Source organism: Betta splendens, chromosome 3, assembly GCF_900634795.4.
Source record: "Betta splendens chromosome 3, fBetSpl5.4, whole genome shotgun sequence".
Taxonomy (NCBI): domain Eukaryota; kingdom Metazoa; phylum Chordata; class Actinopteri; order Anabantiformes; family Osphronemidae; genus Betta; species Betta splendens.
Window position 1 is genome coordinate 17,179,188 of NC_040883.2, and position 58,593 is coordinate 17,237,780.

Genomic DNA, 58,593 nt, shown 5'->3' on the forward strand with positions numbered 1-58,593 from the left:
GAATTCACCCTGGACATCGCTGCTCTCTTCATAAACACTCTCCTGTGGAGCACATCCCTCTTTGTCTTTAACACACTCTCTCCTCTGGATCACACGCTTCCACCACTGTCCTTCATGTTTAGCAGACACCAAACCTGACAAATAAGGATGAATAATTAAAGCACAGCCCGTGGAGTTAATCCTCAGCCTATGTAACCCTGCTACGGACACTCTACATTCACAGCATAGCTCTCCTTTGTGTTTTCAATGTCATGGCCTTGGCTAAACAGGTGGTTCTCATTCATGCTTGCCTCAAAACACGGGTTGACACAAAGAGTAGCACATGCGAAGTGTTTATGATGGTGGAGGTGTTTTTGTTTTACGCCTCATGACAACCCGATCGGATCAGCGGCTTCGCCAAAACCAAAACCACCACCTGAAACTCAGGATTCACAGGAACCGCCGGCGGTGCGACGAGGAGGAAACGATAAAAAAAAGCCCACAGCAGCGTGAGGTTGCGTTGAAGTGCAGCGTGGAATTCCAGCTGCAGAGTTTGCGACTGATCCTGGGGATGAGAGTGTGGCGACAGAGATAAGAATGGCACCTGGAGAATGTGGTCCAACGCACGTCCACGTATGTGGTAAATCATACACCAGAAACGACAAAACGCGCTCGCCCACGTGATACTGTCACAGCTCCTTCTGCGCAGCCCTGTTCAAAAGTACTGTGACAGGAAGATACGAGCGTGAGCAGAATGTCTAAAATGCACGGTGAACTCATCAGGAAGACGATAAGGCTGCAGATTAATCATTCATCTCTCCTCCATTCTCAGTTCCTGCGTCTGTGTGTGATCCACGCATGCGGTGGCGCATTTTGTACTTACACTGGTGTGTGTGTGCATTTTAGGAGTGTAACGTGACACGCGGGTCTCACTGGCGCGACCGAATCTCTGACCCCATCTGGAGATACAGACTTCCAGACTCTGAAGGCCTGGCTGCTAATGCAACATGAACCCAGATGAATGGACGGTGGACGAGCGCAGACAATAAGCCAATTAGCCCCCAAACAGACGAGCTGCTTCACGTGGCTATGAAACCCATTCAAATATATTCATGTGTCTGAGAATGTATGTACACAGGAAAATAACACATTTAGATCAGTTTCAAGGTCGTTTGTCTAAAGCCAGAAATTGACTCAGAATCAGAGCTGAACATTTAACAATATGAAGAGGAATCTGCAATTCATTTCCCAACGCACAGATTTATGGCGCTTCGTGCCGTCGCTGACATATCCACAAATATTTGTCAACAATTCCAGCTCCAGCGTTCCGAAGCCGGCGCGTGCTGCGTGTTTGTGTGCGTTCGTGGGACGGGCGTGGATGCAGCTCAGCGCATACATGGGTTTGTGGCGCTTTGAGCTGCTCCCACGCCGGTGGATTAGATACAAACTATGCTGAGCATCTACATGTTACATGAAATTATTACCACTCCATCTGGAAAGCATATAACCATTAGGACCTGGCAGCCGGGCCGCTCCACCCAGGCTCTGTCTGGCTTATTGTACGCTGTTGTAATACAAATGACAGTTCCTATAGAGCAGCTGGAAGATGCTTAGGCTTATAATATACATATGACTCTGTGTTTATAATCCAGTATTCAGGAACGTAGCCCTAAAACCGCACAAGTCATATATTCTCCATCTGTTGTAAAGACGTCTGCTTTCACTAATAAGTTGAGTTTGATGACTTTCATAGTCGCTGCGTTGCCGTAGCTGTCACTGGTGTTTATGTTTTTGTCCAGTCGGATCCGTGTGTATTGTACGTACGCATTCCTGCCTCACAACTCCATGTGTTTGCAGAAAGAATGGAGAGGCCCTCCGCAGACCCCTGAGAGGTTTAAAGTATGCCGGCCTCCTGCAGTTTCCCAGCCAACGCACCGACTGCTCCGCTCTGTTCTGCTCTGCAGACCCGTTTTCATTCAGCCTGGGCCTCATGACGGGCTCAACTCGTTGGACTCCGTCCAGTAAAGTGGCTCACGCTCACAGCAATGAGCCACCAGACGTTATTACCCTTGATGCTTTTGGGTGTCAGTGTCTTTAGTGGTGACGCTGTTAGGACGTGTTTGTAAAATGCGACTCGGGGACATATTGACGCCACGGCATCTCATCCACCAGCCTTACGGTGCAGTTTCCTTCATTTCCCTGAGCTGACTCATGAGGTCCCGTCTCCCCCTTCTCGCTCTCTCTTTATTACCCATGGTTGGCAGGGCGGCCCTTCTGCAGGATGATTTACTGATTGATTTTAGCATTAACATCCAGGCCCACCTCCCAGCAGCCCCCAAACACACACCGACGAGGAAGGAGCACATGCGCGTGCATCCATTGTCTGGCCTCTCCTAGAAGAAGCAGTTAAAGGCTCAGCCAGGATGATGAAGCGTTGATTATGGATGGCTGCATCAGAGGAGACAGAGGGCAGGTATATGTGTGTATAGTTACCTGGGTCTATGACTATTCTTACAAACGGCCCATTTGATTTGTAACAAGGTTCATGTTGGATTAGTTGAACTACAGAATATTGGGCAATAATATCAATTAACAATTACTGTTAAATAATCAATATGTTGTACAATACAGACACATAGTGACTAATATTTGATGCCTGTTCCTGATGAAAATTTATTTTATTATTTTATTTTACTAACAGCAGTAAATGGACCGCATATTGTGGCTAAACCAATTTAAGCGTCTAACTTTAGAATGAAGCAAACCCCTTTGGTTTGTCCTCATATCGACGCTGCTTCTGTGTGTTAACAGGCACTTAACAGGCAGTGAGAATTTAGATGCTCAAGGATAATCTGTAGGAGACAGTGGACAGAATCTTTATTAACAAATGGCCAGAGTACTCCCTGGGACTGTGCTCCCAAGGAATCAGCTGAGGCCAATTATCCAATCTGCCAAAGTCTGAAAGACAAAACAAATATAAACCCTGTCCCTAGGTCCATAGGTTTAATCGTTACATCACAGTATTGCTCACAACATTTCTATAAATAGGAAAAAGGTTTAATAGGAAATAAACTTGGAACTACTTGTTGACCTAGGAATAAAGTAAAGGGAAGACTGCCCTCTAGTGTTTAGAAATAACTGCAACAACTGAAAAATCACATTTCTGTCCTTCTAAAGTACACACAATTATACATTACAAAAAAACATAATAAATAATAATTTTGTTTTTTCCCCAATTTTTCATGAGCTGTTCCTCTGGCCTTTTCCTCTTAGATACTGGTCACAAATCTGTCTAAATCGGTGTTAGTGAGAGCTTCTCCTTTGCCGAGATAATCCACCCACCTCATACAGTAGGCGTCGTATCAAGATGCTGATTAGACAGCATGATTACTGCACGTGAGCCTTAGGCTGGCCACAGTCAAAGGCCACTTAGTCTTAACTTTACTTCTGAAGCACAAATAAACAGGTAAATATCAGGTAAAATATTGAATTCCTTTATATGAACACAACAAATGTTACAGATTTATCTTTTTAATTTTAACCAAAAATGTCCATCTTGCTTCAAACAATACAACAGATGTTACTAAACTATACAAAGTGCTGCTACATTGTGTACATGTCAGTTTGCCAAATGAAAATACTACATAAAAATTCAATTTAGTAGTTGTGATGTTTGCAACGATATACAATCCTAAAAGCCAGAGCACTTCTTCAGAGCCGTGGTGGGGTTGATTAAGTCTCCAACAGGACAATGAGAAATATACTATAATTTAGTAATTGTGATGTGTGAAGAAAACCAAATTATTTTTAGTAAGCCCCTTCATATGCCGCACCTTCAAAGTAATTTGTCCCACTTTAATAAAGACAAGACTTTATGATCAGCAGACACACATTTATGTAGTAGTCGTATTCAAGTGTTATGTATACACAACCTCTTTGTCTCTCTTTTAAAACTCGATGTGCAGTTTTACATTTAAGATGCATTAAAGCCAGTCGTCACAGCCTCCTTAGTTATGGTTATTATTTTCTGTAAGCAAAGTCCACATCAGCAACTCATAGCCGAAAGGTGGCAGACGTCTGAGACATTGCGTTGTAAATGAAAGTGTTGTTAAATGGCACAAACTGTCGGCTGATGATCTTGATGGCCTCTTGAGCAGCTGATCCTAAGCAAACATAATAAAGGTCAGTAGAGGTTTTTCTTGGTTATCACCAACACTGGTGTGCAACAGGCTGCGTGTGACAAGAAGCGACGTATTGCATAAGTCATTACCTCCCAAAAATGCTGCAACTGTGTGTGGCTCTGCAGCTCCATATCGACAGCTGCAGGTTTTAAGAGGAAAGAGCAGTTAATGCATATGAGGCACAGTGTCACAATTGCTCAAACAGTACACCACGACTTACAACTCGTGGATATAGTCGTCTTTGATGTTGACATTGAGACTGTACTCCTGCAGAAGGGAGTTGACACAAAACTTTAGTTTGCTGATGTCCTCTTCCACCTGGTAGTTGTAAACCCCTGATGAGAGAGAGAGCACATGGAGATGGCATAAAAAAAAAATGATACGTTTTATTGGGGACATCATATACAGAACATCACATCCCAGACCTGCCTACTTATGCAGAAGTTTCGCATGCTGTTCAGTTCAGAAACTGGTATGAAACATTAGACATACCTGGATAGCGAGAATGCTGCTGATAGAAGCAATCAACAGCGCGAAGCATGAGGTAGAAGACCATCTCGCTGTCTGGATTGTCCATGCATGAGGCTGAGAAGACACAGCTGCTGTTAATGTGCTTTACACTTTATATTTACCATTTACCATAACAGAAAGGAAATAATTAGAGGTAACCAAACACCAACCCAACACCCAATTTAAAAGAAAAGGAAACTCATTCCACACCTACCGATTTCATCCCTGTTTACTGAATCCACACTGTATTCTTCAGCCAGAGATCTGCAGCGCACCACCCTTAAAAAGGACGCATTCTTACCTATAGACCAACATACATCATATTCATGTTAAAGAGATATTACACACATTTTAAAGAATGAAATGGCTTAAATGAAAAGCCTTTGAAACAGCAAACATATTGTTAAATTTCAATTAGTTATGTGCATGTAAACTGCAACCTAAACACATGTAAACAAATATGTGAGTAGAACTAACTAGAGTAACTCACAGAAAAGTTTGATGTCCTTTTCAGAGATGCTCTCTGGAGGCTGGTTGAAATAAAAAAGCATTTCCAAAGAAATACAGTTTTATTAAACACATTTCATATCAAGCATTTTAAAAGGAACATTAATGTTATCTCAGGTTAACTGAACCAGGGCTTCCAAATCCAATCTGCCTAAATTGAGGTATCAATATCATATTTTACTTGCAGGCCTATTTTAATCAAATACATGGGTTCAGGACATACCTTTCCAACAGACTTTAATAGATTTTCTACATGCTTAGAAACAGCAGCTGCATCCTGCAAAGCCTTTTCCCTGTAACTGATATAAAACAGTGAATGGTAACACACCCCCACAACTTATGATACAGTGCTGGATCAGAGATCACTTCTATTCTGCTCTTAATCTTTCTACAAATGTTTCTGCACAGTCGGCATCCGAAAAATCCACTTACACATTTTGAAGGTTGATATATTTCTGAGAGTCTGCGATCATATCTGGAATGGTTCCCCGGACAGGCAGATTTCCATTGCCTTCGTTATGAACAAACTCCTTAACAGCTCTCAACATCACCCAGAATGATGGGGTCTGATAAACACACACACACACACACACACACACACACACACACACACACACACACACACACACACACACACACACACACACACACACACACACACACACACACACACACACACACACACACACACACACACACACACACACACACACACACACCATACCTAAAATTATTGTATACGTTATTTAAAAAAAAAAAGTTCATTAAAAAAGCAAAAACCTGTGATGTGATGTTGTTGCACTGTTTGCTATTGAAGAGGTCCTCAACAGTACTTGATATCTGCAGAAACAAGAGGTTATATATGCGCAGTCTCACTAGACTTAGATGTTTCTTATAATACTAAGGACCACAGACTGGTTTGGGGTTGGAAAGGCAATGTTTGGTGTCTGTGTGACACCAAACAGTTCTGTCACCTTAGTTGGATTTAAAGCAGTATTGACATTCTTAACAGCTTCCTCAAAGTTTTCCTCATCCTCTGGGACACCATTGTCATTCTTCAAGATCCCTAAAGTAACATCCACAAGATAATGTCACAACACATTTAAAGAAAAATGCACAGACAGGTAACATTTATAAAGCAATTACAACCCAGTGGTAAACACATACCTTCTCGAATAAACTGTCTGAAGGCCTCTTTCTCTTTGTAGTTCTTTGGCGACTGACCATTGTGCTACAAAGACAAAACAATTTATGGTAAAGCAGCACTAACAAAATACTCATTACTGAATGAATGAAGTATATGTCATAGACATTTACCTCAATCAGCCATTTCTCAAGATGCTTAGCAACAATAATTATCCACGGCGTGTGGCTGTGATCCTGTAGAATAAATAAAAACACATGTTAGTAGTGTACAGTTGTACATAATTTAAATCTAACATCTAAGTGAATACCTTTTTTTCCATACTGTCGAGGTCATAGGTCTGAACATGGTTGTTGAGTTCATCAAAAGGCAGATCTAACCTTAGGTCCTCCAAAGCATTGTCTGGGTGTGACTCAATCACTGATGGAGTTGGTACAAAGATATTAATGTTTCAATTTTAACCACAATTTCAATTTCAAATGAAAAAAAACATTGAACCACAATGAAATGACCACGCAGCAAAAAAAGTATGAGGGCAAATAAAATGTTGACATTATTTCCGAATTGTCCTAAATCACATTTCAGTAGTGTCACAGTCCTGTATTTGCAATCTCATAGTTCAAACATGAAGACCAAATTATTTATAAGCATATATGAGCACAGAGTATTTGTTAAATCGAACATATGTCCTTGACTGAAGTCAGGATTAATCCATATTTTTTCAGTTCAGTGTCAAAACCTTTACCTTTTTTTTCTGGACAGTGTAAACAACAATATAACACTAATCAACTTAAAAGCCAAAGTTGCTATTTCATGTGATGACATTTCTTATTAAGAGATGAGACCGGAGTACCAACCTGTATGCTCCTGCACTGCTAATCTCATGTATCCAATGAGGCCGTAGGTTTTACAGATTAGGAAGGGTACAGAGACGGCCCACAGAACTGAGCTGAGTCTCAAACACGTACTGAAGAGATTTAGAAACAATGATCACTTAAATCAAGGAAAACCAAAAAAATGCACAGTGTTTATGTATTTATTTTATGGAATTTATCATTACATCAACTGTCAACTGTCTCATACTGTACCTTTCTGGTAATTGGACACCTATGACTATGGTAAACCTCTGGAAAAACTCTGGGTCATTGTCCAGAAGTTTGTCTGGACTCTGAAAAGTATCAGAAAATCAGTTATACTGACTATTAACAAATATAACCTGCTGTACATTTAAATGAATTAATAAATGAAATGTGTCTACATTTATACTAACCTCTTCAACAAAGTTTCCAGAGACATCACTGTTTAGTTCCTGTAACAGTTCCGTTGCAGCCTGTGCTCTGTTCTGTAACATTACAACTAACGTCAGGGCTCATGGATGCAGATGCAGAGTATGGGTGGAAAAACAATTGCAAAAGAGAAATGCATATGATGTAAAACTCAAACTCTACCTTTCCAATGCTGTTATGTGTAAGGAAGAAGCTGCAAAATGAGGTCAAGACGTCATCCACACAATCACACAACTAAAATGATTCTCAATATTATGGTCTTGACTTAAATTAAATGTCATTACTTGTTTCCAACATCTTCTCCAGTAACTGTATGGCCATCAACTATTGTGAATGCTCCAATACCTGACAGAGGCAATAATGGATTAAACCAGAAGAATGCTATTATGAGCACCTGCAGCATTATCAGCCACAAAGGCGTATCGTTTTACCTGGAAGTACCAGGTTCTTCAGTAACTCTGTACCAGTTGCGTTGGCATTAATGAGACAAACGTGTGCATTCTCCAGTGTTTCTTGACCATGATCACCCCACAGTCTGAAAGGCACATAACATGCACATGTCAACCTTGGTGATTTAGTCATTTTTCTTGAGGAAAACAGTGTTAGCCACAGGAGTATCTTAGCTAAGTAGTAGCAACACAGCTGCATTAAAATCGATTGGACTGCGTTTACGCTTCGTAAAAGCGCCACACATTACAAGCATGAAAGAAGCTGCCAATTCAAAATGACAAGCGAACATCAAGCAGTAAAATCCTTACGCACAGTGTATTAATTTGTCTCAAGTACACACTAAGCTAACACTAGCTAACGTTAGCATTGCTGTATCACAACTGTTTCAGCAGAACTCCCACTTATAAATACTCATGACTTAACAACACTTAGCTCATACGATATGTATGTGTGATGAAATGAGTGGCATTGTTGTGTATGTACCTGAGCTGCCTGTCGTATTTCTGCTCTTTGGAGGCTTTGGTGGCTGCCATAATATCTTTCAATAGGCGATGATTATTGGCGCATCTGAACTTCCTCATCAGCAGATTCGACACAAACACAGAGTCGAAAAAAATCAAACTTGTGTTTTCGATAATGTGTGCGAAATGTATTGTATAAAATTATTTAGCTCTAAATCAAAAGTATAGAGAAGCCTACATGAGCGGCAATTATTTCCCCTTTTTGCCAATTTTTAAAAATCAATTATTTAATGAAGAATTGTTCTATTTCTTACAGTCATTGCTCATGATACATATATATAAAACAAAAAACAAAATACGTTTTCCTTACATTAGAGTGGGATACACGTTAAAAAATCTAAGATGCTGTATTGGGGTTGATGAAAAATGCATCCAATAAAACAAAGTGTAAACCTGAGACAGGTGTAGTTGCGCGCGTGTTGATTGGTGGAGCGTGGAGGGGCGTGGCAACATAAACTGGTAATCCTCCCCTTTGGCAACTACATGAAGTTCATCAATAGCTGCATCGGTTCATGTCCGTGTCCGGCCGTGGCTGCGCGCTCTGGTGTGCGGGACACAAACACTGACAGGCTGATTGGACCCGAACCTGCTCCCAGGGACGATGTCAGGGAATAACTGGGGCTATGGAAAAGACAACGGTAGGAGCGTCCAGCATCCTGGCACAGTCTTTACTGCTCACCCATTCAAAGTTAATAGAAATATCAACTAACAGAACTTTTATCCTGCAGTAAATGTTATTTCATTTTGCTCTGGGTCTGTAGTTTTAAGAGCAACTTGGATGTTAAGAAGGTTGTTAATGCGAGATTAGCCTCACGCTTAAAGGGATGACAGCTGTCACCTTAACCTGACTTTGTGCCTAATTTGTCCTGAACTTTGCAGAACGTTGCATTACATCAGTGTCTTGTAAGTATTAAATGGCCAAACGAAGTTTATGTGTTCTAGGAATACTTTATTATTCTTTGTAAGCGGTAAATGATAATTATTACATAGTTTATTTTCAAGACAGGTAGGAACCTATGTGCATTACTGGGTCTATTACAGTTTGATTTATCATCCCTCGCTGTCTTTTTATGACAGGTCCTTCTTTATGGCACAAACAGTATCCCACTGCCAAGGGGAACCGACAGTCTCCAATAGACATCATCCCTCAACAACTTTCACAAGACCCCGGTCTCGGTCCAGTGGTACTTAACTATGACCAGTGCACATCCATCAACATCTCAAATAATGGACACTCTGTAGTTGTGGAGTTCGATGACTCGGACGATCGTTCAGGTGAGAATAAAAAGGGTTATTTTGTGTTTATGTTTATGTTAGCCTAGTTACTCTTATGAAAAGAAAAAGTGTTTGGATCTGATCACAGTGTACTGAGAGTACTGCATGGCATGAACTGTACTATAAGTGTAGTAGGCGATTACCGACAGCCATTCAGTTACAGACAGGATATTCTTCACTCTGATATCTCCTGTTAGCCACATGCCTGGAAATCTGTCCTGAACGTTTACCTTCAGTAAACATACGCTTGAAAGGTGGGATTATCTTGATTTATAGAAAGTGCAAACCATGTGCATAACTGACCATAATCAGAGGTTGCAAATACACCCCCTGATTATGCTGCAGGAAGGTGCAGCCAGCAGTTAACTGTCTGCCGGACAAGAGATATAATAACCTAAGGCGCTCAATAGTTATTATGAGCCCAATTACTTTTATCACAGGGTGGATTCATATTACCATATCATGACTGTCCTGTCGCTGGCAGAACTGTTTTCAGAGGCCGATCAAGTGGTCATCATTGAAAATTATTCATGAAAGAAAATGGTTGTAGGGAACACAAACCTCATGTGATCAAGTCTGATCTTCAGTCTTGTTAACAAGTTGACTCCTACTGTGCTTTGTGTACCCACCATTTTGAAAGGTGATACACAAAGGATGCTCCGCGCTGAAGTCTAACATAAAAACATGTACAGTATGCGTGTGTGAATCCACAGCGCGTGTTTGCTGTCGCCCCACAGTGATCCGAGGAGGCCCTCTTGACAACCCCTACAGGCTGAAGCAGTTCCACTTCCACTGGGGTGGAAAGGGCTGCCATGGCTCTGAGCACACTGTTGCAGGAAATAGTTATGCATCTGAGGTCAGTGTGTGGAATGGCGTCACACTGTAAACACACCACTGACTAATCAATTTTGACCTTCGGTGTGTAGTTAGGTCTGATTTTCTTATCAAGTGAAATCAAATGGGGAGATTAATGGCACGCGATCATCTCTTTAGTACAGTAGGATGACTAATATAACGAGTGACAAGTTTAAAGGACAATTTTTAAAGGTTCAAATTGGTTGGTGTTATTCAAGCATCCATTTGTGTCTCATTTTCCTCATCTAGCTTCATTTAGTCCACTGGAACGCCGTCAAGTACAAGACGTACGGGGAGGCGGCCGCAGCTCCCGACGGCCTCGCTGTTCTGGGCATCTTTTTAGAAGTAAGATGCGTTATGTTCCGTCCCTGTTTTGTTACAGCACGTCCGTTACTCAGTGGGTTTTATGATCTGTGAATCATGCCAGCGCGTCGTCCAAATAGCTCTATATTTCTGAAGGGTAATAATTTTGCATGCATTCATCTAGTTCTGGATTGCACAGACGATGGTGAGAAATATTGGTCACAAAGCTGCACTTCCACAAGTCTAAAATCTGTTTGTGAACAAATAAAACCGTTCTCTGACATCAGACAGGTGACGATCACAGATGGCTCCACGCAATCACAGACGCATTGTACATGGTGAAATTTAAGGTGAGGGAGCTGTTAATTGTTACTGGATTTTATTACGGAGCACGTGGTTTATGACCTGGTCTCAGTGTTATTGCTGTAATATAATGGTTACTCTGTGTTGGGATTGCAGGGCAGTATCACGGATTTCAAAGGTTTCAACCCCAAATGCCTCCTCCCCAGCAGCCTCCACTACTGGACCTACCTGGGGTCCCTAACCACACCCCCACTGCATGAGAGCGTCACCTGGATCATCCTGAAAGAGCCAATCACAGTCTCCGAAAGACAGGTTTGCATTCAAAAATCTATCTGAAAATATTGAGGATGTTTAGAGTTTATGTCCCCTGACCAAAGTATATGAAACAAACTTCATACTAGAAATTAGAGCATTTGGCTGTTAATGAGTAATTTTGATTACGCCTAAGAGAAATGCCTTTAAGTTTATACTTTCATACATTTCTGTCAGGAATCGTCTACTGTGAATGCTTATATTGATTAATGTCACCATTTTAAATATATGAGCAGGAAAGGGTTTGTTTAACCTTCACAAAGAGCTAGAAGCTTCCTCCTCTGTGTGAAGCTCTTATCTGCACATGGGTACACAGCAATAACCTCCAGACAGTTATCAAAGCTGCAGGCTTGTAGCGAACAAATGCTTTCACACACGGTCAGAGTTTGACCCTAGTACACACAAAGATCGCTGCTGAACATGAGGATGGCCTAGATGAAAAAAACGCATTAGACTGTCTCACCTCTTGTCAATTTGCACATTTGCTATAGTGAAATGCAACAAGAGGGACATGAAGTGAGTGTAACACAGAGACGGACTTTGCTTCGCCAAATATATATTTAGAGGGCACAACAAGGCGCTGCAGCTTCATGGGGAGAGTCGTGTGAAGGTTGACTTGTTTCATCTAATGCCTCCTAGCACTAAATTTAATCAGAAAGTTTAGGTCTGCTAAACCCTGGTTGTTGACAAGTTAAGCTGACTAACTGGATGTCTGCAGCACATGCCTTCCAGGTCTCCCTCTGAGCCCGGCCTTTGGCAGCGGCTGCCAGCCGTTGGATTATGCTTTCACGCTTTGTTGATCTTTGCTTCTCTAGTTTTCCATTTTTAACTACAAGACTGTCCAGGAGGACTCCTGAATTTTAATAATGGCGTCTGTGTGTAGCTGGGGGGTGCATGAGTTTTACTGTATAAGCTACAGTAGCCTGCTGGCCCCACAACCTATGGCTCCAGGCCTCGAGCTGTTGATCCCCTCCAGCTGATTTTTCGGATGGGTGGATGTATGGCGTGACATGGGTGCAGGGTTTGAATGGAAAAATAGCTGCATCTCCCCAGCAGGGAGAGCCCTTATACAATAGAATAATATTTAGTTTGTGATTTAATTTGTGTCACTCCCACTTACGTTATCCTGCCACGTTGAACTAAATCTGCCGAAGACCTGCAGCATTCAACTGTGTTGGGAAATAATTAGTCTTTATAAGAATGAAAGAGGAGAGTTTACTGTATCTGTCACGTTTTTCTGTCTCTTTCAATGCAGCTGGGCAAGTTCAGAATGCTCCTCTCCACGGGTGAGGAAGAAGATCAGAGGATCCGCATGGAAAACAACTTCAGGCCTCCCCAGCCTCTCAAAGGAAGGAAAGTACGTTCCTCTGTTTAATGTGACCTCAAGAGGTTTGGAAGCGTTGATGACAGAAGCTCTTTTAGATGGCAGGGTAAGCTTCAATGAGTCTTGTATATTCTTATGTGGGGATTTCTGACTTGCTTTGCGCAGAAGAGGTCGTTTTTATTGCTGTCTGTACAATCACATGTATGGTCTGAACCTAACATGTTGTCTTTTAACCCTTTCAGGCAAAAAGCACATTGTGAGGCAATGTCATGAATAGCATGTTGCTGTGATAAGTTATCAAATCTATATTTTATTTATGCAGTAGTAATAAATAAGTAATTCCCATGTGTACCCATAACAGGTAAAGCCATATTGTTGCTGTTTGCACAGTGGTATCTCACTGCATCATTTGCTGATAGTCTCAGGGTGCTCGCATACATACATGTATCATAGCAGTTGATCTCAGTGATCCAGTTTACTGCTGGTGCATTCCCAGTCCTTGAGGCCATAGATCCCTTTCTGTCCAGCACTGGGAGCGGATTACTGTGTGTACTGTATTTTAAGTCCTTTGGTCATAAGAGGATACTTGACTCAGCAGACATATATTGACCTATGGGTCATATATTCCTGTCATATATATATTACTGTTATCGTCAAGTATTTATCGTGTTGGATTTTTAATAATTATCCACCAGCCCTAACAGCAACTGTTTTTATTGAATATTTTTCATTCTGAGACTAAAAGACATTCTGCTAAACAAGGTTGCACCTACATATTCAGCATGTATGTAAGCACAGTCCAGTACTGTATGTGTGGTGAATGCCTCACAGAGGCCCCGTTGTCTCGTTTGGGTGACTTGTGGCAGCTTTGTGTAATGCTGGTTCAGATTTAGACGGACCTGGGTTCTACTAATGCTGAGTTATAGCACGGCAGTAAACCTACTGTACATGATTAATGGCGCCTCGGCTGTGACTGTTTAACAAAAGACCATTACAAGTGTAATTTATGAGTGGTTTGATTATTTTTGCAAACAGTTCAAAGTCCTGTAATGTTTGAAATAATGAAATAAAATCCTAAATCATTTGATGACTTAAGCTTAGAACTGTTTTATCCATCCATCCATCCATCCATCCATCCATCCATCCATCCATCCATCCATCCATCCATCCATCCATCCATCCATCCATTTATTTTTGACTGCCTATCTGCTGGGTCATGGGGGCAGCAGTCCAAGCAGAGTTCCAGACTGCCCTTCCGGGCACTTCCTCCAGCTCTTCCAGTGGGACCCCAAGGCGTTTCCAGGCCAGCTGAGAAACCCAGTCCCTCCAGCGCGTCCTGGGTCTTCCCCGGGGCCTCCTACTAGTGGAGGCGTCCATGAGGCATCCGAACGATGCCCAAGCCTCAGCTGGCTCCTCTGAATGTGGAGGAGCAGCGACTCTACTCCGGATCCTCCCGGGTGACAGAGCTCCTCACCCTATCTCTAAGGGTGCACCCAGCCATCCCACGGAGGAAACTCATTCTGGCCACTTGATCTTGTCCTTTCGGTAAAACCCCTGGCCATAGGTGATGGGAGGAATGTAGATTGACTGGTAAATTGAGAATCCCTCTTTACCACGCTCCTTCCTTTTTTCCAGTCGAGGACAATGCCTGAGAACTGCTTTACTAAATCTTTAAAAGCCTCATATGTGTGTGGTCTATGTTATGTCTATGTAGTAACCTTAATGGAATGATACAGGCAGCTGTTTATTTATGAAGTACACTGTTTCTCTAACTTGTCTTGCATTTTGCATTTCCTTACAGTAGCTGAACCCTGTACCATTCGCATGAGCTGTAAGTCAAGCAAATGTTTAAAGTCACTCTCACTGAAGGCAATATGGGGTTCAAGGTAATTAACAGCCAGGTTGTAGCCTCAGGGGTGAGGGACCCAGAAAAAGGGCATTGACTGTGGTTGTCAGTAAATTATTTACCAACTCTGGTCATTGAACAACTTTTAATTGGCTCATTAAATTAGAGCACTAAAGTGTTCATGTTAATACTATCACTAAACAAATAACTAATAAATGGATGTAGCTTTAATGTGGACGCCACTATTTTATCCGTTTGGTATCTTGTGTTTCTCATTTTGAATGGAATAAATGAATAAAGACTTGGCATCGATCATAAAGACAATCTGATAAAACAAATAAGATAAAATAAGCAGGCATCTGCTTTACTCCAATTTCATTTATTCGACCAAAGGCCAGAATCACATTTATAAGTAGAATTAAATTATATAAATCTAACATTTATGAAGTATAGAGAGTCAAGGCCCTGTTATTGTGTCTTCAGCATATAAATATATACTGTAGATATTTGCATGCAGATGTAGAATTTAGAAAAAATAATAAATTAAAAAAGATCAGTCTAACAAGGTTAACAATTAGTTTATTTAATGACAGTTCATATAATTATATGTGGTGAATTATTACTTGTTACCTTTGATGATCGCCTATTTTATGTCCTGTAGGGGGCAGCATCCACTGGCTTTTGTTTCACACACGGTAAGATGTCAGACCTTTTTCAACAGAGAAGCATGAAATGAAAAAGAAAAACAGGCAACTGAGAAATCTATACAAATAAATTAATGTGAAATCAAAATGACACACTGATGCCACATGCTTCACCTCCAACGAGGAAGCGCATCCTTTCTTCTTTCCACTATCGGTAGCTCTTGACCTTCCTTTGTCTGTTCTCCTGCCACGCGTTAGTTTCAGTGCTGTGCGAATATGATGGCGGCATTACTCTGTCTGGTTTCATTTTCACATAACTGCTGATGGTTACGGAAAAATCAGTTTACAGGTTAATGAATAAGAAATGAAAGCGGCTGAGTGAGTGGTAAATCTACCACATATTCTCAAATAATCCTTCCAAAATAGCATCTGGGAGCTTTATTGAGACTGAGAATACCTGAGCGGGCACATCATCTTCAGCTGCAATCAATGTGCCATGTAATGAGATATTACAGTCAGGCCTCGGAAATAGAGTCGGTCACATGTATTTTTAGCAACAGGATATCTGGTTGCTTGTTATAGTGATTTCTCCAGACACAGCAGCATTTGAGCGACCTGTGAAATAAAAACCTGCAGGACAAACAATCAGCGAGAAGTTGCTCATTGTACAGAAGATGGAGGTTTTTTGACAGCACAGCGGATCGGCAGAAATTCATTTAAAAAGTAAAGCGAGGACTCCAGTTACTTACTGCACGTATCAACCTCTCAGTGCCGCATTCCCTTAAAGAAGCAATCACATTACATGCATATCCACGTGGAAGTCAATTTATTTGACGTGAATCGCGCTAATAGTGGGCGACATGTTGGTGTAGTGGTCAACACTGTCACGTCCAGCAGGGCCTGGGTTCGATTTCTGTTTGCATGTTCTCTCCTTGGGTTGAGATGTGCGGTCAGGGCAACTGGTGGCTCTAAATGCTCTACAGCTGTGAGCCTGTACAGCTGTCTGTCCATGTGTGGACTTTGATGGACTGCTCATCCATCCAGGGTCTCTCTCAGAGGACCTCTGGGATAGGCCAGCACCTGCTTCAGATGATGAATGGGAGGATGCTTCAATATTTAAGCTTGTAGTGGTCATATGATGGAGCTGGATGTAAAACACCTAAAGCGCTGCTTTGGTTCAAAAAGTCAAAGTTCCAAACATTATTTTGTGACATTTAGAAGGAAACACACAATCAAGGCAGAGAACTGGGTCTTTAAATAGACTTTAGCATATATTTGACTTGAAACACATGATCGCAGCAGGTATGAGGCTACATGCCGCCACCACTGAGTCTAGTCTTACCTACACTCAGGCTTCGCCAGCGAAGCCGAGAACGGAACTCTCCTCTCGTAACCCGCTCCAAGTTTCCCCGTATTGTCAAGGACAGCGGCACTATCGAGCAATCAGGGGACACAACCGTGGCGCGGTTGCCACGGATACAAGCGGCACGTATAACACAACACAAACGCTTGGCCAGCTCGTATCTCTCATACTTGTCTATGAGTCAGTGATTCATCCCCATCACCCTGTCAAGAATAAAAGCCAGGCTAGAGGCTCCTGTCGTGACACGTGCGTGGCTCTGTGCATCGGGGGGTTTTATTTAGTAGCATATTATCTATTTTGTGTGGACGTGCTGCGAACAGGCCTCTCTATTTCCCAACGGACCACCATCTGTTTCCTGGGTGCTGGCGTTTGGCCTTCACTCAGGTTCAGGGTCTAGTTTAATGCACAAGCGTCCCACTTGCCAAACAATATACGCCTTTTATGGGTTGTGTATATAAACCAAACAACATTAAGTTTGTCAGGCGGCGGCCTTGGTTCACTGGGTCCGTAATAAATCACAGGAGACGACATGAGGTTCCCCATCTTGGGCCACGGCCACACTGTTGGCAGTCTGTTATGATCATTAAAGGAAACACAACTTCGTCATAGTCAAATGGTCCCGACTCATAAAAAATAGACCACAAAATAAAATGAGCCCCTCTCTGTGCCACAAAAAACAGCTGTAAACACCAAATATTTAGTCTGAGTGATGCCTTAGTCAGTGATCATGTGCGCTGCTGGATGCCCTGTTACCCCAGTGTGATGTGTAACAACCCCGGCCTGACCTCCAAGTCTGGATTCTGAGGGTGTGAGGTTACCCAGAACTGAGCCATGACATATTCTGAGGGGGCGACAGACACCTACACAGGCTTCAGGGAACTTGAGTCACTTCACTCAGTTACTTCCAAACCCCCAGTTGTGTTCATCCGAGACAGAGTGTTTGCACGGGGTGTCTATGGCAACAGGCACAGACGGGGCTGCACGGAGGCTCGGTCAGCCCCTATTTGTTTTATCCACGCCTGTTTAAAGTCAGCGTCTGGAACATTTGGCCCGCTGGACAATCGCAGGTTTACATTCAACGTTATTCCTGTGAAGGATGAAGAAAGTTGATATAAGCCAGTGCTCAGAGAAGCTCATCAGTGAACAAGAACGTGTTAAAACTGACTAGACAGATTTTTTATATATGTTGGAATTTGTTTTTGGATCTAGTGCAGTGTATTAATGGTGTACTCTTATGTACGAAACTGTATGAACTGTGCTGAAACTGTCTGGTTTTAAAAGGAATTGATGTGTTGGAAGTGTAACCTCTTCCTTTTTTTGCCTTTTGCTAATTAGTCTAAACCTTTCCCAGAACTGGCAAATAGGCTTTGCCTTGTTTATGTCCACTAGGTTCTGTCATCACACAGCCCCACCTGAGGCTTCGCCAAAAGCTTTGTCCCAAAATCACTCTCTATTCAAACAGCTCGTCCGACTGCCACTGAACGACAAGGCCGAGTAGCAAAATCTGAGGGAAATTTGATTCAGGATCAATAAGCAGCGATGCCTTTGTCATTGCATAGGAAGACTGAGTTCAGCTCAGGTCTGCGATGGCTGTTGCCAGGACGACGAGGATGCTGCGACCTGACCTCCTCTACATCAAGTCTCAGCTCGCTCTGTCTGGTTTTTCAAAATGTGTTATTGAAAGTCCAATGTGCTTTAAGCCTGAAAGCATAATGGGACCTTTGACAGTAAGGATAATAGAGTTATTACTTTTGCTAAACATATCATTCTGTACATATTATGTTTCAAAGCTTAATTTAAAATCCCCCTCCAGACAAACTCATTAAAAAGTGACCTGATAATTTCATGTGTCTGACTGGGATCGGCTCCTGTCATCGTCTCGCTGCAGGTCTCTCTGGGTCGTCTCCAAAAACATCACAGGCCTTTGGCCGGTTTGATCCCCGCCGCATCTGTTATCTGCCGCAGCTCCCACGACCGACCACCGCCGACACGTTCCAGGCAGAGGGGTCAGTCATGCACCCAGAAGCGTCACAAGTTTCCAAGATCGCTATCCCCGAAGCCCGCGGCTCAGAAATAGTCGCCGTTAGCCTTTTATAAATCGGAGTGTTTCTATTAAAAGCCCCTGCTCCACCACAAACCTGGGCTTAGGCCACATCGCCCTATCTTTAGCTTTATTTATGTCCTGGCGTTGACAGCACCACTTGCAGAGCGTTCCAGTCACCGTTCAATAGGTCACATGTGTGAATGCGCCGGTCCGGTGCTGGAAAGCACCACAGAGTAACGGGCGGTGCTCAGTGCGTCCACGGCGTCGGAGCCCCGCGGCCGCGTGCAGAGAGGAAGCGCTGTGCAGCTGCTGGGTTAACGGCCTGATGAGGCCGACCCTCGGATTCTTTCCATCCACTTAGTGTTTATGGAGCTCTGCCCTGATGACAGATAAGCACACGCACTATTGTGAAATTGTGATTGGCATTATTACAACCGTCACACGACAGGAGCTATTGTTACGCCAGAACTGCAAAAGACTAAAGGGCTTTATTTTAATAAGGGAGGTCGTCCTTTACTCTCTTTTTTTTCCTTCTATATCATATAAAGGCTCATTCCTTTTGTGTAGACCCTATAGCGTTGTCTCTTTTTTCTTTCTCCAGGAACCTGCCCAGATTGATATACTGTATTTATAACATATATGTATTTTTTATTTATATTGACACTTGATAGTAAAAATGGATGTCTTATCATGTACCCATTGCTTGCATACGCAACGGGAAAAAAAAGCAATGTCATAAATTTTGTGTATTTAATTGAATTGTTTATTGGCACGCTTCACATTGAAGGAAAATCTGAGGAGGTCAAAGTGCCTCCAGTGGAAAAAGTGAGTGCACTGCTCCCTCCTCCCCGGCTCCTCTCCTCGTCCTGCTTCCTCCGAGCCCATCTCCCATGTGCTTTTTGTTAAGAATAGTTCAGAGCCAGTGAGCCCACACAGTGACAGCGGGTCTCGTCCCACTCAAGCTCTGGTTCACGACCGGCGGCGGAGGTCACATTCACAGTGAACAGAAATGGTGTAGGTGGACCGTGTGGACGTGTGTCTGCATCCGCGTGTTGCTCTCCTCTCCAGACTGCTGTTCTTTTATACTGACGCCTCACTCCTTCAAATGCGGGAGCACTCATGTCTTTATGTTCAGGTGCCTGTTGCTCTTTTGTGTTTCTATGATAAATCTGAGCATGCAGCAAAAAGGCACCTCCTCCCTTGATGAACTTGGCATCGATCTGTGTTGAGTCTGAGGACAGCAATCATGCAAATGTCGCTGCCAAAGAGGGAGATGTGTCAGTGCTGTGTGTGGGATGAGAGAGTCTGGGAGGAATGAATGGCTGGAGCACGTTCATGTAGATGCTTGGTTCTGAACATGCAGTTCCTTCACATGTAAGTATGTTCTTTTCATATCATAAAGAATTTGTTCATTTTAAAGTTAAAGTTAAATGTGTAAAATTCCAAATATAGTGAAGTGACTTAGAAAGGAGAGTGCATGAAAACTCAGAGGGAATACATTTTTGTTACTTTCCGCTGTTAAATTATCAGCAACACGTACAGTAAGTAGTTTGTTACCATGGAAACAGGTGCCAAATAAAAGACAGGGAGAAGGGAAATGATTAAAATTGATTTGAAAAGACAATAATAAGCCGGGTGATGAAGTCGTACTGCCCGAGTTTCTTTTGTTTCTTTTGCTCACGTCGGGTCCATTAACGCTGTTTTTCCTCCTCCTGCGGCTGCTGTGAATGACATGTGCAGCGTTTGATTCAGCGCTACGGCTTTCGTGGGTTTTATGAGGCTTTCATCTCCACTTTTCAGATACTGTATCGCTGAGCAGCCTTCATCCCGATACCCGCTGTGAACCTCTGGTGACCCTCTCTTTCATGGCGCTATCCACTTGACGTAGAGGCCACTCTGTGCTGAGCCTGACGCTGATACGGCCTTTGGACTGGAGCTGCTGAACGTATGATCTATGGAGGCAGAAGCCGCACGTGCTGCGTCTGTGTTGAGCTCGATTGAAGAAAAAAGCTGGAGTCTTTTCCAAAAACACGGATATAGAATTATTTCTCTGTAAATACTATACTATAAAATGAAAATGAAATGGTGTTATATAAATATGATATACAGTATGATGTATATTTTTTATACTTCAGTATGAACCGTTTTAATATTTATTCATGAACCAATTTTTTACGCCAACACTTAATCTGTTTATGAAACATAAAGAAATCTATGAACAGCAATCATGCACTTTGTTTTACTACGTACGCTGTGAACTCTACATACTGTATTAAAGGGTAAGTTTCCACAGTGCACTGCCACAGAGCCTGGTCTGCTTTCATTTATTCCAGCTGCTTCTTGAATTAAATTGTTGATTCCCAGCTTCCTGCCTTGATAATGTAAGTATTGAGTGAATACAGTCTGAAATGCCAGAAATAGCATGAGTGACGCACACACTCTGCCAAATGTCCATTTCGTGTGACAGGCACTTTAAACTGTTTGCCTTTTCGGAACATCAAATTACTGTATGAAACGGATAAAAGGAAATAGACATGGCTCTGACCTTCTCCTCATTTTGGACCTTTTCTTGACACTTTTTCTCTCTCACACACAAAACATTTGTCTTTTTGTTCAAATGTGGTAAAATGGGAATATTTAGAAAACACATGTTTAACCTTGCAAGTAATTAATATCTGCTTGATGTATTGTGGGATCATTCACACTGATTGCATTGCAGGTGCAGGCAGTTAATGTTACCTTTTACACTGAGACTCCATTTTTCCAGACTGTGATCATTACAGTGAAATGTGGCCGAGCCTCCACGCTACAGTAATGTCATTATCGCCATCTCTGCCTCCACTGTAACTTTTATTGCGTTCCCGCGGCCCCTCTCTCGCTCCAGGCGTTTCCTGGCGTGCCATGAACTGTCATAATAGTAAAGGGAGAAATAACACAGGAATCGTGCAGCTGAAAATAAACGGTGACGCCGTTGTGGCACAGTTGGAGTCAGTGAAATCTCTGCATACATCATTGTGCACTGTAATGTAAAATCTGACCGTGTCTGTTAGTATATAACCAACGAAGCATGAGCAACACACTTGATTAGTGAAGTGAGCATTAATGACTTTTATTCCCTTTGAACTGGACATTTTCCTGCAGTGTGACAGCAAATAGCGCAGACATCAGCCTCCTGCAGTCACATTTCAATCGCACTGAATCAGCTTTTGACGTTGAAGTTCAGTTCCAGAAGCTCAAAGTTCTCGAAGTGTGTCTGACTCCAGTGTCCAGTGACCCCGTCAGTCCCTGCGATGCAACGACTCCCCGCTGACTTGTGTTACGCAGCACGATTCCTGTCAGCGAATCAATTTATAGTCCGAGTGGAAACCAGCCCCTGACCTTTCTCAACTGCCACTAATTGCGGGCAATTTTTTAAAGTCAAACGCAATTTGCTAAAAGGGCAGAGGCTCCTGAAACAACTAAGGGCAGGTGTGCTCCCACTCTGCAGGTTGTTTATGGCAGCGCTTTCAGGCGCGTTTTAAACCTCGTGCGTTCTAAAATCCCACTAGAAGGTTATTAAGAGGAAGCGCATGTCCCGCGTGCGCCTCCACTTTCATTAGCGCGAGCTTGGATTCCACAGATAATCAAAGGAAAGCCAGCGTGCTCTGAATGCAATCAGCATTATTATATAAGCCGACACAAAGGTGTTTGCCTCGGCCAAACGTAATCAAACACAGCGTAATCAAAGTGCAAATCAGCCCTGTATATGAACCTGTACCTAATCTTCACGCGCCCGTAATGTATGGTGATAACAACAAATCACCCAGCGGACAACAAGCGTCATCCGCGTCACACTCGTAGCTGCATCACCTCAAAGTGGTTGGAAGAGATGCACGCTATTACTGTAAGAAGACATAAATGACTAGATGATGAACTATTATTGCTGTAGGAGACTAATTGTCATGTAACAGGAAGTGTGTAGCTGTCAGTACTACATTCTGTCCACCAGCACTTAAAATTAACACGCGTAATTGTCTGCGTAAGCCACATGTAAATACAGGTAATTACTGAACAAGTCGATGTAATGGTTCAGCAAAGTGGTGAGTTAGGATGCGCTGGTGTTGCAACCTCTGAACAGAACCAGTCCAGCTCCTACGTTTCTTTATTTTCTCAGCAGCTGTTTTTACCCGTTCGATCAGATAGAAATGTACAGATAAAAGTCCAATTATCACGGTATGCATCTGTGTTATTCCAAACAGTCTGTGTTTGCTTTGGACACTGGGCAAATCAGCTGATGTCTGTGGCGAGAGCGAACCCAAACAGCACAGACGCCTGCCAGCAAACAGTCAAGAAGCGAGTGGAACCGCAGGGGTGGCGATTAGTGCGGCGCTCGTCAGCACGCGACGCCTGCCACGGCCTCTTCGCTCCTCTGCAAAGCGCCCGTCGGAGGTTGTTCGGCGGGAGGGAGGAATGTGTCATTCTCATAATCCAGGACTCGTCCCAGCACTGATACACAGCGGGCCTCCAACAGCTACAGATGGGGGAACTGTCGGGTTTAGAGCCAGCGTGAAACGCTTATGCGAACGAAAATAGCACGAGCTGTGGGGAAACAGGGAGCGAAGCCACTTTACTGGTAACTGTGCAATGGAAAACTGGACGTACACTTGGGGGAAAACTTGGCCCACGCCGCCTCTCATTTCCCAAGCTACTTGAAGTGACTGGAGATCACACGCTAGCTTGTAGCTGGCCTTGCACCCCGCGCCGGGCCGCTGATCCACGCCCACCATCCACATAGAGGCTGAGGATGAGGGCTCAGTGGCTCCTGACCCCAGGTCAGCTCATCCCTGTGTTTGTGTTTTCCTTTGACTTGGAGCCATGTAGTGCTTTGATTGGAACCATTAGCCCCAGATATAAATAGCCTCGAACGAATGGCAGCGGGTACGTGTTCTATCAGCAGCACTGTCTGTACATTTGGTCAGTCAGTGCACATGTCCAGTTGATGGAGCATCGAGGTTGCATGCGTGTAATAGTCAACATGTAAATGTGGTTCATTTTATATCTCCAGTTTTAATTCTGCTCCGGTGTTTCCTAATTCTCCAGAAGTGGACCCATTCCTAAACCAGAACCAATTAGCTGTAGTGGAATAAAAATACTTTAGCAGAAGTGACACTACGTGTATATACAGTACACTGTTTATTAAAAGCACAAATCTCTAGTGCTACAATCCAATCTCTTATTTTATACTTTGCTTTTAGTGTGTTCTATTTATGCTTTATGAAGCGACTCCCCTGATCCTGCCCATTCCTGTCCTGGGGGAGGCCATAAAAGTAGCCTTAACCTTAATTGTAGCAGTAATTCTTGCTCTCCTTCCCACTCTGTACTCTGGACCAGCAGAGATTAGGAGCAGCTGGAAATGTTGTTGATTATTGTTCACACCAACATTCTGCTAGCAAACCTGAGTCAAGGGGTGCTCGTGGAGCTAGTGTGAAGTGTCTTGCTCAAGGACACACCTGGTGGGATCAACTGGGCTCAAACTGGCAACCTTCTGCTACCCAGAATGACGCTCCCAGACGATGACTAACTACCTAATAGCTGAATGAAGAGATAAGATGTCATGCACTGAGTTAGTTATGGCCTCATCTGTTGTTATGGATACGAGATGCTCAGAACTATAGTACAGTCTGATGTCTTTATAATGACGCTCAAAATTCAGAGTGAATGGAAACAAGGTGAGAAGAAGTCGAAGTTTGAAGTCGAATGACATCAGTTTTAATTTCATTTAAACTCTCTCGATTTTCTGCATGAAGCGAAATCTGAGCATCCATCCATCCATCCATTTTCTTAACCGCTTACTCCCTAGTGTGGGGTCACGGGGGTGCTGGAGCCTATCCCAGCTGGCTACGGGCGAGAGGCAGGGTACACCCTGGACAGGTCGCCAGTCCATCGCAGGGCAAAATCTGAGCATTTACACACATATTTATACATACACAGGACATTTTTTGTCATCAGAACAAAAGCATTACAATTAAATAATCACAAGGTAGAATAGAAATTAGATAACTGTAGGTGGATGCAAAAGAAGATACTGTTTGAGAAAAGTGAAGGTAAAAGTTATCATTTGGAAATGTAAAACATTTTTGTTGTAATATTAATCCAATACTATGACTACAATAAGATTTTCCTATTAAAGACCCTCATCTCCAGTCCAATCCACACCTAAAAGCTCTAGTATAAATATGAAGTCATCATATATTAATATTGAGGGGAACTCTCTCCTGGCTGGTTCTGCTGGGGCGTTTGGGGTTCTGGTAGGACAGTCTCACAAACACAATAACAAGGATAGTTCCTGGAAGAAGAGAAAACATTCAGATTGAAGCTGTGTGTACGATATCAATGTAACAGCACTTTCCTGTTCCTGTAGATGTAGCTCTTTTTTCTCTGCTTACCTATAACTGTGAAGGTGCCCAGCAGAATTCCCACCGCAGACTGAATAGTGGGCATTCCCTGCAACTGCTTCGCAGCCATTTTACAGTTCCCTCTGATGTTGCAGGGACACACCGTCACTAACAGGAGGGAGATAGAGGAAAACAAGTCTCTTGTCAGGGAACGGACTGCATATATAGTCCAAATCCACTGTTTAGGACACCAAAGCTCTGCCTCAGCACTGTGGTGAGATAACCTTCAGACAGCTGTCGTTCTAAGAATATGATGGAGCCGGAGCAGTTGTGTATAAAGACACTGTTGCCCTTACTTACTGCACCATCACACATTTATTTGTGGCTGTGGTCAGATCACATTTTATGGCCCAGTCAAAAGTGCACATCCTGTGGCGTTTACTACTGTGTTCTACATGTACAGTGGGTTATCAGATGCATTGGAGGTTAAGTGTACACAAAAACAGCAGGCCACACGTTGCAGCCTTACGAGAGCTGTGCAATCACGAGCCTGGAAAAGTCATTTGTAAAGCTCGGCTGCATCATTAATACACAAGAGCAGAGCTAGGACAAGCTGGAACCCAGAGGCTGATGTCTATTGATTGTGATGACGCTGCTGTGTCACAACCCTCCCCGCACGCGCGTTAGGTCGCCAGCAGACATGTCAGCGCTACCTGGCAAGTTTATGAAGGTGCTTCTGGGAGGAGAGCTGCTGTCAGAGATGGTGAAGGGCACCGTGTAGACGTCAGGGGCCAGATGTGGGATGTTCAAGGACAGGTTGGTGTGAGTATCTGAAAGAGAAAGCATGGAAACGCAGTGCAGAGTTTCATAATCATTGCTCATCACATCCCATATAAAAGCAATGCAATGCTGATACAATAAATTAATTCACAAAAGAGACCAACTACATGACTAGACAGCACACACAATGGGAGACGCTGACAGTCTGCAGAGTGAGTCTATCTTATCTCTGCAAATCAGTCTAAAATACAGGGCTGGCTGCATGACGTAAAAGCAGAAGTGCTTTATCAACGTGTTTGAACCCTTATCTGAGGGGCTTAAACTCCACGCTTGCACCTTACCATCATTCCCCTTCATGTTCCATTTGTCAGCCGGAGAAACACAAGCTCAGCGGCCCTTCTTAGGACACTAACACAGTCACTGCATCTGCACTCTTTCACCCCTGATGTGACATTTTTGCCGGCTGTGCTACACAGAACTGTTCTGGATGGCTGCGGTAGTGAAATGGCTTTTTACTGGGTTTACTGGGTGCATCACACGTTCTCTAATACTGCAATGAGGAGCTATTGGTAATTAATGTTAAAAGATTCCTCATTAAGAGCATTGAAACAAACTCTTAAGTATTTGAAGATGACATGGTTGAAAGGCCACGCACACACACACACACACACACACACACACACACACACACACACACACACACACACACACACACACACACACACACACACACACACACACACACACACACACACACACACACGTTCCTTTCATTGAAGGCTGTGGTTCTGTCAAACGAACTGAGCGGCTCCGCTCAGATACTACACTGACACAAGTACAAGTACGTGCTATTAGTTGGGCCATTATTGGCTGCGTCCAGGTGCAAAGCTTTCTGTGAGATTCCACTTTTAGCCCCCCCTCCCCATTAGCTGGCAGGAACCCAGAGATGACGCCAACAAAATTACACAGAAGATATAATTACAGCTGGGCTCAATCAATACCAACAGGAACAGGAGAGTGAAAGAGGGAGAATAAAAAAAAGCCTAAGAGGGGAAGTGGTTGAGCTGTTTGAATGACTTAATGACAGACGTCACCGCGCTAAATGGTTTGCATCAAAAAAGCCCAACAACCAGCAGTTTACTGCTGCAAAAAAAGCATAATTACATTACACCTCCCATCGCAGACAGGACCGAAGAAATGATGTGGTAGGAAATAGAACAGGGCAATTTGCACATCCTCAGGCTCAGATCGCTCCGTTTCTCTGACTCTCTGTGTTCCTGCCACTTGAACTCATATAAGTCTAAACAATTCAAAAATGAAGCCCTGCATGGAACATTCAATGTACGTAATCTGTACATTTAAAGTGCATGACCCCAGGACAGATGACATCATTAATAGCACATTTTCCTTGGTTGCTTAGTAGATGACAGAAAACATGCACTTTATACATAAGATAATTTCCTGGATACATCTGCCCACATGAAACCATCACTATATTGGATGTGTTTATGATGATGGCTCCAGTTTGCGGCCAAAGTGCAAAATAACCCACATCAGCACAATTTGCCGTGTTCTGGCGTACGAGGAACACACGTGAGCCAAGTCTGGCCCACGCCGTGCTCGGTTGCCAGATTTGGTTCCAATATGTGGGTTGCTCTGGATGGTAATTGTGCTTATTTTGCAACGATCTGGCTTTGGGACGATGTTGGCGGCCAAAGCCAGACCACAGCACCAGGACCGATACACCGATACGTGAAACAAATGATCAAAAAGCCCAGCCGATAACTGGATCCCATTTGTTTTAAGGACCGGATTCAGTTCAGATCACGATCCTCTCCTTCGAGCGTCACACTGAAGCTGTCTTGCTGGTTCCCACTAACCATTGATAGGCGTGAGCTTCCAGTTCCGCCGGACCATGGGATCACTGCGCAGTGAGAAGTTCAGGCGCCCCCCGTGCTGCGGCCCGTCGCTGTCCCGCGAGGCCAGCACCAGAGCTTGGTCCTCCCAGCGAGGGGTGCACAGGTACTTCCAGGAGTAGTCTCCCACCAGCACCGGGCTGTTGTCGTTCACGTCCAGGATTTGGACAGTCACAAGGGTGGAGGTCGACAAGGAAGAGTTTCCTGAGAGGAAAACAGATTAATCTGAGATGTGAACGATTAAAAAACGTGCTTTAATATGAATCAAACAGTGATGTGGTATTAAATCTGATTAACGCAACCATACGTCCATCCACTGCAATGACGCCCATGGTGTACGTGCTGTTCTCCTCTCTGTCCAGCGCGTGCACAGTCTTCAGTTCTCCAGAATATTTCCCTATCGAGAAGTATTTCTTCGTGTCCCCTTGAAGAGAATACCTGACCAAGCAATAGATGCATCTCTGTGAAAGCACATTTGCCAAGCGTCACGCTTCCCGACCGGGTGAAGTACCGCTACGTGGTCACTGGTGTGATCCTCGTCCCGGGGTTTACCTGATTGGATGGGAGTCAGGGTCGTAACCTCGGATGGTGGCGATAACTCGCCCCGGTTCCTCGCCCTCCCTGACAGTCACCTCGTAATGGCTCTGCGACAGGATCGGACCCTCGTTCACGTCGTCAACATAAATAGTAACCGTGGCCGTGGACGCAGGTCCGTATCGGCCGCGGACCAGAGCCACCGGGTTCTGAGCGCTGAGAACCAGGATGTACTCGCTCTCGCGCTCAAAGTCCAGCACCTGTAAAAACCACAGGCTACCGGTTACAACAGGCTTTATAGAATGTGACTATTTTATTAAGGACCAGTTCACCCAAACAGCAGAAAAAAGTAATGAAAGTGAAAATCATAGTTATTAAACTCCATAACACTGGGTACACAGCCATGGAAGGTGGTCCGATGCGTGAGATCACAGTGGAGGGTGAGTGTGTGTCTTCTATCTGAGCTACTACAGCAAAATGATTGCAGCATTAGAAGAGACTACGATCACACCACTAGAAACACCCTCACAAAGAAACAACAACAACAGTCATGTCGCCATCAGGAGACGGACACAACACAGCCCCCGTGTCCCGTCCCCTTATCGTCCAACCAAAGGAGTGGATTTACTGGCAGAGGGAAAAGAGCCAATGGGTTTTCTATAGTACAACGTTTCCATGATGCTGGTGCTACTCGTTTGTGACAATACTGTAAAATTAATAATAATCGTAATCGTAATCTTTAATGCGCCTGATGATTTTAATGCCACCTCCTGAGTCATGCCCCGGGGCTTGCGTTTACTGCCAGGTTTCACCCTTAAATGTGCTCCCTTCCCCCCATAAAACAGACATTACGGCTGCTCAGGATGACTGACTCTGTTGCCAGGGAGAAGAAACGCCGAGCGCGGAGGGAACACGACGCCGCTACCGGCTGGAAGTGACGCATCAAACTACTCAGTGTGTATCAGTGCACCAGAACATGTGCATGGACTCGAGGGGTGGGTTAGTCAATAGGGCCGTATGTTACAGATTCAACTAATGAGGGTTTATATGACGCTCAAATGAGAATCAGTCAATTGTTATTAGTCAAAAGCAAATAACAGTAATACGTTATCTACAGTGTTTCTACTACTACGAACCACACACACACACACACACACACACACACACACACACACACACACACACACACACACACACACACACACACACACACACACACACACACACACACACACACACACATTCTAATTATAAAAAAAATGTTAAATATTTTCATTTGTGTAATTCACTGAACTATTGTTTCACTCATCCTGCAAATTCAATTTCATTTCAGCCTAACACTATGGTTTAACGTGTCCACAGATCTTCCATCCTGATTAGATTCCCCTCACTTCCCTTGGTTTTTAATGCGTTTTGCCCAACTGTCAGCCTCCACTCTGTGTGGTAAACCCCCATTAGTGTTCACGCAATCTAATTATTCACCGGGGCTGTGAGCAGTGTATAATTTCTAATAATGAAATGCGTCTTCCTTCTGGCGCTGACCTCACACTAACACAAGGACCCGAGGGATTTACTAGAGTGAACTTTAATCCGTCGAGGCTTCGCTTGAGAAGGATTGAGCTTTGATGATTATTTAAGTGATACTGGTTGTAAACAACATTTTCCCTCATGGAAATGCAAAATTACTTCCATCAATATCTCGCAGGGTCAATAAATCAACAGATCTTTACAACACAGCATTCAAAATGTAATCTGAACGTCAATGCTACTAAAAAACCCTTTATATATAGATTCAATTTACTGCAACGGGATCCATGTTTAGCTTTTACAGCAGGCACCTCCTGCTTTATCTCAGAGGAGTGGGTACGACTCCCAGTCCAATCACATTTGTCAGCTCCCACAGAGAGCCTGAAAATAATAGAGCGTCTCCTGGTTTCTCCACAGAGCACACAACGCTAGAGCACACAACGCTAGACACTCACTGCCCCACACGTCCCTGAAGCAGCTCGCTGGATTAAAGCAGGAGAAGAGCCTCACGCTACAATGTCAGAGCTGACACTGACGTACTGTGTGTAATCAGCAGTGAAGAAGGTGACCTACTGTGTGTGTGTGTGTGTGTGTACGTGTGTGCGCGCGCGCGCGCGCGTGCGTGCGTGCGTGCGTGCGTGCGTGCGTGTGTGTGTGTGCGCGCGCGCGTGCGTGTGTGTGTGTGTGTGTGTGTGTGTGTGTGTGTGTGTGTGCAGATTCTGGCCCTCACCTTGGACAGCATGAGTGAGACCTCGTTGGTCTGCCTGTCTGTCCTTAAGGTGAAGACCTCCTCCTCGTTCCCGGACTCCACGCGATAGTTCACCTGCCAGCTGTCTCCTCCCCAAACATCTGCGTCCCTCGCCGCCACAGCTGCTACTGTGGTGCCCACTGAAGCGTCCTCTGGGATGTGGAAGGGTCCATACTTATGTGGAAAGAGGACGGAGGAGGCATCACCACTAAGCAGCTGCTGAGGCTGGATTTTAAACATGGATTTTATTCCATTTTGCAAAAACATCTGTTTATTTTCCTGCTAACTCACTTCACAGTGTTACTCCATGTAAAGGCATGCTAGCCCAGCTATCAGTGGAGAGAGACTGGATTCATCCTGGAGGCAACCACTCGCTCTCAACCTGACCCAGAGAAAATGAACGCAGAAAGGCACCTGGGGACCCTGCTGCCCTGCCTCATTCTCTGCCTTAACTGTATTTGACAACATGTGAGGATGGACTCGCCCCCTCTTGGCCTCCTGGTGTTAGCTGACCTTTATTCACACACCGCTGTGTGTTTGGACAGCCGTTTAATCGCAGATGTCCTCTAGTCGGCCTCGTCTCTGATCTGGCTGCCCCATCCACAGGGTCGCCGCTGAACCCACCCCTGTCACCACTCTCCTCCCACACCAGCTCCACGCCGTGCTGCCTTCACTTCACCATGGAAAATGCGGTGCTGCTCAGGCATGACCTCCTCGCAAGCATTTTCCACCTGTGTTTGTGTGTGTGTGCGTATGTGTGTGTGTGTGTGTGTGTGCGTGTGTGCGTGTGTGTGCGTGTGCTTGTGTGCGTGTGTGTGTGTGTGTGTGTGTGTGTGTGTGTGTGTGTGTGTGTGTGTGTGTGTGTGTGTGTGTGTGCGTGCTTTTGTTTATACCAGACTGAAAATAAGCTTCAGTCTTCAGCAAGAAATAGTCAGGAATGAAATAATATTAAATTTATTAATTTAAAAGCAGGATGTAAAACTTTTTATTTGAACCACGTCTCCTGTTGTTTGTCTGGACATTCATGCCAAAGCCTATTTCCGCTGTTAAATTTAAATGCGGTACCTTCTATCCAGGCTCAAAATAAAATGTTCCTTCACAGTTCATAATGTCTGTGCTGTCTTTCTATGTCACTATCATCTGACAGGAAGCGCAGCCAGAGACCAGTTCACCATTATCACAGTATGATGGCTCTCCCACGTAACTCCCCACCTTCACGATTTTTCTCTCTGATATTATGCAGCCCACGTGGGAGTAAGCGAGGGGCTTTTCTGTATCCATCTTTAGCCCGCTTTTTTTTATTCCTACAGCTTTGTCAAAATGTGGGAAGCCACTGTCTCTTGTTTGTAGTCAGGTGATTTACTGCAAATTAAAAATAGGTATCGGTTGTAGCTCCAAATCAAATATAGAGGTGAAATGTAAATGAGGATGCAAAAACAAAGCTGATACTGAAATGTCATTAAGAGTGTGATCGCCATGACAACGATGATTCTCACATCACCGCGTAGCCATGATGTAGATCTGGCTATAAAAAAACAAATGAGTGGAAAGTAGACTCCGAAGAAAGCTTTATCAGATTAAACTCTAAAAACATTGTCCACTTAGAGAACAAAGAGCTGAATAAAACTCCTCCAATAACACGGTGCCACCGCTATAAGCCTGAGATTAGAGGCCGTATCTAGTTCCCCGCCAGGAAAATTAGATCAGTGACCTGCAGAGCACATTCACAGTCTAGAGTCCAAAAGCCACTTATTATGGCCTGTGATGTTTTTCCTGCCTTGGGACCAAAGGTATCGTTTAGTCACGTCCTGTGCCCTGGTGTCGTACCTCATGTTGGGAGAAGACCGGCGGATTGTTGTTCTCATCCTGAACCGTCACCACCACGGTGCAGGAGCTGTTCAGACCTGCCGGGGACATTGTCACAGCCTCGGTTAATGACTCAGGGTCAGCCAGTCACACAAATAAAGTGTGCTGCAGGAACAGGAAGTACCTCATCTTGCCTGCATCACACCCTGATCCCTGACTCATGCAGACCACCTCATCCGCCACCCCAGAGGCTGGCATACATACATCCTCTGGACACTGTTGTGTCACTGAAGCCAGTGACGCACCAGCTCACAAATCGAATTAAGCTTGTTGATGAGATGTGATCATTATTTCAATCTTCACCCGGTAGCCGCTCTAGAGTTTGTTGCTGCTATGTATTTCTTTCACCCATCGGCCCATTAAGCAACGGTAGTAACGGGTAGAGTCACCTTTGGCGTCCTCGGCCGTGATGGTGAGGGTGTACTGCGGCGCCGTGCCCTCCATGCTGTCCGCCTGGACGGAGATGACCCCCGAGTCGCGGTCCACTCTGAAGAGGGCGCGAGGGCTCTCCGGGATCTGTCCGACTAAACGGTAGAAGATCCGCACATTGTCCGTCTTAGGATCGTCATTATCGGCTGCCTGCACTGTCAGGATTTCTGTCCCTGGTAGAGACACGCCAGTAGGAAAAACAAACGAACTCTATCTTTATTTGCCACATCTGCATTTTAGGAAACTGCTTTAATTATTAATTATTAAGTTACTTGTCCAACTTTCTGCAGTAAGTTACCATGCATGCTGTAGCACGCTGGAAGAGAACGGGGGGTCGTTGTTTAATCCTCACTTAGCGATTCCATTTAGATTAACAGATTGTCCTGCTTAATTCATTTCCCAGAATCAACCCTTTTGAACGTCAACAAAAAAGCTTCTAGCCTGGAACAACACGCCGTGGGCTTTATATGAGCACGGGCAAGAGCCAGGGTGCTTTCCCTCATGCCCTGGCAAAACTCCCAAACTGCTTTCACCAAAGGTAAACCTCACACTCGGCCCCTTTCATCGCTTCCAGCAAGCGTTCGTCACGCTGCGCTGGGAACCAGTGCTCCCAGTACAGAACAATTGGGACAGGGAGTTTTTTGCTGCTGACGCATTCAGGTAGAACGGTTTTCGTCTGTCACCTCGAGCAGCCAGTTCCTTGACCACCGTGTGGTACTGCGCCTGCGGGAAGGTGGGCCTGTTGTCGTTGGCGTCCCCCACCATCACCCTCAGCTCCACAGGCTTGGCGATCGCTCTGCCGTCGGGACGCTCCACTACGATGTGGATGTGGAACTGAGAAGGTAAAAGGAGAGAAGCCAGGTTCAGCTCCGCGTTGCTGGAAAAGGGCCGGTTCACCAGGTCATTCACGGCCGCACGTCTTAACAATCACACTTACATTTTAATACTCGAATATATATACTTTGTCTCTTATTTCTGTCAATTTCAGTTTAAAAAGATCACCAAGCATTAAACTGTTGAAACATCGACCGGCCTTTTATTAAATGGCCACTACTGAGGACAGAAAGAGCAATATGCCAGAAGTATGTGCTTCAGCGTTAATCACACCCACTCGTGCAGCGCGGGCTGCTTTCGGTGTTGTTCTTTGGCCACTTGAGCATTTGTGTCAGAATGTACTGTTCACTGAACCATTCAAAGCTCTCAGGAGCCGGAGTTGTGAGAAAAATGCTAACAAACAGAATTTCATTTCTAATCTTTACACAAGCACAAACAAAAACAATCACTCTCTCACGCTGATTTGCATGTTGTGATTTAATATGTTTTCCTTTTCAGGATGAACACAGCTGTGTTTTCCAGGTTTTGGTTAGTTTTCTAATTGCCCTTGTTTGGTTTAAAAATAGACTGTACTCTGCTCAGCGCCGTCGCAGCAATGTGTACCCAGGAGCCTTTAATTAAACCATTAGGACCATTTGCCTGTAACTACAGTGTGAAGGTCTGAATGAAAACAAACCACTTGCTATTTGATAATTTTCTTCAAAATTGAGCCCCAATTTATCATTTGCAAAAAGAGATTGAAATGTGAATGAAGTGAGATGATCACTGTGTGTTGCAGCAACAACAAAGTGATCCTGTTGAATTACATTGTTGGTAAATGCACCAACGCAGACGTGAAGGTTTCTATCTGTTACAAAATGAGCATTTTATCATGCTTTAAGTGTAAGTGCACAGACCTGGTCTTGTGTCTCTCTGTCCAGAGGGGCATTGAGATAAATGACTCCTTCTCTGCTGATGGTGAAGAGCATCTCAGGAAACTCCCCCTCCAGACTGTACACTGCCTGGCTTCCACTCCATTTGACCTAAATAAACAAACACCCATGCAAATAATACACTTTATGCATGAATGCAGTTTTACATATGCAGACAGGGACAGTGATAAACACAGCAATCATTTTCATAGCGTTGACAATGTCGGTGTTAGATGTTTTGGGTGCAAAACACATAACCTCAGCTTCGCAACAGGGCCCTTTCCAGCATATAAGTACAAAGCCAAGCTACCGTTTGTTAACGTGATAAGGAGCCATCCAAGTGTAGTGATGATGTGGAACAGAGGGGACAGCCAAAACTAACTATGCAGGCTGCAGGGGATTTTCCACTCTGCTTTACAGCCCTTGACAGAGGCCGTGCAGTGGGGCTGGAAGGACCCTAGCAGCCGTCAAACAGCACCCAACAAGGAGAGGAGCCCAGGCCCGGCTCGGCTGATTCACACCCAGGTGTTCCTCCCCCAACTCACTGTCACATACTCCGCCCTTGTTTTGGAGATAGCTGCCCAAGTCCCATTCCTTTGTATACACAGAGCCACTTCACACAGCTGGCCACCTCCCAGTGTTATGGTGTGCTTCTAGAGCCTTCAAGGATAAACGATCGCTGGCCGTTCTATAAAAAGCTCTAGAAAACATTGATGAGGTCATGTGTTTTGCTTCCATCAGTGCACGTTCTGTCTGCTCTGATACATGGCTTCTGAGCTGCTTTAAGAACCCTTGAGCAGTGTAACAAAGTCAAAGCAAGATTAATCAGTCAAAACAGCAACCATAATCAATAAAAGCAATAATAATCAAAGGATTGTTTTGCCATTGTAAAGCAGACAATTTGTGAGAAATATGGTCGATAATGAATCCAGCTAATACAAAATGTAGCAGCTTTAATGTTGGTATTCACACCAAGACAAGATCACCCTGATGACTAATGTTAGCCGAGGTGCTAATTTGCCATTTGTCATACTGAACACGGATTGGGAGGCCAATGCGAAGGTCTGACAGGGATAAAAATAATTCTGCAACAAAATAATCAGATTTCATCAACAAGTGTGAGACTCCACGGCCCGGTGCATTTAGCAGCTGTGATGCATTCGCTCATTCACGGGTTCGGACGTCTCTCCGCCACTCCGAGGTTTCGGCAGATTGCATTAGAGTTCAAGTAGCTCGGCTGATTGCATTACATAATCAAAGTTTGAGGAGGCAATCAGAAACATACAATAGATAACAGATTGAAATTAACCTCCTCAGCCCCACTGACGCAGAGGCTCCGGCAACAACGGCTGGCTTTCACATCCTGAATTACAGCCAGGGCTTTTTGATGTGATTGCAGCATCACTTCATTTAAGCTCGACGGCAGTCTGAGCTTACAATAGATGAGTGTGTAGAAAGAGGAAGGCCTGAGGAGGACTGGTTTCAATATTTGCCAGAAACGTCCACACAACTTAGACAGTGTCAGTGCATAAGAGTTAAAGACAATATTTGTTAGAGCCGAGTGGACGTGGACACGACTGTTCCATTTGCTCGAGACAGCAGGGGAGGTGAGATCCATGGAGTGGGTCTTTGAACATGACTATCTGTGGATGTGTCATAACAGTGGCTGGTCCCACCACCCACTGAGCACAGCAATACAATCACTCACCGTGGGCGAAATGAGGTTTCCCCCCAACAACACAAGAACGCGCGACTAATGCAGTTTGGAGTGATTTAGGGTCCGGACAGCGACGAATGGGCGATTATAACTAAATGGTTTTCCACTTCAGTTACTGCAATAGTAAAAGCTTTGTTGCACGCTTAGATTTTTCATTATGAACTAGAAAGCACAGTGAGGATCTGCTAAATGAAATATTTTCACATTAGCTAATTTTAAATACAATATTAATTATATAAATTCTGAAAATAAATTGTTCTTTAAAAATCCCTCAGCCTATTGTTTTATAACAGTTACACGTACGAGGCAAAAAAAGGGTTTTATTTCAGATTTGAACTGGAATTTGAAAATATGGCAAAGAAAATCGAACGCACCTACACTTGTGAATCCACACATTGTCGGTGGGTGGAAGGGGCTGTTGCAGCAGGAGAGGAGAGATGCTGAGGGCGAGTGTGGGGGAGGTGGGAGAAAACAGGAGGAGGGGGAGGCACTGTCACAGAGCCACGCTGACTCTCAGAACCTGCACAGTGTCTTTACAGGCCTCCTTGCACCTACTGCAGCCTCTTTGTTACTGCAGCTCGCGGTTGTGAATGAACAAAGCTTGTTTGACGCCACACGTTGGTGAGAGAACGACCACTGCTGCAAATGATGCAAAACCTGCCAGAAGCTTTAGATTATTTAGTTCATATGTTGATATGGCTAATAATATAGAATTCACAGCGAATAAATAATTACTTTTGGAATTACAGTCCTGTAGGATATGAAATATAAGCTTTGTCACATATAGCACAGTAAGTGACAGTTTGAGGAATTTGGAGACAGTTTTTCTACCAAAACTCTCCAGCTTTACTTCTGACAATGCGCCCATTTCTTCCAAATATCACCATGGTTACTGTTTTTCTAACCATCCTGTATCGCCTTGTAGGGCTGAAGATAATAATCGCTTTTGTGATCATGTGCTCTGGCCAATTATTCTCTACATTGTTCAACTGTCCATCAGCCAAAAAACTGAAAAATCTCGACAGTTGGAAACAATCTAACAGAAATACATACATAAATTAGCACCGAGCTGGACAACAAAAGCAAGTATGAAAATAATTAAATAATCCTAATAATAGGACTAATATATGAAGCATATACAAATATATGTAACATTTATTTGAGGTGGATTTTGCTTGTAAGCTTTTAGGTTTGTGTGCTAACTCTCAGAGTAGTAGTAGTGGTTGGTGGGTGAGAGAGTGAGTGATTGTAGGAGTTAAAGTGAGTCAGCCAGGAGGTGCCTGAAAGGACCTATGGCATTTAAACACATCAATAATTCAGTATTTGGTCACTTAGGAGGACCCACGAGACCCTAAATACGGCAACCGGCAACGTGATGCCACTTAACTCAGTCCAGGCTATTGGCCATTGAGTTTGTTTAATTGTAACGTGATATATCAATGAGAACTGCATCAACAATAAAGTCAACACTTACCTCCAGTTGCCGGAGTGATTCATGGAAAGAACTAACAGGTGAAAGTGGATGGAGCAACGGGGAGGACTTACAGTAATGCAGTCAGTGTTACAAAAAGCTACTCACACACACAAACAGGAGGCTCAACGGGATCCATTACACAAAGGGACAGCTCAGAACAGAACAAATAGCAACAGGACTGAGGGCTAAAATGACAGGTGCAAGTGTGAGACACAAACAGGAAGTGGCGTCACTCCACAAACACAGACACCCTACAGACAGACAAAGGCTGGAGGGCCGGACTGCCACAGGCAAAGGGGAAGCCCACCTGTGAGATGGGAATGGGGTAGGGGCCCGGGAGGTTCTCCTGGAGGCGCACGGGGTCGGGGGAAGCCCAGGTGTTCCCCGTCACCTCCACCGTGACGATGCCGGTGGAGAAGAAAGCGTTGGCCCTCCCGGCCATGTCCTTCACCATCACCAGGAGCTTATAGCGGCCGCACATCTCCGGGTCCAGAGCAGAGGATCCTGTTGGGAAAATGGACGTGAGGAATAAGTCATGAATCAATAAATCTGAATCAGCATCTGAAGTGTGTGCGTTTCTTGCCTATACGGCACAGTACTAATTCACTGTGACGGTAATCACAGTCATCAGTTACTGATGGATACGGTAGAAAATCAAGCTGCAGAAACAGCAGCAGCGCACGGGACTGGACAGCATGGCCTCAGACCGACCTTCCTCCGTGAGGGAGACCTCCCCAGCGAGGGAGTCGATGAAGAACATCTGGCTGGAGGGGATCCTGGGCGTTTGCTCCATGAGGCTGAAGCGCAGCTCGGCGTGGGCGGTGCTGCGGTCGTCGCGGTCCTGCGCCTCCACCTGCATGAACGGGATCCCTGAGAGACACGGGAACAGGCTGCAGCTGCCAAACGCCTGGACGGTGCATGATCAGCCTAAATCGAACGCGACTCATCCAGATTCACCATGATTCGTTCTTTAATTTGTATTTTGTCTTTTTTTTCGCGTTTTAATGCGTTTTTGTATTTGATGTGGCAGGAGACACAGACTGGTACAGGCTGTGACATCAGAGCCCAAGGTCCTCTTACCTTTGAGCAGCCCGAGCTGCACGCTGCCTCTCATGCTCTCCTCTATGAAAGTGGGTACATTGTCATTCTTATCGATGACACATACTTCAACAGTGAAGCTCTGACGATGCACTGACGCTCTGAAAGACACCTGCAGCACACGCACACACACGTCTCTCTTCATCTCCCTGCTTTATTCTTTCCACTCCACGAGCCGTGAGCTTGTGGGCAAAACGACACGCAAATGCACTTGCAATGGGAATTTGCTCCGTGTCTTATGAATAGACATGTAAAACAGTATGGCGTAACAGCACCTGCAGAGAGTACGACGGCTGCTTCTCCCTGTCCAGTGGTTTGAGAGCAAACAGAAACTGCGCCTCCACACCGAATATGCCCTCTCCATCCCCGGTTACCACCAGGTCACTGTAATTAGCCGGCAGGTTTGGGAGCTGCGCAGAAGACAACCAGGGTAATTAGACTGTTACTGCTACTGTAGTTAAACGCTAAAGGAAGTGTGTAGCAGCAGGGCAGCAGCCATTTCTGCCTTAATGGCAACCTGTAATTAAAGAACAAGTTTAATTGGGATTTAGGAAAGCGTTGCTTAAACGAATGACTAATTAAGGATATAAAGCATAATTAAACGACTGTAGGGCATGAAGCTCATATTGATCTGAAGCAAATGAACCGTTTCTATTCTAGTTACTGGACAAAAAGCCATATGTTCTAATGTTGGTCTACAGTAGATGCCTACATAAGACCACGTCTTATGTATATGCTTCATGTTGTCGATAAATGTAACCAACAATTGTGTTACCAAAGCTTGTTGCTGACTATAAATACACCAGTGAGCCACATCAGCCTGCTTATGACACATGAGACAATATGATCATTATGACTGTAGAATATTTTGAGGCTATTACACATAAATCCAGGCTATTTTAAACACAAACACATACATTATTAATTCAGTGCCACAACAAACCCCACTGACATGTTTCCTGAGGAATGTCAGGCCCTGGTATTTTAGGCCATACACTTTAAACATTAAGCTAGAGAATAAAATGTATTTGTGACCAACATACGTTTATAAAATATTTTAAATGAAGACAGATCAAAATGTTTTTTAGTCTTTTCCCAGTTATTCCTGATATGCGCCTGTTCTCACAGCAAAAATATCCGAAGGTCTGAATATCTACATTCAGGCGCAGAAGTGTGTCGTTCACAACGCGATTATGCCCATGAAATTGAGAATTCAAGACGTTTAATTATAGGAAGTGACAAGTGCAGGCCTTTCAGTCATGAAGAGCTTTCGCCTAGAATGAAACTTGAGCCACTATTGTGTCGTTCTCATTCATAACACAAAACGAGGCTGTTATCCAACTCCTCCATTCTGGCCATTAACGCGCCATTGGGGCATTATATTGACACTCGTTTTGACATAAAGGCTGAAAATGTATTTCATGCGCGCTGTGATGACGTCACAACGCCGCCAATTACGGCGCTTGATACTCTCGCTGTCGCGCGATCCAGAGGCTGCTTGAGTGACACGCGGGAACAAAGTGCCACCCAGCTGCGCTGAAAGCAGGGGCTGGGTCTGACGCGGGAAAGCTTTGTGAACGCTCCAATTATAGTCTGGCGATGACGCCAGCGTGTTCATACATCTTCAGCCTTGGAAAACAGACTGATGCAATTCTGCTTTCATTTTTTGCCCTGAAGAGCAAAAATAGCCTTTTCACCACCAGCCACACCAGCACACAAAAAGGATCAGCGGGTTCGAAAGGGTGACGTAACATGTTTGGATTCATCCTTAAGAAGTGAAGAAACTGAATGTATGTACAAATATTAAAAGACAGATGGTTTCTGTTACAGTGAATGATGGAACTTGAAAACTTTAAACCTGCTAATAAACTAGAATTTTGCCACACGAATAACATGAGAAACATTAAACTGAAGTTTGTTTTATGCCAGAGACGATTTTATAACATTAAATATATTAGACTTGTTCCTAAGCCTCCAACGTTTCCTTTAACTAGCAATAAAGCAGGGTTTTGACAGGATAATGATGCAAACCCGTCAAATATGTTTTTTTAAGAAAACCTTGAATGAAAAGAACATTTGGTACTTCATCATAATTTAACAGTACCTGCTTGGCAACTTAAGATTTGCTTTCACACTCTAGAGGATCATTCTGCATCTCATATGATTTTGAATATAACGTACACAAAGTGAAGACATCCTTTGTGCTGTGTGTTCCCGCTGCTTTTCTATACATGATTATAGTCTTGTTCCCAAGGTGACATTTGAAGATTTAAGTAACTTACAACATAATGAGCATAGGGAAATCACCATGATTACATGATTTCAAATCATCTGAAACGACTTACCTTGGCTAGATACCACGGGAAAATGCCATCGTAATTTTCAGGCACCCCAATTTTTACGTTAGCCCCAGAGCACGGCGAAAGCGCGTGCAGCATAACCAGCTGCAAAACAAGATATGCAGTGATGGCGCGCGTGCAGTAAATCAAGACACAACAGTGAAGTGGAGGGCAGAGAGCAACAACATCTTACCATGAGGGTGAGGAAGCGCATTGGAGAGGCTCCTCTGTCTGCCATGTGTCCCTGGAAATGTGGCACAGTCACAGCGGGTCAGAACCAGGCCGCAGACAGACCACAGCATGGAGGTGACCCATTGTAAGTAAGAGCAAAGCCCAGCTCGAGCCTCTAGCATGACAAAGCACTTCAGATCCGCTGTGCTTCATTTAAGCATGAAAACACGCTGAGGAAAGGGTTGTGTGTCTTACCTTCAGCCGACGACGCCTGTGCTCCCTGAGAGCTGCGAGAGGAGTTTAAATTGGGTGGAAAAACGCTTCGCTTAATGATTGACGCATTCACATGAACGTGCCTAACTGGGACCTTATTTCCTTCATGTAAAACCAATGACCAGTGAGGTTCCGTGCCACTGACGCCATCAGATGAATGCTAATGAGGATGGAAATCACGGCGCTCGGTTTCCTGCTGCATAGAAAAAAGCCAGCGTCCAGGTTTCACTTGGTTTTATGTTTTATTAAAAACAGGAAAAAGATCAATGTAAACAAAGAGTTTCCAAATAATGTCCAGGTTCACAAGACCAATATAACTTATTGCTTAACCAAACATTCACACCCTGAACTCAATGTCATGGAACAACAGAGAACAACAGACATCTGTCTGGTTTCCGACGCGTCTTCAGTAACTTGGCCGAGGCACGAACCTGCGCATCTCGCTTCCAGTAAATATGACTCCAGGTGACTGAGTACTGGGAACCTTTAGCAGTTTCTGACCATAATGAGATGTATGTATATTAGCATCATTCATGGCACAGTATATACATCAACCTCCTCCAGCGTAGGAGCAACAACAACCCGACAGCGAGGCAACCTTAGCAACTTAACAAGCCTTTGGTGCATCGTTGGTACATAGTGATCATGTCACGGCAGCAAAATGTTTAAGGCAGACGAAAAACAAAGTAGATGCAACATGCAGGTTATCACAATCATCATGATATGACTTGAATACTGTCAGTCATTTCTTTGAATTCATGAAGTCCTCTCTTGGTGTCTAAAAAATAAAAATATATTTCTGTAGATATCTATCAGTCCGTTAGGGTTAGTGTTAAAACACACACAGCATCTGGTCTTCAGAGGCCAAAGAAAAAATGTCCGTCCGTCCGTCCGTCCGCCCGTCTGTGCCTCAGAGCACGGTGAGGTCGTGGCAGGACTTGGACTTCTGCCTGAAGGCCATCTTCTTGTTCTTGCGCGCGACCATGCGGCCCAGGAAGCGCTTGGCCTTCTTGCCGATGCTCTCCCGGCGCCGGCAGTTGGCCATGCGCCGCGCGTTCTCCTCCTTGCTGTCCTTCCTCAGGCGGATCTGTCGGACGATGCCCTCAAACAGGTCCTGCACGTTGTGGTGGAGCGAGGCGGACGTCTCGATGAACTTGCAGTCGAAGACCACGGCGCAGGCGCTTCCCTCTGCGGAGGAATCAGAGGGGGGGGGGGGGGGGGAGGGGGGGGGTGGGGGGAGGGGTGGGGATTAGAGCTGCGGGTTCAGGCGGGTGAGACCACGCATTTCCTGTTTGCCGTCACACACTAACACAATCTGCGGATCAGTGGTAAGTTAATTGGACCCACTTACCATCTACAGACACCTCTCTGGACCGCACCAGGTCACTCTTATTGCCCACAAGGATTATGGGAATGTTCTCCGACTGTCTGGCGCGACGCAGCTGAATGCGCAGCTCTGACGCCTTCTCGAAGCTGGATTTGTCTGTCACTGAGTACACAATGATGTAGGCGTCTCCCATTATCATGCACTGCTCCTTCAGCCACTGACTGTTATCCTTCAGGAAAGACAGATGTAGAGATTAGCATCACACGTCATCTGATCACATCTGGTGTCACCGCGTTAGCTATTGAGTCTAGCTGGACAAACGTGGCCGACGTCACGCATGACTCACCTGCTCCCAAATGTCGTACAACACAATCGATGCCTCTTCTTCATCCACCAGGATGCATCTGTCATAAGTGTTTCCTAGGGAGCAAGAAATAAAAACCACATAACACACTGACCTACTGTCGTCTTATTCATACAGCTCGTTCTCTACGCGTTGAGGCAGATGGTTCAATCGATGTCTGTGATCAGATTTTCATTTGACATTTTGTCATGGGATGTGTCTTTATCAGCTGTACTGCAGAGGACGGGGCTGGTGCCTCGCTAAAGATGGAAATAGCAATAATCAATGCATGTACACTCATGCGTGTGATGATGCAAACTGTTTTTTCCCCCTGAGCCATCAAATACAATTTACCACCAGACTAAATCAAATTCTGAAGCTTTCAGTCCTCCGTGTGGTCTTTACATGATTAGAAATGGCATCTGCTCAAATGCTGCCTGCTGGTGTTGTTTCGGGATAATTTTAACAGTAAAGTCTTGCGATTGTGATGCTTAACATCTCATAACTACACAAGGCTGATTACTGCACCTTCAGTAATAAGCAAGTGATATGAATACATCATAAATTAATATCAACTAAATCGACCTTTGACATCACATATATCTTAATAGACATCTCCAGACTACGGGGGTGTGTGGGTTGTTGGCGTTGATGACTCATCCTCAGCATCACCACTTACCTGCTTCATCGCAGTCGTGACCAGCATCCTCGACTCCTCCGAAGACGCGCGCCAGGCTGGACTTGCCGACCCCGTGCTCGCCGAGCAGGACCACCTTGTACACCTGAGACTCGGCTTCGCTGCTGGTGGAGATCACGGAGTCGGAGGAGTCCGAGGCGCAGCTGCCTCGGTGCTGCTCTTTGGGGGAGTAGGACGTGCAGCGCAGGAGGTTGGACAGCTCGTCGGTCTGTCCCGTCTGCGGGACGGTGGTGCGCAGGTCCCGGTCGTCCACGGGCATGGATCTCCGGTGCAGGTTGGGCAGGTTCATGGGGAACGGCACGCTCCCTCTCCTCTTGTCCATGTTACGCAACTTGTCACCCTTGTTCAAAGTCATCGTGCTTCCGTCGAGGACCTGTGAACAGGTGCAACGCGTGAATGTGTGGACTAGCGGAGCATCACGTTTACATAAAGTTTCAATCGGACGATAAGGCTGTAAATATGTCTGCGTTTTGAGAGTAAACTAAAACATCAAATCAATTTAAATTGTATTTATATATATTATTATCTTATTTCCACGAATTGTCAACTTACGGCGCGTTTATTAACTCTACTCCACTTGAAAACGCAACATAAAAGTAAAACTGTCCAAAGTCACATCGCTATTAAAGACACTTACTGATGTGATGGCAATTAAGTCCAACGAAGGCAATCCAATAATCCTTGGTTTGAAGATTTGTTGTTGCCGAAAAAGCGCTTTCGCTTGAGTCTGACCGGAGTCTCTGCTCAGCCTATTTATAAAGGACTGGCTGTGACGTCGGCAGGGATTCGCCCCAGAGATCCACGTCTCAGCTCAGTTGACTCGTGGTGCGTAACGGTAGCATCATACAGAGGAGGGGGGAGGTATGACTGGAGGAGCTGAGGAATCTCCCTTCCGCATCTCCAAATGGAGCTCACATCTGAGGGGGCGTCCAGGGATGAATCCTTGAAGAGGGAAAGCCCACTTACACTTAGACAGATATAAATATTTAATGATAATTTGGGAGATAAATTTAGAGGCGCTGGAAGCATGACCACATGATGTAAGATGATAAAGTGTATTTAGGGGCAGTGATGTTAATGATCATTACAGTCCTGAGCTCTAGGTCACTGACACATTTAGCCTGTGCTTACAAGTGTATGATCACGGGAGTATCTTTATAGAATTTGATATATTTTTTTAAAACGTGCATTTTCATAAAACAGCCGCAAATCCTATGTTGGGTTACTTGGCAGTGAATATACTGCATTAAAATTCTACACATGGTGGCATTCATTTATCATTCAATCCAGCTTTCCACCCACCACCGCTGTGTGAAAAATGAAAGCAGCCCTGTAGCTAAAAAAACACAGACTAATTCGTTGTATTTTGCAATTGTAATCCTGCTCATCTGACAGAACAAAGCACGCACCTATAATGTTTAGTTTTGCTGGTGCGCTTCTTTGTTGAATATTGCAAAATGCCTCTAATTTGATAAGCAAATAGTCCGAAATACCGCTTGTATCGTTATAATAAACGTGAATTACTTCAGGTTCGTTTTTACCTATACACGCCTCTTGTTTTATCTTACGACCAGTATTTAATATTCCGGGTGCATCACTCGTGCAAGGTGGCACTACATTCGGTTTGCACTCAATAGGATGCTCTATACAGGTAAATTCCAATTTCACACCATTTCCATGGACAGTCCGTGATGTACTCCTGCCACCTGGTGGTCACAACACACGCTCAGCATTAGAGTGCGACTTACGTGCAATGTGTTCAGCCGACCTCTAGGGGGCAGTAACTAACCCAGTCAGTAGCTTGTGTGAAACAGACGGTGAAGAAATAATTTATTTTTATGTGAAAATGTTATGTTTAGATCCAGTCAAATATCCCTTTTTTGTATTTCACACTATCCTATTTTACTTTTAAAATTCGGCAGTTAAACATGTTATGCTACCATGACAGGACGCTTGGTAAGGCAGCTATCGTACGAGGAAGCCGGATGTCAACCCCTTTTTTATCCTGGCAGTGCGCATGCGTATGCCTCTCATGTCTTCGACCTCTACTACAGACTGGTGAGAGCAAATCTCTTCGGCTAAAAAAGGATCGTTGCTTGATGTTTGTGCATGTCATTTGCGTGAATGTGTATTTGTGTAAGTCTGCTAGTCAAAGCACTGCTCAGCGCTGCTGGTTGGTCGTTCAGCTCGTTTTTAGCAAATGAATAGGTTTGCAGTACATGTTGACCTTACTCTGTGTGCGCCCATCTAACTTCAGTTGCCTACATTTGTATCTAGAGAACTAGTCACTCAGTCATTTAACCCCAGCTGTTTACTGTTATGTGTCATTATTACTTCGTGCAGACACTGAATCAACGACAGCTTGTTTGGGTTGACCTGACCAGAGCGGACAATCATGTATGCCTGCGCTAAGCTCGTCTCTACAGCCTCTCTGGTGAGTCTGCATGAATGAACAGAGGTAACCCAGAGTGTGGTTGTGCTACAAGACACTTCTTCAACTGCTTCAGGGATAAATAAGATAGTATTTAATTATGATTTCTGTCAACTGTTACAGAAATAAATTGTCTTGAAGCCTTTTCTATGACTTATTAAACAAATGTCAGATTCAGCACTTGGTTTTCAGTTGAATATACTTCACATTGTAGATGTCCTAATAACAGCAGTGTTTCTCTCCTGCATGCAAAAGTAAAACTTAAATAGGCATACATTATTTAAGTTAAAAAGCACAACTTCACTGATGTTGTTGCTGTGCTTCAGATAAAAAGAACAAAATGATAACATGAAAGTTCTTGCTTTTGTTGAGTTGATGTATTCAAAACAATGCAGGCAGATGAATGTGTCTGTAAATCACCCCACTAGAATTTTTGTTTTCCTTTTATGCTGTAGGTCCGTGCTGGATCTCGAGCACTATACAGACCACTCTCTGCAGCAGTAGTGTCAGATGCCAGGAAAGCAGAGGTGAGTGGCTGTCTCTAATAGAGAATTACTGAGCGTTAACAGAAGCAAGGCTCTAGCTCTCGTCGTCTACTTGGCTCTCTTCGTTACCTTGTTTTTCGAAATACAGAGAACGACAAAAAAAACCAATCTATGTTACAGTATGTTGTACTATAATGTTTGTGTTGTAATTGTGGAAATATAATTTCATTTATATTTTGACTTCTAGATACTATTAAATTCCTTAAACTAGTTATAAGCTTACAGATGTTTAATGTGCCCACTCTGAAAGTTAATAGTTCACGTTGACAGAGTAAATGGAGGTGGTTTATAGCTATTTAAATCCACACAACTCCACACAGTGCATAAATCAGATCTAACCTGCATATTTTAAGTAAAATTACAGCAACCAGCAAGACAACAAGGAGCTGACAAAAAATGTTTTGATTAGGCTTAATTTTAATAGAGGCTGCACTGAAGCTCAGCACTGTACCACACAAGACTGTTTTAAACCAAAACAGTTTGAGTGCACCAGATTAAATGCGTACAATGCAGAATGTTTAACATGACAACAATTACAAGAGCCATATTTAAAACGACTATGTTTAAGTGCTTTCTGTGTTGCTAAAATATTTAAAATGCAGTTTTATGACTCCACTCTTCTATATTTCAGACCTCTTCATTCCTGGCACCACAGAGCATTTCATCCTCCCAGCAGCAGCTGGCTGTGCGGAGCATCCATACTAGTGGAGTGAGCCGTGACATCGACACTGCTGCAAAGTTCATCGGAGCAGGAGCTGCCACCGTGGGAGTAGCAGGATCCGGAGCTGGAATTGGAACAGTGTTTGGGAGCCTTATTATTGGATATGCCAGGTAAATTAAATGCCATGGGACTAGAGGATATTTCTTTTAAAAACTCAAACAATCCATTGTTTGGTTTGCTGCCTCACTTGTTTGACTAAAGTTTTAGTTTTTTTCTAAAATCTGAGGTGATTTTTTTAGTGTTTACTTTGTATGTTCAGCTTGTCTCACTTGCCTCTTTCTCAACAGGAACCCCTCTCTGAAGCAGCAGCTTTTCTCTTATGCCATCTTGGGGTTTGCGCTGTCTGAAGCTATGGGTCTCTTCTGTCTGATGGTTGCTTTCCTTATTCTGTTTGCTATGTAATCCAGTTCAGTAGAAAGGATTAAAACATGTTAACAAGAATCAGCTGTCTGACAGCTTTTCATGTTGCTTTTAATTTTTGAGATTTGTCATACTGTAAATGTCATAAAGAAGCCTTGGGTTAATATGCATCCGGTAAATGAAGTAAAACATTTAACTGAAAAGTATGTATATTTCTTTACATGATTTAGACAAGGTAGCAGTTTGTTCTGTATCAGTGGGAGGAAGCGTTAGGTCTTCATTATAGGCTTTGGTTGTGACCTGACATACGTATACAATTATTGTATTTCTAAACTATCTAGTTCCACATTGCTCATTCAGTATAGAGTATCAATTTGATGAGATCATGTCTGGAGGGCGACAATAAAAGAAAAGCACCGGCTAACAAACTAGCATTCTGTCACAGGAAAATTACCATGAACTTTTCATCTTTACAAAAGCAGTGAGTTTCTTCAAATCATAATATAGTATTTGATATCTAAATGATGTAATAATAATAATAATAATAATGTAAAAGAGGACTGGTGAGTGAAAGAGGTCTGTGCATTACCATTATTGTATATATGCAATCTTTCCTATAGTTTTGATACAGATAAGACGTCTTATTTTGAAACCCGGAAGTAGAGACGATCCCGTTTTGTGCTGTTATAAACGACGGCCAATAAGTTCACTCAATGTAATGCACGTTGAGTGGCTACTATTCTCGCTAGAAAGCAGTACTGTACTGTACTTTACAAAATCTCACCACAAACAACATATAATTATTACTATAACATGCACCAAATTCTTTCTCGGGTGTCTAACTAAGCTTACAGTAGCTATGATGGCAGGTAAGTCTGGTGAGTGACAGTAGGGAGCTCGCTGAACTGTCCTTATTTGTACACGTGCCAAACAATTTAATTGGCAGTTGTCATCAACGAGACGAGTTTTGGTTAAATAAGTCATTGTATCGTCGATTTAGATTTATTTGATTAACACATTGTGCATGCCTCAGTCTGTCAATACACCACCTCAACTCTTCAAAAGATACAGAAGTGTAGTTGGTTTATAACTGAAACGGGCAGGTTATCTAAAATGGTCGCATTCAAAAACACTGCTATACACGGCGAACTTTCTAAATGAAACTGTAACACACTAAATTGTGTTTTTACTTTAAGATGAATTGTATTTTTGAGGCCCGTACTTAACAGTTGAGCGGTTTCTAGGCGGAACCAAAACAGAGCTAACGCTTAGGTCGGAAACATTTGTAGAGCGTACTGCCGTAAACTGTGCGACCGCTATATTGTAATCAACAAAAGAGAAAGAATAGTAACACAGTATATTCGGACATGCCGGGTATACAGTAAGATAAGGAACTAGGGGTCTAAATAAATGTTTCCAGTGCATCGGTTCCGAGGCGCCTGGAGGAAAAGCAGCCTTTTAGCCCGCATTAACGTTGAGAAGCTAACGCCGACAACTTTGTGGTGGTTGTGGATTTGTAACTGTCACAAAAATCACGATGTGCGTTTACAACAGAAACAACAGAATGGAGCCCACAGCAGGCAGGTAAATCTACATTAATATATCCAGTTGTTTTCTGTATTTGAATTATTAGTTTAAGTGTCTGTCAGAGTAGAAAATGTACTTTTAAATGACCCAGTAATATATTTTCACGAGCACTTTAATGTATGAGCTGGATCTCAGCTGTCAGTGTCTGTATTAAATGACAGTTCATTAAACTCTGGTAACTTGGAGAAGAAAGCAGCCTACGTAGCTGTCCACTAGATGGAAGAGTAGGTTTACTTTGGGGAAGGTATGTTTGGTGAAGCAGAATTTGGACAAATTGCAGCTGTATTGTATCACACACAGTAGCCTCTCTTTTGACCTAGGAGTTTCATCCTTGTGTTTTTTGTCCCCGTTTCATACCCCACGGTTCTAATACACATTCACTAATATACATGCCAAAGGTCTTTTCTGTTGCGCATAAGTTTGTAGTTTAAACACCATAACGTGTGTAGATTGTGATAACAAACAGTTGTTTAAGTGATTTACAAAAAGCAAAGACAGGAGTATTTACTTCTCTCTGTAATACATGCTTTGTTTGAAACAGGTAACCAAAAAACACAAAAAGGCAAGACCTTTTTGTCAGCCTGTGCTGGACCACTTCGATGAGCAGTACAGAGAGGAACTTGGAGACTTGTGGACTTCTGTAAGGTTGTAAAATAATCTGCTTTTTACTTCATTGCATTTATATTTTCTAATTGCATATTAATTGTATTGTTTTTGTCTCATGCTGCAGATCAGCCCTCCTCGACCCTCACGTCTGGCAATATGGTGTTATGGTTAACCGCTTCACAGCTGAGACAAACCTCACCCAGGTTTTGCAGTCACAGGGATTTTTTAAGTTCCTACCTCAGACGGACGTCACTAAATTGCGTTGTGGCGCCACCTCACTAGTTTCCAATGTTAAATACCACTCAGCAGAAGACTGTGTGTCATTGCCTCGCTGCATCTCCAAGTGCCCCCCGGATGACTACCGTCTTCAACCTGACATCACCTCAGACTCGCTTAGTCAGGACTTTGAATCAGAGCTGTCACCTAGTTTGCCCTTATCTTCACTGCAGTGTTATATCCACCCATATCCAGTGCGATTTCCTGCTCAAGCTCACAGGCCTGGTCAGCTGAAGCAGTACTACCTTCTGAATGCTGCCTCCCTGCTACCTGTGCTGGCTTTGCAAGTCAAAGATGGAGAGAAGGTTTTGGATTTGTGCTCAGCTCCTGGAGGCAAAGCCGTAGCCATAATGCAGTGTGCCACTCCAGGTGATACAAGGATTCTTAATGGACTTAGCAAATGTTTTTGGCCTGCTGTCTAAAACAATTTGTTAGAGGAATGTTGACAGCACACCAAATCTCCTAGATTGTTTTTCTTGGGAGTTTTTCATAACAGCATTTAATTGAAAATCTATTAGGCATTTATAAATATCAAAACACACTTTGCGTGTAAGCTGTTCCTATTCGTTTGAAACCATATTAGATGCTGCTGTAATGTCAAATGCTCTACTTGCATTAAGTGGTACTGTCCCATGTTGTGTTGCAGCACTTCTCTGCTGTAATGAACCGGATCCTCACAGACGAGACTGGCTGTCCAAAACTTTAGAGTCGTTTCTACCTCAGTCATTAAGCAGCAGAGTGATTGTGTCTCCACGGGATGGACGATGTTTTGGAGTTAGATCAGCAACGACATATGACAAGGTGGGCAAAGAGCGCCCATGTTTATGTCTAGAATTGTAGCTACGGAACTTTGGTGTCCAGCTAATTAGGCAGACACATTTCTTTGTCAAAGCAATTGTTAGAAATGAATGAGAACAGCAGGCCTTTGAACAGAATCCAATAAGCCCTGCAGAAAAGCAGGAAATCATTTATTCAAAGTAAGAGGCAACAAGAGGCAGACAAATGGCTGCATAGAATCAAAGCCCCAAAGTGACTGATAATGGAACAAAGTACTGAGCAAGGAAAAGACAGAATGAAAAGCTTGAAAGTAAAACAATGTGAACAACAGTTGAAAGGTGCTGGAGTTGCACACACAGACAACAGAATCTGCTTGTGTTGTAGCAATGCTATGACCTTATGAAAAATGCATAGAGGGCAGATTTATAGAAGATTAGAAGTAATTGTTTTACTTGTGTAAATGTTTTCTACACTAGGTTTAATGAGACAGATGGAATAAGGTGAAGGTTATTTTCTCACTCTGACTGACCAAAATATGATGATACAAGTCTTCCAGCAGTCATCTGTCCATTAGCTTGTCTCTTTTAAATTGTTCATCTGATTCGTTTCTTCTTGTATCACTTACACTCTATTGCCTTTTTGAACTTACATTCCAAGCTGCTCACATAATTTTCTTTCTGTTAAAGGTTTTGGTCGATGCCCCTTGCTCTAATGACAGGAGCTGGTTGTATTCTAGCAGCCACCAGCAGGGGGAACAAAGACTGAAGGAAAGAGACAGGCTTCCTCTGCTCCAAGCTCAGCTTCTTAGGTAAATCTAACTGTCAGCATAAAGGAACTCTACCATGTACTGCTGTTTTGTCTTCCTACGTGTTGGTATTGGTGAAATTGCTCAATGGAACTACAGTTGTTTAGTGTTGGATGGAGAATCATCATTTTGGTTGCACACACACTTTCTTGAGTTTGCACACACACTTTCTGCAGTTTCATGTAGTGAAACTGCAGATGTATCAGTCAGAAAGTTAAAAGTTATTTGCTGGGAGGAGAAGCTGAAATCCAACAGGTATGTGGCAGACATACAGAATTTAGGAAATGACAGTGGAATGCCAAAATAATTATTTCAGCTTTCCTCAAGTGATACCACTTGAAGCAGTTTATCATAGCTGGCCTGGCTCCATCTGGAGCCACAAATGGCTTTTTTCACATATGCACTACCACCTCCCAAAATCCAAATTCATACTTACCTCTCCAGTATCTGTGGCGTCAGTTTGACCACTTCTCAGTCCATGTGGGTGTGGATGGACTCAGTACAGACATGTACATGCAGCTGAAAATTTTGTCTGCATGGATTTTCTCCAGTGACGGTTATCAGACTTTGCATGTGCTAGATAGTTCTTTAACACTGTTAATCTGCAGCAGTTACACGTACTGTTTTTTTCATGTTTTGTAGTTGAGTTCCATTATGAAGTTGTCACTGTTTTTTGTTTGTTTTGTTTATGTTTGAGGGCAAACAAAGTATGAAATGGCCCTAAGACCAGTAAACAGAGTTTGATGCGTAAAATCAATAGAGTTCAATTTGAAAGTCTTTTGTCATGAAGTGCTATATTTATCTCCTCTTTGCAGGTCTGCACTGTCAGCGGTGCGTCCGGGGGGTGTTGTTGTCTATTCCACTTGCACGCTGTCCAGCGCTGAGAACTACGCTGTGGTTCAGACTGTGCTCAATGAATTTCCTGAGGCCGAACCTGAGGATCTGTGGGAGGAGGTTGCCGTCCCTCTCTCAAAATATTTCGCATTTGGTCCAGCTCGCCCCGATCACGGTCGGACGCCTTACCAACCGGTCTCGCGGCCACAGAAAAGCGCCGTGTCCGCTGGTCACCACACACTTGGACTTTTAGTGGTTCCTCAGCTTGGCAAGGCCTGGGGACCTATGTTTTTGTCACGGATTAAAAGGAGGAAATAGCATTTTTTCTTCTGTGCAGAAAAGATATGCAGGGAGAAATACTGTGGCTAAACATTTCCTTTGTGCAAATGTCCTCATCTGGGCTTTTTAAGATGCACAGCACGTCATGGATGTGGTTTGTAACTGACAACAAATGTGCTAATTCACAATTATACACTATAAACAGTCAGCTGATACTGTACCTCTGCCACGTTAGATAAGGGAAATGTGTATATATACATGATTATATATGCACATGGCTGTGTATTACATGCACATGTAACAAATCACCGCAGCACACAGCTGCTTTATGTTCAGGATTTAGTGAAGAGAAGATCAAACCAGAGGTAAACAAGAATATCAGAGTATCAGATTTACGTGGATTAACTAGTCAGATGTACAGGATGAAAAAAACAACACTTCTCACGACTGCTGCAGTGTTAAGGTGTCATTTGTCGTGTCAAACTAGAAGGTGATGCCACTTTTGCTTTCACATGTTGTTTGCGCCCTAAAATTCTTATGTGGCCATTTATTTAGTTGATAAGATCCTGTGCACAAGTAGAACCCATTAAACATACAAAAGGACCTCAGCACTCGGCTGTACTGTACTGTAATAATATTAGATCATAAATTATTGTTATCTGTTTTTGCCTAATGTGACAAAGGGTTGAGTTCTGCTTTAGATTATATGACATTACCAGAACTGGTGCTGCAGAAACCCAAAGCCTCCATCAGTGATTCAGTAAATCCTATCTATCTACATTCCCATGACTGGTCTCTACACTGACCTTTGTTATATGCAAACTGCTTTAAATTGGCTCTGGCATATCCAACAGGGGGTCTAAAGTGTCCACTCAGATTAGTTGAACAAGTAGGAAATGCGATAGCACTAAAAAAAATACATGCAGGGTCTGTATTCCCATTCCTCTGTGTTGTCCTACCCTGACATAACACAAGCTTTGAGTTTCAGTCAAAGTAATCTCGGGTCCACTATCACTGCTTCCTTCTATCGTCTCTTAGAACGGCTAATTATCTTGCTGGACTGGTCTTGTGTGATGCTCGAGTGGAAAGCAGACGGCGTTTTTTCGCTGTGATGTCGCTGTGATTGCTCAGACCAGGGGCTGAAAACGCTTTGAATGCACTTGTAGACAATAACACACAGAGAATAATGTTTCTGCACATTTTGAATGTAACAGACTGAGAGAGTGTGTTGTTGCTTGGAGGCAGTTCTATGCCCAAAACCTTATTCTTACCTCGCAGATATATACAGCTGGTGTTTCTGGGCGATATGAGACACTGAATGATATGATTGCTGAAATAGAAACGCTATAAGGACTCTGCATCGGTTTCGTTCTACTACTCCGCGTGGCCATAGACACAAACGTTATTGGCTGCGTGTCTATGTCTATTTTTATTGGCTGTCCTACTTTTGCTCCACTTCTCCGCGTCTTTGAAAAGTCGCTACAGCCTCTGATATGACCGTCATTACACCGGCACAACATCAACACAGCTTAAAAGTGGTGATATGTGACGATGAAGTGTGGGGCTTCATTGGGGTTAACCGTGTGGCTGACCTCTGTGTGAACCCTGGTTTGTTGATGTTCCCCCATATTGCAGTGTTTCCTCGAGGGGAGAATCTCTAAGCAGCTTTTCCTCCACTTCAAAGGCAGAGAATGTAGGCCTGCTTTGCATAATCAGGTGGGGAACAGCTTTTTGCCAGAGCGGCAGGAATTAATTTGTGGCACCGCCAGATGTAATCATTAAAACCCCGGTCATTGACAATAAAAGGCGAGGAGGAGGGAAATTAGAGGAGAAATTGTAGAACAGTAGATGGGACGAGAAAGCGATCTGATGTGCAGGAGGGTCCTGAATGCCAGAGGATGTGATGGCTAAGCAGACTAATCTGGCCTGAGCTCTCTGGAACCACAATGCTATTTTTCAGCCCGCTCTGTCACTCTGTGTTTGGACATGCTGGCATGAAGTTAATCCTCGCTTCTCTTACCCGTAACTTCGCTATTTAGTGGCGTGCGAAGCGGTGGAGAGCTATCATGGAAAAGAATTGCTCAGAAGGCACAGTTTAGTCAGCTGTGCATCGCAGCCATTTAGCAGCTCTGCACATCTCCATGCACTGTATCACACGCGCCCGCTGTCTCGTTAACCCAATTTCTAGCAGCAGGCATCTGTCTTTAGCACCCGAAGAATTATAGTGGAGCTACTCAGCATCAGGCAACTGATGAACACACTCCTGTATATCATCATGTAGAATATCACTGTGCTGCTAATGTCCACTCAGCCAAACACTCTTTTCAAGGTGATATTTAACATTTCTGAAATGGTTACCGCTGCATGTGGTACACGGTCATCAAGCAGCGCTATGGATTAAATGCCTTTTGCAGCATCCATCATTCATTTCAAACATCATAATTTGTCAATATTCCATCAGTGGAAGTTGGAGACCAGGATTGCAGCGCTTGATTGATTGTTGCACTAATCTCTGAGGGAAGAAAGTCTGCAAAGGAGGAATGCTTATCAGCGAGGTCCAACCGGCCATGTGCATACAAACACATTCCAGCTGAGCTAAGGCTAAGCTAAAGCTGCGATATGACTCATGGAAGTGGAGTTAGAGCTGGCACGAGACTCCAAATCGATCCACGCTGGCTGTCTATTCCCCTTCAATCTGCCACACTTGGTTCAAACCCTTCAGGTGTTAGTCATTACAATAAATAGCTGACCTTCCTGACCTTTAGAAATATTAGAAAGGCTGTTTACTCTATACTGTATTTAAAAACCATCTGGAGAATGTTTTTACTATAAAAGGTTACTCTGATTTAAACATGTACATTTGTACAACACAAAGATGAAGACGCTCTTCACCAGAACCTGCAGTTAATGAAAGACAAGCACATTATGGGCCACTACTGGAATCCATCCCTAAGACAAGCTGCCTCTCCTCATTTGGCTTCTTCTGGCTTGACAGGCAAGTGACAAACTGGAAGCAAACCCGACGAGGCCACCTTCATGGAGCACAAAACAAATCAAAGAGGAAACAACTTAAGTACGGAGCGACACCAAATGTGTTGCAGCTGGTGGTTCAGCGCTCCGTGAACCTCCGAAGCATGGATGTAGACATCCATAACAGCTGCACAGGAAGACAGAGCACAGGCTTAGCGGACTGAAGGCAGGACAGATTACCCGGTCCCAGACATTTATTCATCCTTTGAGGAAAAGATGGAATTGATCGGGAGATATAAAACTAAAGCCTCGGAAGATCTCGCCGCGCAATAGGATTTAAGAGAGGACTACCGGGTCATTTCAGTTATTAGTATCAAGTCATAATTTTCCCACAAATTAAATGCAAATTGGAACTGTAGAGAGCAGTAAAACTGGGAATGAGCTACACCAATTTAGGACGTGTCTCTATTCTCCTGGCTGCTTAAACAGGGACTGTTCCAACAGTGGTTCGCACATTTCCACCTGCGACTCCTGCATCTGGACACAGAAGCAAAACCGTGAATCAAAAAAGCAAATTAAAACCACTCAGCCAAACCACTGCAGCATGGTTATCATTGCTCATGTCACAAATGCTCTAATTAGCCTATTTTAACTAGTGCTGGCCAGGACCCTGGTGAGCAGAACAAATTTAGGTGATTATTATAAGCATAAAATGAACAAAGTGCAGTCCGCTCATTTATTCCATGCACATAATTCTTCGGGTCAGGACAAGGACAAATGACAGGCCTGCCATGTATTTGATCTCAGATCAGATTTGATTAAAAAAAGGATTGAACTGAGTTTAATAACTGAGTCCTTTTACATATATGGAGTCATTTAAAATCAAAAATATTTGAGTAGAGGTGGGAGGATGGTGGTGTGCAGCATGAAAGCTTTACGCAATAATCAAGTGTTTAACTTTAACTTCCGTCCGTCATTTTAGCGGACCTCTCATTCTCCCTCACGTCCGAGCCCGTGTTAACACTTATTTCACCCCAGCACGTCCTGAGAAACGTTCACCCAGAAATAGATTGAGTTGCCTCATCGTTTTTTTTTTTTTTTTTACCTTTTGTTAAACTTTCAGACTTCAAACCTTGTTGAACTGGACACTCCTGGAGTACTGGACAAGTGAAGGAAAGGCGTGAATAATAGATTCTTCACCCAAAGGGGATAAAAAGGGAACAAAGGAGTCAGAGGGCAGACGTATGAAGCGGCTGATTAAAACTGATATACTTCATAGCGAAACCTTCCAGAGTATGATGAAAACATTAGTGGGTCGGATCGGACAGGTGACACTTCCTCAAATTAGCAGTGTACGTGCCCACATATAAATAACATGGCTATTGTAAATTAGACTTTTAGAATTAGAATTTGACTGAACCGCTTGGACTTGGACCAAAGCTGCAGGTTCATGTGCGTGTTTACAATATATCACTGCATAACTGCAAGAGTAGAACTAAGTCTTATCTGTGTTTGTTTAAACCAGAGGATGCTCTGAGCAGCATGTCTGTGGCACTTTAATCACTCCTTTGACATGTGTCAGTCAGGTCCAGGGTGGCGGCCTGACTGAGTGACTGACTGGCTGACTGGCTGACTGACTGACTGGTGTCAGGGCCGTGCTGTGGGCGGCGCAGTTAATCACCGGTGCCATAAAAACATCTTCACTGCAGGCCCAAAATTTTCCAATTAACATGAGTCAGTAGTCCGTGTGCTGACAGCACAGCTTCAAAGCCTGCTTTGTTTCAGGGGTTTTACAAGGCACACAGAGGTGACACCGAGGCCAGTGCAGCGCATAATCTCAAGTCAGCAATAAGGCAGGTGGCAGAAGGGGAATGTCTTCTATTTATCCTCCCTGTCCATTTTTTTCGGTACCTGCCTCCCTGTCCCTTCTGCGCTTTCACAACTTGCTATTCTCTCAGTATCCCTGTCGCCGGATGACTTTTTCTCTCCCTCGCTCCGCGTCTGTGTCTGGCTGCCTTTCCCCATGCTCGCTCGCTCGCTCTCTCACTCTCTCTCTCCCTCTCTCTCTCTCTCTCTGTCTCTCTGTCTCTCTCTCTCTCTCTCTCTCTCTCTCTCTCTCTCTCTCTCCCTCTCTCTCTCTCTCTCTCTCTCTCTCTCTCTCTCTCTCCCTCTCTGTCTGTCTCTCTCTCTCTCTCTC

General features: G+C 43.8%; 6 protein-coding genes and 1 long non-coding RNA gene across 8 annotated transcripts; 4 read left to right on the top strand and 3 right to left on the bottom strand.

The window, feature by feature from the left end:
- Positions 1-3,452: 3,452 nt before the first annotated feature.
- Positions 3,453-8,691, bottom strand: nae1 (nedd8 activating enzyme E1 subunit 1). Of its 2 annotated transcripts, XM_029145057.3 has the most exons (20): positions 8,541-8,691; positions 8,039-8,142; positions 7,892-7,952; positions 7,770-7,800; positions 7,592-7,663; positions 7,410-7,489; positions 7,179-7,288; positions 6,632-6,741; positions 6,495-6,557; positions 6,345-6,408; positions 6,152-6,243; positions 5,958-6,017; positions 5,610-5,743; positions 5,401-5,476; positions 5,161-5,200; positions 4,885-4,971; positions 4,653-4,745; positions 4,381-4,495; positions 4,250-4,299; positions 3,453-4,142 (listed from the first exon to the last, which is right to left on the bottom strand). In XM_029145057.3, exons 1-20 carry the CDS (start codon positions 8,636-8,638, stop codon positions 4,033-4,035), a joined length of 1,650 nt encoding a protein of 549 aa, XP_029000890.1. In that variant the 5' UTR covers positions 8,639-8,691; the 3' UTR covers positions 3,453-4,032. The 2 variants fall into 2 exon arrangements, with proteins under 2 accessions (XP_029000890.1, XP_040926017.1); XM_041070083.2 differs by lacking the exon at positions 5,958-6,017.
- A 229-nt stretch (positions 8,692-8,920) lies between these two features.
- Positions 8,921-14,027, top strand: ca7 (carbonic anhydrase VII). Its single transcript, XM_029145059.3, has 7 exons — positions 8,921-9,216; positions 9,656-9,853; positions 10,591-10,709; positions 10,958-11,053; positions 11,299-11,361; positions 11,471-11,626; positions 12,882-14,027. Exons 1-7 carry the CDS (start codon positions 9,180-9,182, stop codon positions 12,999-13,001), a joined length of 789 nt encoding a protein of 262 aa, XP_029000892.1. The 5' UTR covers positions 8,921-9,179; the 3' UTR covers positions 13,002-14,027.
- A 5,501-nt stretch (positions 14,028-19,528) lies between these two features.
- LOC114852331 (uncharacterized) lies at positions 19,529-20,967 on the top strand. The gene is made up of 2 exons (XR_003785349.3): positions 19,529-20,221; positions 20,648-20,967. It is a non-coding gene; the product is annotated as an uncharacterized LOC114852331 (long non-coding RNA).
- Positions 20,968-24,289: 3,322 nt separating this feature from the next.
- Positions 24,290-41,756, bottom strand: cdh16 (cadherin 16, KSP-cadherin). Its single transcript, XM_029144467.3, has 17 exons — positions 41,588-41,756; positions 41,401-41,499; positions 39,331-39,465; positions 39,038-39,167; positions 38,669-38,827; positions 38,265-38,461; positions 34,752-34,877; positions 33,705-33,855; positions 32,982-33,194; positions 32,554-32,630; positions 30,709-30,900; positions 28,470-28,711; positions 28,225-28,355; positions 27,882-28,121; positions 25,935-26,051; positions 25,273-25,389; positions 24,290-25,172 (listed from the first exon to the last, which is right to left on the bottom strand). The coding sequence occupies exons 1-17, from the start codon at positions 41,630-41,632 to the stop codon at positions 25,072-25,074; spliced, it is 2,472 nt and encodes an 823-aa protein (XP_029000300.1). The 5' UTR covers positions 41,633-41,756; the 3' UTR covers positions 24,290-25,071.
- Positions 41,757-42,061: 305 nt separating this feature from the next.
- On the bottom strand, positions 42,062-44,992 carry rrad (Ras-related associated with diabetes). The gene is made up of 5 exons (XM_029144753.3): positions 44,843-44,992; positions 44,188-44,578; positions 43,512-43,585; positions 43,190-43,394; positions 42,062-43,026 (listed from the first exon to the last, which is right to left on the bottom strand). The coding sequence occupies exons 2-5, from the start codon at positions 44,558-44,560 to the stop codon at positions 42,749-42,751; spliced, it is 930 nt and encodes a 309-aa protein (XP_029000586.1). The 5' UTR covers positions 44,561-44,578; positions 44,843-44,992; the 3' UTR covers positions 42,062-42,748.
- A 1,136-nt stretch (positions 44,993-46,128) lies between these two features.
- On the top strand, positions 46,129-48,465 carry LOC114852399 (ATP synthase F(0) complex subunit C3, mitochondrial-like). The gene is made up of 5 exons (XM_029144755.3): positions 46,129-46,263; positions 46,549-46,639; positions 47,092-47,163; positions 47,813-48,012; positions 48,190-48,465. Exons 2-5 carry the CDS (start codon positions 46,601-46,603, stop codon positions 48,302-48,304), a joined length of 426 nt encoding a protein of 141 aa, XP_029000588.1. The 5' UTR covers positions 46,129-46,263; positions 46,549-46,600; the 3' UTR covers positions 48,305-48,465.
- A 1,344-nt stretch (positions 48,466-49,809) lies between these two features.
- On the top strand, positions 49,810-53,873 carry nsun3 (NOP2/Sun RNA methyltransferase 3; the record flags this gene model as incomplete). The annotated part of the gene is made up of 6 exons (XM_029144754.3): positions 49,810-49,842; positions 50,391-50,494; positions 50,580-51,100; positions 51,378-51,532; positions 52,195-52,316; positions 53,129-53,873. Coding segments are annotated over 6 exons (1,272 nt in total), but the record flags the coding sequence as incomplete, so codon positions are not given.
- Positions 53,874-58,593: the final 4,720 nt, after the last annotated feature.

Bases quoted from the DNA above. Each gene is read 5' to 3' on its own strand.
- nae1 (XM_029145057.3), bottom strand. From the start codon at position 8,638: ATGAGGAAGTTCAGATGCGCCAATAATCATCGCCTATTGAAAGATATT. The intron at 4,496-4,652 runs GTATGTCTAATG...CTCTCTCATCAG, and splicing joins GCAGCATTCTCGCTATCCAG to GGGTTTACAACTACCAGGTG. The intron at 4,300-4,380 runs GTAAGTCGTGGT...TAAAACCTGCAG, and splicing joins GACGACTATATCCACGAGTT to CTGTCGATATGGAGCTGCAG.
- ca7 (XM_029145059.3), top strand. From the start codon at position 9,180: ATGTCAGGGAATAACTGGGGCTATGGAAAAGACAACG. The intron at 10,710-10,957 runs GTCAGTGTGTGG...TTCCTCATCTAG, and splicing joins GAAATAGTTATGCATCTGAG to CTTCATTTAGTCCACTGGAA. The intron at 11,627-12,881 runs GTTTGCATTCAA...CTTTCAATGCAG, and splicing joins TCACAGTCTCCGAAAGACAG to CTGGGCAAGTTCAGAATGCT.
- cdh16 (XM_029144467.3), bottom strand. From the start codon at position 41,632: ATGGCAGACAGAGGAGCCTCTCCAATGCGCTTCCTCACCCTCATG. The intron at 25,390-25,934 runs GTAGCGCTGACA...CCCTCCTGTTAG, and splicing joins CACCTTCATAAACTTGCCAG to TGACGGTGTGTCCCTGCAAC. The intron at 25,173-25,272 runs GTAAGCAGAGAA...CTCTTCTTCCAG, and splicing joins GGGCACCTTCACAGTTATAG to GAACTATCCTTGTTATTGTG.
- rrad (XM_029144753.3), bottom strand. From the start codon at position 44,560: ATGACTTTGAACAAGGGTGACAAGTTGCGTAACATGGACAAGAGGAGA. The intron at 43,395-43,511 runs GTGAGTCATGCG...TCTTTCCTGAAG, and splicing joins TGTACGACATTTGGGAGCAG to GATAACAGTCAGTGGCTGAA. The intron at 43,027-43,189 runs GTAAGTGGGTCC...ATTCCTCCGCAG, and splicing joins CAGAGAGGTGTCTGTAGATG to AGGGAAGCGCCTGCGCCGTG.
- LOC114852399 (XM_029144755.3), top strand. From the start codon at position 46,601: ATGTATGCCTGCGCTAAGCTCGTCTCTACAGCCTCTCTG. The intron at 47,164-47,812 runs GTGAGTGGCTGT...TCTATATTTCAG, and splicing joins CAGATGCCAGGAAAGCAGAG to ACCTCTTCATTCCTGGCACC. The intron at 48,013-48,189 runs GTAAATTAAATG...CTTTCTCAACAG, and splicing joins CTTATTATTGGATATGCCAG to GAACCCCTCTCTGAAGCAGC.